Below are 72,089 nucleotides of genomic sequence, written 5' to 3' on the forward strand. Positions count from 1 at the left end.
TCGTTGATGTGCGTGAATTATATATATTTTTATAAATGAATTTTTCTTCACACAAATTTAGTTTTAAAATGATTTTCACCTAAGAACTAAACTACACACACAAAAGAGCAAGTGTACCCGTCGAGTGGTAATATAGTTTATCGGTAAGAACCGGATTTCAAACTATGGACGCGGTGTCTCGATACTAAACTTTTGTTACTTTAAAGCCTTTTCGACTAACAGGTTTGGTTTTTCTAACTTAACTTGCAAATAATAAACTACTAAAAATTCTAAAAAAAAATAACAATATCTAAGAAAGGTTGCCTAAACTAAGTATCTACTAACAAAAATGTGACAACAAATGGGAAGGGCTAGTGATGATGCAAACTCTAAAATTCAACTAAGTCCCCAATCAAGGCTTCCTAGTCTTGTAATTCTTAGGAAAACTTAAAATGAATTAACATTCTAATCACCTAAAAATTATTCTTTTAAGTTCACTTTCTAAGTCGATGTTAATCATTAATCATGAGTTATTTGTTTGTGAAAACTCCTAACTCTACAGATTAGGGAAAACTAATATGAACAACACACTAATCACCCTATCTTGGTTTCAAGTAAGCAACATCTTCATCTTGTTCTTGATATGAACCACAAGCATGGTCATGCTAGATAACAATCTTGGCTTAAATCATCATACTAACACAAACACAAACCATAGAATTCATATAAACATTCTTTTGATCTTTCCACATCTAAATCCAAGAATCCATACACATGTTCAAATCATCATTCAAGTCATGTTAGCAATTACCATTCCCAGTTTCATGCTATGAATCAACCTAACAAGTTAACAAGATTCAATAATCATAATCTTTACATGGGCTTTCCAACACATCATGTAAATACTTATGATCAAACATTCAAGAACAACAACTTTAAACATGTACATGAACTCCAAGAACAAGACTAAACATTACTATGAAGATTAACAAGAACAATCATCACATCTTCTTCCACATTATCACATGTTCATAAGCTTCAACAAAGTTTAAGCAACACAAATGTTTAGCCCATAAGCCTCATAACTACTAGATTAACTACACGAAAGCTTAAATTGTTCATAATGTAGAAAGTAAGCTAACCAAGTTTAAAGACAAGATTAAAGAGGTAAATCAGAGAAACAACCTTCCAAGTCTAGACTTTTGAGAGAAAACTTCACCAAGATGCTCCCATTCCTTTGCAAATGAGCTTGAAACTTGTATTTAAACTGTTGGGCGTTTGGCACAACCATGCCACCTTTTGGCACGATCGTGCGTGGCAAGTGTCAGAGTCACTTTTCGTCTGTCGATCTTGTTTGCTACAATTTCTGGAAAAATCCCACTCAAAGATATCCGATGTGGCATGACCGTGCCAGACCATGGCATGACCGTGCATATCGATGAATTGTCGACGTTGACTGTTGCGATCTCGGAAATGAGCTGATCAGAAGCTGATTTGGACCTGTCACGGTCGTGCTTGGGGCTGGCACTGTCGTGCGGGTCGTTGATTTTCGATGGTTGTGCTGGCTGACTGATAGTGCTGATGAGAGTGCTGATGTTGGTTGGCTTGGCACGGTCGTGCGTGTGGTTGGCACGGTCGTGCCATATCTGGCAGTTTGCTGGAATGTTCCATTTTTGCTCCATTTTGCTCCAAAAGCCTCCGTTTCAACATCGGGCCGAAGCCCGAACCTGTATTTTCACAAACAACTCATATGAGTACCAAAATCAATGAAAATACAAAGAGTTTTCGCATAAACAGGGTATATTTGATGTTTAAAAGATGTATAAATTCTTACACATCAATCGTCATCTCCGACATCCTTCATTCACCGCCGATCTCGGACAACCTTGATAACAGTCTTCGTCGATCTCCTTAACTTCCAGTCATCATCTTCTTCTCCGTTCAACTCCGAACACCATCCTCATAACTGTCGTACCCACCTCCATAACCACCACCAGTCGTCACCTTGATAATCACCATGCGTCACCTCCGACACCGTACACCTCCTCCACCATCACCGTCGATCATCACCTTCGTTCATCACCTTGGCGGCTGAGTTTTAAAAATAGGGTTTTGGTTCTTCTGATTTAACGAAGAAGAAGACAAGGACCTTTAGTTTTTTTAAATTAATACTAGTTTATAATAATAATAACATAATCATTAGGTAATCATTAATTCAATCATTACTATTTATTATAATAGTTTTTATTAAAAATAACTATAAAATATTAAATGTCAAAAACTAATTAAAATTTATTATTATTATTAACTTCTTTTAGTATAATGTTAAAAATTAAAAATATATTATATTTTAAAAATAATAATAAAAAAAGGGTTTGATTGTTTGGTAAAAAAGATTTTTGACAGGTTTTCGAGTGTGCGATTTGAGCAAGTGTGCGGACTACTATACGGTTTGATTGGGCAGTGTGCGGTCTGTTAATTGGATTGTGGACTGATTAAGTGTGGGGTCCAGCAAGGAAGTGTGTGGTTCTAATACTAGTGTGCAACCACGGTTTTAACAGTCTGGTTTGGTAAAACGCAAATTTCCGAGGATCACATTTTTGGGGGATCACATCTTAAAAATCTCTTCTCGGAGAGAGGTGCTTGAGCAGAAACTTGAAGGATTCAGATACTCAATAGAAGCACTTACAGGCCGGTTTGCTGAATTGCTCTCTGAAATGGAGATGGCAGAGATTGTGGTGTCTACTCACACGAGCAACAGAAAGCTTCTGGATGCTATAAAAAGGATTCCAGGTCAGGAAAACTGTAGTTGGTTTAGAAATGTTAGTTAGATAATTGTGACAACCAACTGCTACTCTTACAGAATGAAGCTGGATGAGGTGATCTCACTAATCAAATCTTATTATACGGCTGACAAGCAGAAGGCTCAATGCAACACATCTGCTACAGTCTGCTCATCCACTCATGCTCATGTTGTTTCTGCTGCTCCATTACATGCTATAGTCTGCTCATCCACTCCTGCTCCTACTGTTTCTGGTGCAGGTTTTCAGATTCATGACTTCACTCCTACTCCTACTGAGGTATGTGTAGATAACATTTGTTGTACTACTACGTGTAGGGATAACGTTAGTGGTTACAAAGCACAGGCTGACTCGCTCGTTATGCAACTTCAAATATCCAAATCTGATGAATATCAGATTAAAAATAAAATTAACGGATATAAGGATATGGTGGAGGCGCAAAAGCGTGATATCCGAAAGTTGCAAAATGATCTGAGTCAAGTGTGATGTAGGCATCTCCATTTTAAAGAACTGTCTGAAAAACTAACTGTTGAACTTGATAACTTAAAATCAACTTTTGAAAACACAGAGTTTAATTTTAAAAAGTTTGATGTCAAGTGAAAAGGTTGAAAAAATGATTAACCAACAGTTAAAATACAGTAAAAAGGAAGTGAGGAATAAGGGATTGGGATTCGTATGCATACCTCTACCATACAATCACAATTACACCTCAATTCCTATGATTGATGAGGAGATAGCCGATTTGCCTGACATGGAATACGGGAAACCAAAGGGTGTGAAGGTCGAACCTGCTAAACCAAAGAAAGTAAAGATCACAAGGCCCGATAAAACTGAAATTAGTTTAGAAAAACAGGCCTACAAGAAAACTTTTATCAAACCTGCTGATGTGTCAAAACACACCGAGAATCTAAATTTTGAGAATAGCGCTAATATTAACAAACATTTTCAAGTATTAGAAAATATAGAATCATGCTTTTCTCAGAATTCACCTGAAGTACAATACCAAGAGCAAGCGTCTGAAACAAAATCAAACAACTTTGAGTTTGCCATGATGAAAGGGTTGGCTAAATTCATCAAAGGGTATGGGTCTAGAAAACACACTGAGTCAACTGCTCCATCTGACTCGTCATGTTACTCCTCAGAGACAGCTAACTGTGAAAAGTCAGAGTTAGTTGATTCTGCCTAGTCTAGTAATGAATCACCTCAAGAAGTTAAATCAGAACAGATACAAGTAGAATCAGAATCCCCTTCAGAAGCTTCTGTTGAGTCTAGTGGTGAGTCCACAACAGAAGCCTCTGCTCAGCCATTAAATTCTCATGGTTCTGAAACTACTGAACAAACAGTGTCACTCGAGACTGAAAGCGCTACTACGGATTCAACAGACACTGTTTATGAGCAAGTGAATGTTAATAACGCTTCTACTTCATGTGCAGATGAGGTAAAAGTAGAGGATTGGGTTGAGGGGGATGATATTGTTTACCAAAAGGCTGACGATGTTTGTTCTAAAACATCAAATTTGTCTGTTGATGCTCCTCCATATGTGAGAAAGGCTGTTTCTGAACCAGCTTTGAGAGGCCCTTCAAATAAATATGTGCCTCCAAAGCTAACAGTTAGAAATGAAAATGCTAAATCCAGTGAATGTACTAACTGTTGTAAACAGAGACATATGAAGCAGGGCAGAAAGGTTGAACGAACTACAAACAAATCATCCAACAAAGCTTATAACTCAAATTCTTCATCGGTTGGATCGAATGGATCGGGATATGCTCCTTTCATAAAGAAGCCAACATGCAACAGGTGCGGCATACCCGGTCACATTGCAAGGAATTGCACACATCGTCCCTATGTGCCATACTATACATAGCATCAGAAGGTTACATCTAGGGATAGATCTCATTCTAAGCCAATGAAGGTTGAAAAACCTAAGGCAATGATGAATAAGCATCCCCAGGTTAAACCATCTTATGGGGATTGGAATGCTGCAAAAGCAAAAAGGAAACAAGCTTTGAAACCAAAACAAGTTTTGAAAAACAAAAAGGTTGAAAAGCAAATTGTTTTGCCCAAGGCACCTAAGAAATTAGAAAAGCCTAAACAAGTTTGGAAGTCAAAACATAATGCAGATGATAAGGATACTGTCCAGGATCCTCACCATGATGCTCTGGTAATAACATTATATGTAGCTAACCATTTTGTACGCAGGATATTGGTTGATAATGGCAGCTCCGTCAACATAATACAACTGGAGACTCTGAAGAGAATGAATGTGTCTCCGATGGATATCACTTCGAAGTCTACTGTGCTCGTTGGTTTCAGTGGAGAAGCTAGGAACACAGTGGGAGAGATAAGGCTACCCGTATATGTTGAAGGAGTCAACAAGATGCAACGTTTCTGTGTGATGGATTCTCTATCCTGCTATAACATCATCCTAGGAAGACCATGGATCCACGATATGAAGGCCGTTCCATCAACGTATCACCAATGCATCAAGATCCCTACCCCTTGGGGGTTGTCAAGATCGACAGTGACCAGCAGGAGGCAAAGGAATGCTACTCATCCTCAATGAAATCCTCAATCAAACCTAGTGCAGCATAGCAATTAAAGACGCGGGCCCAGGATATCGTGGAGGATCTGGAGAAGGATGTGAAGAAAATTATCCTAGATCAGGATAATCCCGATATTTCGGTGCTCGTGGGAACCAATATCCCTCAGGATATTGAAGAACAATTAATTAACTTTTTGAAATGCAGGATGTCAACGTTTGCATGGAAGCATGAGGATATGACAGGTATATCTAAAGACATTATTACTCACAAGCTTGGAATTGACAGGTCATTCAAGCCTATACAACAAAAGAGAAGGAAATTCGCCCCTGAGCGAAATACGATTATCCAAGAGGAAGTTGAAAGATTATTGAAGTCCAAGATGATTAGAGAAGTCAAATTCCCTAGATGGCTAGCAAACGTGGTTGTAGTACAAAAGAAGAATGGGAAATGGAGAGTCTGTGTAGACTACACAGACCTGAACAAAGCTTGTCCAAAAGACCCATTCCCTCTGCCTCATATAGACTCGATGGTGGATGCCACTGCCGGTCATGAAATGTTGACCTTCATGGATGCATCCTCAGGATTCCAGCAGATTCAGATGGAACCTTCAGACCAGGAGGATACCGCTTTCATGACACCAACAGGTATTTATTGTTATACTGCTATGCCTTTTGGTTTAAAAAATGCAGGTGCAACGTACCAGAGATTGGTGAATATGATGTTTAAAGACAAACTGGGGGACACCATGGAGGTGTACATTGACGATATTGTGGTTAAATCCAAGAAAGCTGAGGATCATCTTCAGGATATTAAAGGAGCATTCGATGTCCTGGACCAGTATAATATGAAACTTAATCCTGCAAAGTGCCATTTCGGAGTGGGGGCAGGAAAGTTTTTAGGATACATGGTGACAAAAAGAGGGATAGAGGCGAGCCCGGAGCAGATAAAAGCTATCTTGGATATAAAGTCTCCCTCAAATATGAAGGATGTTCAACGGTTAACAGGACGAGTGGCAGCCTTAAACAGATTTATATCAAGATCCTCAGAAAAGTGTAAAGAATTCTATGATATCCTGAAAAAGAATAAAAAGTTTGAATGGGGTGAGAAGCATGAAGCAGCCCTGCAGGATTTGAAGCAGTATCTCTCAACTGCACCTCTGTTGATGAAGCCTGAGGATGGTGAACCATTATCCTTGTATCTGGCAGTATCAGGGAATGCAGTAAGTGCAGTACTCGTAAAAGATCACGAAGGTCAGCAGTATCCTGTTTATTATGTTAGCAAAAGTTTTCTCACCTAGAAAAACTAATACTGGCTCAAGTAATGGCATCAACAAAGCTTAGACATTATTTTGAAACACATAGGATTCATGTTAAAACAAATTATCCTGTCAAAAATGTGCTTAGGAAACCAGAAATGTCAGGCATAATGGCTAAGTGGTCAGTAAAGTTGAGTGCTTATGATTTAGTATATGAACCTAGAAATGCCATAAAGTCGCAGGCTTTAGCTGACTTTGTGGCTGATTTTAGTAGTGACATTCAGGACGAGGTAGACCTAGAAGTTCAACAGTTAGGAGAATCCTCAGGATCCTGGACATTATATACTGATGGTGCATCTAATGTAAGAGGAGTAGGATTAGGAATACTACTAAAATCGCCACAGGGGGACATAATACCCCAGGCAGTTAGATGTGAATTTCCTGCTACTAACAATGAGGCAGAATATGAAGCTTTAATTGCAGGATTAGAATTGGCTAAGAGTATGAGTATCAAAAATTTGCAAGTATATGTTGACTCTTTGTTAATTACTAACCATTTTAATGGATCCTATGCAGTCAAGGGTGAGAAACTAATGGAATACCTCGGTATTCTTAAAAAATTAGCAGGATATTTCGATGTTTTTACACTTGAACAGGTACCAAGAGAGGATAACGCTGAAGCAGACGCATTGGAAAATCTGGGATCATCCATCAGGATACCGGAAGGAATCCCAATACCGATATTACATGTCCTGTATCCTGCAACGGATCCTCAGCATAAGGAGGTAGCAAGTATTCAGGATCCTGAAGTGGTGTATCCCGAACAGGATCCTAAATCCTGGACAACTCCAATTATGAGATATCTCAAGGAAGGACATATCCCCGAAGATGAAAATCCTAAGGCATTTAGGATGAAGGTATCACGATTCACTATTATAAATTTTTTATACAAGAAATCTCTTGCAGGACCATACGAAGTTGAATCAGAAGCAGGGAAAGGAGCATACAGACTCAAGAATATGGAAGGGGATATGCTACCAAGGTCTTGGAATGCAATACACCTAAAGCTCTATTTCAAGTAAGAATAGAATTTAAATTCTATCCTAGAGTGGTATGTATTCTATCTCTTTTAAATATATTTGTTTATTATCTTGAACCCAATACTGACTTAGGCATCGGAGGGGTGTTAGCCAAGCTAACACCCACCTTAGTTTACAATTGTTTTGCAGCATATGCTCCAGGATATAGCTCCAGGATGTGTACTCAGGGTAACTCGGAAGATTAGAGGATTGGCCCCCTCTCTCACGTTTAAGGGATACTGATCCCTTCACAGGTTTAAAGGTGTTCACCTTTCTCCCGAGTTGGGTTTAAACACCCCGCCTGGAGCGCAAGTTATTCAGGGATAGTTCAAGGTGGCGGGACCAGTCCATGTAAAAGTGGCTGACAATTTCGTTACTGTTGGCTATATCCTGAATTCTAAAGGTATATGAGGATTGATCACCCTCTCTCACGAAAGGGTATTTTCATACTCTCTAAGGTTTTAAGGTTTTCACCTTTCTAAGTCTTGGAGTTTATACACTCCCGCCTGTAGCGCATGAAACTCAGGGTTTATCCCCAGTATACTAAGGGTTCATTTCAAGATATCAAGGGTTTTGCCCTGGGGTATTTGGAATTCATTCGAGTCAAAAATATGAATACATTTGTGTTTCTATGTTAAGTACAGGGGACATACGTTATACTATTCTGAGGATGGATTCAAGTTTATAAGTATGCACTGGGGACAAGCTTATAATGAAGAATTGAAATTGATTCACTAAGAATCTCTGGTATGATCTTTCCTTTTTTATTTAGACAACTAATAGGTTGTATTTTAATCAGAATATCTTTCAGGATATTCACCGAGATACGTTTATAATGTGTTCTCAAAAATGTTCAAACAAAACAACTTTCACAAGTGAAATTTATATATCAACGACAACAATGATAAAGCCAAAAAAGGGTTATATTATTAACATAGCAAAAGATTATGCTCTTGGCTTCGTCTCAAACCGAGACCCATCCACCAAAAGCATAGTTAGTTTCCTAACATATTTACTTAACAAATGAAGGCTTCGTCTTGGAACCCAAGATACCTCCACCTTCACTTGTTAAAAGCGTTCAAAACAAACCATACTAACTGATGACCAAGGGCTTCGTCCTGAAACTCAGGATCCCTCCACCTTTGGCCATCATATTGTCTACGTGCAGGAAATTGAAATTGTTCAACAAACAAGAAAAGTAAATTGTTCAAGACATCAACCATTAAACCTAAAAAAGTGGGCTCCGGCCTAGGCATCAATATCCATCATCGCCCACTCAGCTGCCCTCACACAGCGGCATCCTCTCCTGCTTTCCCCGGCTTCTCAGCACCAGCATCCTCACCAGCATCCTGTCCAGCATCCTCACCAGCATCCGCTCCGGCATCCTTCTTGTATCCAGCCTGATCCGCCACCTCTGCTGACTTGGAAGATTCACCGGCTTCAGATGGGAGTGGCACAGCTTTGCCTCCGAGCTCCTTCAACTTGGCCACCCAGGATTCAATTGGCCAAGATGGACAAACAAGACCCGTCTCCTTGGCCTCGTATGCCATCTTGATGCGTGCTTGTAGCAGGGAGACGATAGCAGAAGTCTTGATTCCCTCCCGGAAATTGATCATGGCTTGATCATGATCCATTTGAACGGTGGCAAGTTTGACCTCAGCTTCTTGGGTAGCCTTCTTCAGCAGGCTTTCGTAGTGCCGGCTCTTCGCTTCGGCGATGGCACCTTGGTCAGCAACGGTGCTTTCAAGCTGTTTGATCCTGGCTTCATGGAGTGCAACAGTACCACATGCATCATTGTACAAGTGGAGCAAATGCTGGAGGCCCTGCACATCAATAACAGGTACAAGTTAGGATATATATATATATATATATATATATATATATATATATATATATATATATATATATATATATATATATAGTGACTAAGATATCCTATCAGGATATCCTGTTAGGATATCCAGGCAGGATATATGTGCAGGATATGCGTGCAGAATATGTGTCAGGATATTACCTTGTTAAGGAAGGATGTCATTGGCTCTAAGGAATCAGTGAAGCTGAGTTCGTCATAGGAGAACCCTTCTGAGCTTGGAGCAATGACTTCAAGGCATTTCCTCTTTTTCGCCGTGGAAGCACGAGTCCTTGGGTTGGCCTTGGGAGCTGGGAGTGGCTTGGAGCTAGTGGCAGCAGGAGCCTCCTTCTTGACTATGGTGGGAGTTGGATAGCTGTCAAGTTCGTCAAGGTCTAGATAGACTGGAACTTTGCTGGAAGCTGCACACAGGGAGTAAAATTCTAAACCTTTCCTAAAGATATCAAATAAAAACATGTATCTACAGGATATCTTGCAGGATCCTTACCAGACATGTTTGCGCTTGAAAGAGGGCTTGGAGTTGGTGGAGATGGGTTGAAACTTCTCTCTGCTTCTGGAAGGAGCCTGATGGCGTCTATTCTTTTTTGAGAATCTGCAAGGGGAGGTGCTAGCTTCCTAAAATCAGCTGTACAAGAAAACGACAAAGTCAGTTCAGGATATAAAGCAGGATAACAAGCAGGATCATCTTTAAACCCTAAATCCTACCCTTCTTCAACCAATTCACCGGATAATCCGCTCCACCAGGGATTGAATCTCTTTTTACAAAAAAGAATTTGGATTTCCATTCCTCTTCATTCCTGGTGGCTCGGAGGATCAATGGGTCACTGGAGGTAGAATAAAACAAGAACCGACAAGAGCCGTGGCACCTAAGTCGGTATGCTAGAGGGAGGTCATTAACAGAAAGATCAGGGATATAGTTGTTCTTGATTTGATCAAGAACAGACAAGACTCGCCAAAGCATTGGCATTGTCTGACTGAAGCAGATCTTTGTGACATTAAAGAACTCAGTGATGAAATCCGAGAAAGGAAATTGCAACCCTAAGGTGAAAGGAAAGGCATTAAAACACAACCACTCGTCAGAAACCATGTCTGATCGGATTTCCCGATCAAACGGCCAGAACACCGTCCCTTTTGGGAAGATGCCAGAGGTTTTAAGGGCTGACAAGTGTGCACCGTCGAAGGTACATATTTCTTTCTCCGGATCCTGGAGAATATTTTGGTGGATGAACGTGGGAGCAGAGTCGCCGGAACTAGATCTTGTCTGCCTTGCCATATTATCACCGGAATATTGGGGAGAATGAAAAATGGAGTTGAGAGAGAAATGTTTACCTTTTTTCTCCGGTAAAGGTTAAATGAAGATGAGGATGAGAAGATATAGGGTATGATGAGTAAATATAGGCCGGGTGGTTGAAAGCTGTCACATCAATGGTCTTATCTCTTAATTGCCTCGGCCATTGTGAAAAATGTAACCGTTAGGATATCAAACGGTAACATTTTTGGGGACAATTGTTATGGGTGAAATTCTGAGCCCATATCCTGGAAAATATCTTGATATATATCCTGTTTATATTGTATCTGTTTACATCCGGGATGCTGATTCAGGATATTGGTAACATCCTGAATGGTATCCTCAGGATCACTAACGGATTAAATGCAGGTACGTGGGTTAGAAGCTAGCAACGTTCATGAAGACCTTTTCTACTGAAGACTCGGTCCAAGTCGTTCACAAGAAGCCGTTGAAGCCGCATTACTCGGTCTACAACGTTCACATTGGAATATTCGGAGCATCCCATGTTTATAGGAATTTTAGTTTGCATTTCGTTACTATAAATAGATGGGTATATCAGATCGAATAGGACATCACAATCACACTCTCTATACTCTAACACTTGCTCTCTCGCAACTTTCACACAAATTCATTGTAACACTTAGCGATCTGATCTATATCCTGCACTGTATCCTGAAGTTGAAAGCAATAAGAAGAACAAGGCAGCTGCGATTGTCAGCTCCTGAGGTTTTATGCCGGAGATCTAGATTGATCAAGGGCTTTCCTCGTACATCTCGTGTCAACCCCTTTACTTTTTGCTCATTGTTTGATCGTAGATACAACTCAATATCCTGAGCCGTATCCTGAACACTGTTTTTCTAAACAACTTAGCCAACATATTTTCAACACATTTTTTAGCACACTACCTCACTTAACTAATTTGATCACTTAATTGCTTCGGTAATTTTTGACCAAAACACTTGTGTGATGACTATTATTATACGAAAATTCTATTAACGGTAAGTGATCGTCCCAATTACCTCTGAAATCAATTACACAAGCTCTAAGCATATCTTCCATTGTCTGAATTGTCCTTTCGCTTTGTCCGTCCATTTGAGGATGGTAAGTTGTGCTTAGATTCAGTTTAGTTCCCATTGCTTTTTGGAAACTTTCCCAAAAATGAGCGGTAAAACGGCTATCCCTATCAGACACAATTGATAAAGGTATTCCATGTAATGAAACTATTTCATTTACATACAATTTAGGTAGTTGTTCCATGCTGAAAGTTTCTTTCATTGGTAAGAAATGGGCTGACTTGGTTAGCCTATCTACAATCACCCAGATTGTATCATTACCTTTTCTTGTTTTGGGTAATTTGGTAACAAAATCCATTGTTATCAACTCCCATTTCCAAACTTGTATCTCTAGTTGTTACAACAATCCTGAGGGTTTCTGGTGTTCAGCTTTGACTTATGAACAAGTTAGAGATTTAGAAACATAGGCTGCTGTATCCTTTCTCATACCTATCCACCAAAAATTCTTTCTTAAATCCTGATACCTCTTATCACTTCCTGGATGCATCGTATACTTAGACTTATGGGCTTCTTCTAATATACGGTGGCGTAGGTTTCCTAATTTAGGTATCCACATTCTCTATTTATGGAATCTCCAAATTCCATCTGTTCCTTGTTCTAATTCCGTAATCATTCCTTTTAATTTTTCAGTATCATCCTTGATTACTGATTCTTGTGCTTTTCTAATCTGAGTATTTAAATCTACTTGTAGATTTAATTTAAGAGAACGTACCCTTTTTTGGCTTTTCGTGATACTTTCGGCTTAAGTATTGTTTTGGTCAAAAATCACACAAGGATAATGTAACCAAACTATATGTAAACGGGGTATGATGCTTGGTTAGCTATGAAAGTAAAGGATCACTTCTGTGATGAATATGCAAAGACACAACGATTTATACGAGGAAAAAGCCCTTGATCAATGTATGATCTCCGGCATAAAAAACCTCGGGTGATGGCAACTACCGATCACCAACTTCAATATAATAAAAATGTAGTTACAACTTCGGATGATAATGAGCTGAGTACAAGGATCACTGAGTGTCTAAGTGTTGAGAGTTGAGTCGTATGTTGTGTGTGTGTTCTTCCGAATGAGGAAGATGGGTATTTATACATGTGTAGGTAACTTATTTTAGGTAGATAGACCACTAATCAGCTCATTACCCCTTTAGAAATAAAGATAATCTAGCCTAAATTGCTGCCCTTAGATCAAGCCATGTTTCCATATCCGGCATAACGTTCATCTTCAATTCAGCTCTTGCCATATTTGTAAAAGCGCGTCCCTGGATCATGATATGTTGGGCATATCCTGCTAGATATTCCTGCAAAATAATATTGTAGTAATCGAAAATGACCGTTAGTATAAGGATCACCTCAATGTCCCGTGATCCTGATCCTGAGGTCCGGCTGAGGATCACTGCCTGCCAAAGAAATAAGGATCACTGGTTAGGATCACGTATAAGGATCATTCATAGTAAAAATCCAGCCCTAACAATTGCCCCCAAAATATAAGGAGTTAAATGTAAATGGATGAGTTATATTTTGTTTTGAGCTTATCTCTAACGGACGATTCCGATTTACTAGCCGTTGCACATGGACTAGCCGTTATGATATTTACGTCACTGATGTGACAATCCCTGCGAATCATCATTATAAATAGGAGATAGGGTTAGGATCACTTTGTATTTAAATTCGAAGTATCTCCCTTTATAATCGTCACCGAAGGCTTTGATCAGGTATCATTTTCTTCTTTCTCTTCTTTGCTCTGTTCTTTCTTGCTTTTCTTCTGTTTTTTGTCTCGAACATGCTTCTTCGGAATTCACCGCACAAAGGCTCTAAGAAGGATAGTCCCTTGAAAAGCCAGGGGATTATCAAGGATTCCCCTATGGAGAGGTGCTGTTTTACCGATATCCAGATAGACAAGATTCGCCATTGCTTCCCGGCGAATGTTGTTTTTAAGCCTTTTGACCCTACTGCTTTGAGTGATTTTGTTTCGGACACCTGGGTGGCCTTTCCTGCTACCCCTTTCCTCATCGGGTACTCATATCCTTTTCCGACATTTACCCAATCCTTCTTTTCTCTTGCCGGCATCTCATATATCCAGGCTATGCCGATGCTCTGGAGGGTTCTATATACCTTCGAGAGGATCATCGAGCAAGAAGGGATTGATTTGGGGATGTCAGAGTTAGCTGAACTTTATGATCTCACCACCTTTGGTTCTCACCGGTACTTGTTGAAACGGAAAGCTGGGGAGGATCATCCAATCTTCAAGGTTACCAAGAATGATACCAACTGGAAACGTCGATTTTTCTTTGTTAAGAGGGATTCCATCCCGGATGGAAAGGATCTGCCCATGGAATGGGCCACTCATGGTAGGGTAGAGGATCCTTGAAGGATCACTATCAGTCCTGTCTCTTATGATGAGGATCACTGATGTCTTTTCTTTTTTGCAGCTATCTCTGTTGCTCACTTAAAGTTGACCCCTGCCGCCAAAGAAAGAGTGTTAGCCTTCAAGAAGCTTAATCCTGAAGTCAGAAGCTTCCAAATCATTATCCAAGATTCTCAAGAGATATCCTCTGCATCTGCCATAATGTCAAGTAAGTATCCTCATAGAAAATAAGTTTTATGTGAAAGTATTTAATTTAACAAGGGAACTTATCTTGTTTTTGAATTGTGTAGGTGCCGGAAAGTCTGCCAGGTCCGTTAAGTCTGCCTCCAAGTTTGGGATCAGTGACCTTGCCAACGTCACTTCCTCAAAGAAGAAAGCTCCCGCTGCTAGCCCTTCAGTCTCAGCTCCTAAAGCGTCCATTCGGGGCAAAGGAAAAAAGAGGAAAGCTTCTGATGAACTCCAAGGATTCCCTCTCCTTCGCCAGCAGTTTCTTGATTACGTGAATGAGGTAAGGATCACTGCCCCTGTAGGTTATCCGCCTATCATATTTTATGTATCCTGCTTTTCTTGAGGATCAGCTGAGTCTGAGCTTGTCTTTATTCTCTTGTTTGCAGAAACTTGCTGAGATCGAAACTTATCTTGGCAATGTTGAGGACCAGGAGAGCCAGATTGCTGATCTTCAACAAATGGGCGTGCTTAAGGATCTCAAGATGGGAGATCTTGAGAAGGAGCTCCGGGTCATGAAGGCTGAGGCTGCTCAGAGGTTGATTGATATGGATAACGAGAAGCAGGAGATCACCCAAGATGCTAAGGTCTCCGCGGCAATTGCTATGTATAAGATTCAACTTCAGATGGCCGAGGAAGCTCAGGATCCTACCTTTGACAAAGGCTCGTGGGATGTTGAAGGTTGGAAGGCAAGGCTGGCAGACCTGGAGGACGAGGATGAGGCTGAGGAGATCCCCATGCTGGAAGGTGGTGATGCTGGCAAGGATCAGGGTGAAGCGAGTGGAGCTGGTGGTGATGGTGCAGCGAAGGTTTGAGCTGCAAGATTGGGCAATGATGGAAACTTCTAGACATAGCCGGAGCCCAATTTTTTAGGTTTTTTGGTAGTGGTTTGTGGTTTGTGAACAATTATGGTCTGTAATCTCTGAACAGTAGTTTCTTTAGGGTTAAGGATCCTGGATCCTTTGAACAATAGGTAGGATTACACATGGTGGAGGGATCCTCTGTTTGGGGGATGAAGCCGTTGTGATCCTGCCGCCTTTTAATTTCCCTGCAATACTTTTGAACCTATTATCATGGACACCCTTTACCTACCCCAGCGGATGGGCCACGTATTGCTGGTAGATGCTTTGGGTAGGTAATTTTGACAACTTTTTGAAAGGGTTAAAGATCCTTTTGTTTAATAAAATCCTAAACTTTTGTCGCTTATCTTGTGTTGTTATCCTTCAATAATCCTCTTATTTCTCAATAGCTACATTTGTTAAAATGACAAGAGTTGACAAAGTGTTAAATAATCTTAGGATATGATCCTGGATCAAATATCCTTATATTGAAAATTCTTAAAGCGTTTTAGTTCAAGGATCATAGGTTCAGTTGTCAAGGTCTAAAGGTTATTCAAATGAATAATGGAATTAAAAGTAGTTAAGGATCATACCTGAGGATCCAAGTTTGGATCCTAACCTTTAATTGGAACAACCGTAGGTAAAACTTTAACGGATAATAAGGATTAAGGATCCTTAATCGTTTAACTTCGAAAACCTGAAAAAATGGAATATAACTTGGGACTAAGCCAATATAAAAGATAAGTTAGTAACTGGGGACAAGCCCAAAGGATAACTGAGAATGATCCCGGAGGATCACTGGGGACAAGCCCACAGGATAACTGGGGATGATCCCGGAGGATCACTGGGGACAAGCCCAAAGGATAACTGGGGACAAGCCCAAAGGATCGTATGTAAACTGGAGTATGGCCCTTTCTGGCAACTATCCAAACTTAGTGACATGAAAATGTCAAAACCTTAGCTAACGTGAAAACGTTAGAAACCTTAGGAACGGATGTATGGTGCGTCCACCATTGTACGTAGGATCCCAAGTATAGCCAGTACGATGAGGTCGCCAGCCCCGAAAATGGGTACTGATCCCAAAGACATGAACTATATCAGGATCATCGTGCGCTGCTGGCGGAAACTGGGGATAATCCCAAAGATAACTGGGGTTGTACCCAAGGATCTGTGGTGCTTTTGGAGATCTTTGACGATTTGCTGAAGATACCTGAACTATCATAACTCAAATGGTTTGTGAGTAGAGGATGAAGGATACATGATCCTTATCCTTAGGCAAAAAGTAAGAAAATGCAATAGTTTTAGGATAAGCATATTACCAGAGTAAGGATCATCAATATCTCCAGGATCCTTCAAGGATATTTCAATGTAAGGATCACATGCAGGAAGGATCATGTTCACATGAAATATTTCTTTAAGTGAACAGCATTCCAGGCTCTAGGTAACAAGTTTCCTTCCATGGTTAGCAACCTGTATGCCCCCTTTCCTGCTTCAGCTTCAATCAAGTAGGGACCTTCCCATTTTGGTGCTAGCTTCCCGTCAGCAGGATTGATAGTATTTTGAAATGCTTTTCTCAACACCATATCTCCGACTTGGAACTTCCTTATCCTGACATTTTTGTTGTAGGCACCAGCCATTCTTTGTTGGTAGCTTGCCATCCTTATTCTGGCTAGGTCCCTGATTTCCTCAATAGTATCCAAATCCTGGGCTAGAGTTGCAGCATTTTCTTCAGGATCACGAGCACTTGTTCTAGCAGTTGGGATCACCATTTCTGTTGGGATCACTGCTTCTGCCCCAAACACTAAAGAGAAAGGTGTTTGACCAGTGGCGTTTTTGGGAGTTGTCCTATCAGCCCATAGCACATAAGGCAATTCTTCTGCCCATTTCCCTTTCTTGGATCCTAGCTTTTTCTTCAGATTGTTGATGATGATCTTATTGGATGATTCTGCTTGACCATTGGCTTGTGGATGAACTGGTGTTGATGTTATCATCTTGATTCCCCAACTGTCACAAAAGTTAGTGGTTCTCCTTCCAATGAATTGAGAACCATTATCACATATAATTTCAGAGGGGATGCCAAATCTGGTTATAATGTTTCTTTTAATGAAGGATATGACTTCCTTTTCTCTGACTTGAGCGAAGGCTTCAGCTTCTATCCACTTGGAAAAATAGTCAGTCATGGCAAGCATAAATACTTTTCCACCAGGCGCTTTAGGGAGCTTGCCAACTATATCCATTCCCCATCTCATGAATGGCCAAGAGGATGGTATGGGGTGTAGTAATTCAGCTGGTTGGTGAAGGATATTGCTATGTCTTTGGCAAGGATCACATTTCTTAGCATACTCTACAGCATCCCTTTTCATGGTTGGCCAGTAGTATCCTGTTCTAAGGATCCTTGAGAATAATGCCCTGCCCCCAGTGTGGTTTCCACAATCTCCTTCGTGGAAGTCTCTCAATACATCTTCGATTTCAGGATCTTCAATACATCTTAAATATGGTCCTGCAAGGGATCGTTTGTATAGCATATTATTTAGGATTGTAAATTGAGATACCTTAATCCTGAAAGCTCTAGGATTTTCTCCCATTGGGATCTCTCCGTTTTGCAAGTATTTCATGATTGGTGGGATCCATGATCCTGAATAAGATCGAGCTTCTTCACTAGGGATTACTGCAGTATCCTCTTCTATTTCCATGGCTACTTGGTTTTCAATAGCAGGAGCCAGGATGTGGATGATAGGGATACTTATATTTTCTGGAATTTTTAAGGATGATCCTAGGTTGGCCAATGCATCAGCTTCCGTGTTATCCTCCCTTGGTACCTGTGTTAAAAGAAACAAAAGAGAGTGCCAATTTTTTGACTATCTCTAAATATTTGGTTAGTTTTTCACCTTTAACAGCATAGGATCCATTAAAGTGATTGGTGATCAATAATGAATCTACATATACTTCGAGATACTTTACCCCCATATCCTTAGCAATTTGTAAGCCAGCAATTAAGGCTTCATACTCAGCCTCATTGTTAGTTGCCTGGAACTCACAAGCTATGGAGTGGGGTATTATGTCCCCCTGTGGCGATTTTAGTAGGATCCCTAGCCCTGTGCCTTTGATATTTGAGGATCCATCGGTGTGTAGTATCCAAGGATCCTTGGTCTCATCCAGCTGCTGGACCTCCAATTCTGCTTCCTTTTGTAGATCACTACTGAAATCAGCCACAAAGTCAGCTAGTGCTTGAGATTTAATGGCTGTTCTTGGTTCGTATCTTATATCATGGGCACTAAGCTTCACTGCCCACTTAGCCATTCTCCCTGACATATCCGGTTTCCTGAGGACATTCTTAATTGGAAAATTAGTTTTAACAATAATAGTATGAGTTTCAAAATAATGCCTTAACTTCGTGGATGCCATGATTAATGCAAGGATGAGTTTTTCGAGGTGTGAGTACCTGGATTCGGCATCAAGTAGACTTTTACTTACATAGTAGATAGGATATTGTGTACCTTCGTGATCCTTAACGAGGACAGCACTTACAGCGGTTGAGGATACCGCCAGATATAAGGATAACACATCTCCTTTTTCCGGTTTTGCTAATGCTGGTGCTGAGGACATATACTTTTTTAGGGCTTGTAAAGCATTTTCATGCTTCTCAGTCCATTCGAACTTCTTATTCTTCCTTAGGATATCGTAGAATTCTTTGCACTTTTCTGAGGATTTCGATATGAACCTGTTCAAAGCTGCTATCCTGCCTGTTAGTCTTTGAACATCCTTGGCATTGGCAGGAGACTTGATATTTATTAATGCTTTGATTTGTTCCGGGCTTGCTTCAATGCCCCTCTGGGTTACCATGTATCCTAAGAACTTTCCTGCCTTAACACCAAAATGGCATTTTGAAGGATTAAGTTTCATGTTGTAACTATCAAGGATATCGAATGCTTCTTCCAAGTCCCTTAGGTGATCCTCAGCTTTCTTTGACTTGACCACCATATCATCTATGTACACCTCCATAGTTTTTCCAATTTGATCTTTGAACATCATATTTACCAGCCTTTGATATGTTGCACCTGCATTTCTTAGTCCAAAAGGCATGGCAATATAACAATATAAACCGGTTGGGGTCATAAAGGCTGTATCCTCTTGGTCAGATGGTTCCATCTGGATTTGTTGGAATCCGGATGATGCATCCATAAAAGTTAACAGTTCATGCCCCGCTGTTGCATCCACCATGGAGTCAATGTGGGGTAATGGGAAAGGATCCTTGGGACATGCCTTATTCAAATCAGTGAAATCGACACATACCCTCCACTTTCCGTTTTTCTTTTGGACAACAACCACATTGGCTAACCATTTAGGATACTTTACCTCTCTGATCATACCTGCTCGAAGTAGTCTCTCTACTTCTTCTTGGATAATGGCATTCCTTTCTGGTGCAAACTTCCTCCTTTTTTGATGGATTGGCTTGATAGACCTGTCAATGCCAAGTTTGTGAGTAATAATATCCTTGGATATACCTGTCATATCTTCATGTTTCCAAGCAAAGGTAGATTTTCTTCTTTTGAGGAAGGATATCATGTCTTCTTTCATCTTGCCAAGGATCCCTGATCCGATATAGATTTTTGATTCAGGATCACTAGGGTCCAAGAGGATTTCATCTACATCTTGCTCCCTTGCCTCCAAGACATTCCTCGGAGGATACTGTAATTGCTATTGCTCCCTTGGCTTCGAGGTTGGCTTCATGGATGAGGTATAGCAATCCTTAGCCTCTTGCTGATCGCTGTCGATCTTGATTATCCCCCATGGGCTAGGGAGCTTTACACATTGATGGTAGGTAGATGGAACTGCTTTCATGTCATGTATCCAAGGCCTGCCAAGGATAACGTTGCAACAAGATAAACAGTCAATAACACAAAATTTTTGATAATTATGTAATCCTTCCACGTAGATTGGGAGTTTGATGTCCCCCAGAGTTTTCTTCGTTTCTCCACTGAATCCTACAAGCACGGAGGTTCTTGGTGTGATGTCTGATTCTGGGATTCCCATCTTCTTCAAGACATCAAGCTGGATTATGTTCACTGAGCTCCCTCCATCGATAAGGATCCTGCGGACAAAATGGTTAGAAATAAAGAGAGTAATAACTAAACTATCATGATGAGGATCCCGGATGTTGATGCGATCATCCTCATCAAAGGTTATCGTTTTCCCTTCTGAAACACTTGATGTTCTAATAGGCCTTTCTCCATTGTCCATTTTTGATTCTTTTGCATGTCTTTTGGCCGCTGAGAAGGATGTTCCACAAATGTCTGATCCTCCGGATATGAAGTTAATCACTTGTGCGTTTGCCGGAGGTGCTGGAGCCTTTTCAGGGATCCTTTCAGGATCCTGGGTCCTTTGCTTTTTTCTCCCCAGCAATTCTTTTAGATGCCCCTTGCTTAGCAGGTATCCAATTTCCTTTCTTAAGGCTATGCAATCTTCAGTCAGATGGCCGAAATCCTCATGGTATGCACACCATTTGGACTTGTCTTTAGTCCCGGATGGTTTGTCATTCTTCCTGGGCCACCTAGCCTTTTCACCTAGATTCTGCATTGCAAGGATTAGTTCATGATTATCAACGGAAAAACAATATTCTGAGATTGGAGGATATTCTTCATCATCCTCCTCTTGGTCGACAGCATGCACATTCTTGTTCTCGTTTCTATGGTAGGATTTGAACTTGTTGCTTTTGAAGGAGGATCCTTGCTTATCTTGTTTTGAGGATCCAACTTGTCTCTCCTGGATCCTCTTGTCATCCTCTAGCCGGATAAACCTGAGTGCTCGAGTTCTTACTTCATCTAAATTCCTGCAAGGTGTCATAACAAGATCATCATAGAATAATGAATCCTTAAGAAGTCCCATTTTGAAGGCTTCAACAGCCGTAGCCATATCCAAGTTGGGAATATCCAAGGATTCTTTACTAAATTTAGTTATATAATCCCTTAATGATTCATTATTATTTTGAGTTATCCTGTACAAATCACTGGTTAATTTTTCAAATTTCCTACTACAAGAGAATTGGTTGTTGAATAAATTAACTAAATTAGCAAATGAAGTAATAGAGTAAGGGGGAAGACTTAGCAGCCACTTAAGAGCTGATCCAGTTAGAGTGGATCCAAATCCTTTACATAGGCATGCTTCCTTCAACTTTTCTGGGATAGGATTGATTTCCATCCTTTCCCTGTATTGTGCTATATGCTCCTCTGGATCCGTTGTGCCATCATACAGCTTCATGGTAGGGATATGGAACCTTTTGGGTACCTCTGCATCACAGATTGGTGGTGCAAAGCGAGATACCTTGTGGCTCCCATCTGCAATTTCTGGGATAGGCTTGACTACCCCTGGAACACTTGAGATCATGTCCTTTAGTTTCTGCAATTCCCTGGCCATAACATGATTGGTACCTGTATCCTGCATGGATCCAAGGTTAGTAGCAGGATAATTATTTAAAGTGTTACCTCCCATTGGGTTCTGGTTAGGGAATCCATATTGCTGGGATTCTGGAACAACGGAGGGACCAGTGGAAGCAATGGTCTGCATTGGAATGAAGTCCCCTTGATGGATATCTAAACTTCCCGTTTGCAAACTTTTTAGGGATCCTGGCATCTGTAAGGATCCTGGTATCTGGGATGATCCTGGAACGAAGGAGGATCCATGAACGTGGGATGATCCTGGAACAAAGGAGGATCCTTGGCTCTGGAATGATCCTGGAATAAAGTAGGATCCTTGAAACTGCTGTGCCCCCGGATAGGCTCCCGGATTCATGAAGGATCCCGTGTACTGAGGATAGGATCCTGCTGGCTGAAAATACGGGCCCGATGTCTGAGTCATTGCTGCTGACTTGAGATGTAATCCTCTCGTCTCCCCTGTGATCTGTACGTCTGGGATCCCTGATGGCTGAGAGGTGACCATTGGAATCTCAAAACTCAAGGATTTTGGCATCAGTGGGGAATGATCCTCTGCCGCTTTCTTTTGTCTTTTGAGATCTCCAATCTCCCTGAGGATCCTGTCATTAGTTTCATCCTGCCGCTGCATACGATCCTTCATCTGCAAAATTAAAGCAAACACATCACTAGTACTGGGAATAGAAGAATTCATAGCAGAAGAAGATGGAGGTTTAGAGAAAGAAGGGGTTGGTCTCTTCTCAGCATTTCTCTGGGATCCTGCCGGGGGAGGAGGTAGAGTGGTTTGTGCTGAGGTGACTGCAGACATCGCCGTGGAAGTGTTCTTCAATGATGAAGCCATGTAACTCTTTGAAATGATTTTGAACAAAAGATTTTCTTTATGAATGAAGCACCAATTGCCCCACGGTGGGCGCCAAACTGTTTTGGTCAAAAATCACACAAGGATAATGTAACCAAACTATATGTAAACGGGGTATGATGCTTGGTTAGCTATGAAAGTAAAGGATCACTTCTGTGATGAATATGCAAAGACACAACGATTTATACGAGGAAAAAGCCCTTGATCAATGTATGATCTCCGGCATAAAAAACCTCGGGTGATGGCAACTACCGATCACCAACTTCAATATAATAAAAATGTAGTTACAACTTCGGATGATAATGAGCTGAGTACAAGGATCACTGAGTGTCTAAGTGTTGAGAGTTGAGTCGTATGTTGTGTGTGTGTTCTTCCGAATGAGGAAGATGGGTATTTATACATGTGTAGGTAACTTATTTTAGGTAGATAGACCACTAATCAGCTCATTACCCCTTTAGAAATAAAGATAATCTAGCCTAAATTGCTGCCCTTAGATCAAGCCATGTTTCCATATCCGGCATAACGTTCATCTTCAATTCAGCTCTTGCCATATTTGTAAAAGCGCGTCCCTGGATCATGATATGTTGGGCATATCCTGCTAGATATTCCTGCAAAATAATATTGTAGTAATCGAAAATGACCGTTAGTATAAGGATCACCTCAATGTCCCGTGATCCTGATCCTGAGGTCCGGCTGAGGATCACTGCCTGCCAAAGAAATAAGGATCACTGGTTAGGATCACGTATAAGGATCATTCATAGTAAAAATCCAGCCCTAACAAGTATCTCCATCCAGCGTCTTTATCTCATATTCAGCTCTTTTTGCCCAAAAACATATCTTAAACTCTTATGATCAGTGAATATGGTAAACTTACTACCATAAAGGTAATGTCTCCAAATCTTAAGGGCAAAAATTATGTCTCCTAATTCTAGATCATGGGTTGAATAATTCTCTTCATGATTCTTAAGCTGTCTAGATGCATAAGCTATAACCTTTTGACGTTGCATTAGCACACATCCATAACCTAATTTAGAAGCGTCACAATAGACTACAAAGTCTTCAGTTCCTTCTGGTAACGCTAGTATGGGTGCATGGGTTAATCTTTGCTTAAGAATTCTAAAGGCTTCTTCTTGTTTTGGTCCCCATTCAAACTTAATGCATTTACAGGTTAACTTGGTTAAGGGAATGGCTATTCTAGAGAAATCTCGAATAAATCTTCTATAATAACCAACCAATCCTAAGAAACTTCTAACCTCGGTTGGTGATTCAGGGGTTTTCCATTTGGTAATCGCCTCGATTTTTGTTGGATCCACATGAATTCCTTCATGATTGACTAAGTGTCCAAGAAATTGTACCTGCTCTAACCAAAACTCGCACTTTGAAAACTTAGCATAAAACTTTTTCTTTCTTAATAGACTTAGAAGTGTGTGCAAATGTTTTGCATGATCTTCTTTACTTTTAGAGTAAATGAGATTATCATCAATAAAAACAATTATGAATTTATCCAAATATGGCTTACATATTCGGTTCATCATGTTCATAAATGCGGCTGGGGCATTCTTTAAACCAAATGGCATGACAGTAAATTCATAATGGCCATACCTTGTTCTGAATGCGGTTTTAGGAATGTCCTCTTCCTGTACCTTTAATTGATGATATCCTGATCTTAAATCAATTTTAGAGAAAAATCGAGCTCCTTGTAGTTGATCGAACAGATCATCAATTCTTGGTAATGGGTACCGATTCTTAATCGTGACCTTGTTCAATTCATGGTAGTCAATGCACATACGCATTGATCCGTCCTTCTTTTTAACGGACAGTATCAGCGTTCCCCATGGCGATGAACTTGGCTGTATGAATCCTTTCTCTAATAATCCGTCTAACTGTTTCTTTAGTTCCTGCATTTCGGCTTGTGACAAACGGTAAGGTGCTTTGGCAATTGGTGACGTTCCTGGAAGCAGATGGATTCTAAATTCAACTTCTCTGTCTGGCGGTAGTCCTGGCAATTCTTCTGGAATGACATCTGAAAACTGAGACACTACTGGAATGTCTTTTAGTTCTTTGCCTTTAGTGTTAGTGATTATAGAAATCAAATATACTATAGGTCCTTTTCTTATACAACTTGCAGTTTTCATCAAAGAGATGAATTTTGTGGATCTAAATGGTTTATCTCCTTTAATTATGATCTTTTCACCCCTTGGTGAATTTACTTGGATTGACTTTTGATCACATAAAATACTGGCTTTATTGGCTATCAACCAATCTATTCCTAATACAATATCAAATCCTACCAGATTCATTGGGTAAAGGTTTGCAATAAATTTTTGGTTAAAAATTCCTATTCTTGCTCCCTGTAAGATTTCAGAAATCCTAACGGTTTCTCCATTCGCGGTTTCTACTAGAAATTCTTGTGAGAGTTTAGTTAATGGTTGATTTAGAAGTTTGCAAAACGAAGTATTAATAAAACTTTGGTTTGCACTAGAGTCAAATAATACTTTAGCAAAAACATCATTAACTAAAAACGTACCGGCTATTACGTCCAGAATCATCTTGGCTTCATTTGCAGTCAGAACAAATGCTCTAGCATTCTTAGTGTTCTTGTTGTTTACAGCTGGAGCCAATTTCGGACAATTTGGCTTGATATGAACTTTTTCTCCACAATTGAAGCACAGTCCATTACTAGATTTCCTCTTACAATCTTCTTCCTTGTGTCCTGGTGCCTTGCAGAAATTGCAGTGAGTGGAGCATCTTCCTGAATGCTTCTTTCTGCAGGATTTGCAGTATGGTGCAGAGGTAGAACCTACATTCCTATGGTTGGAATTCCCATAACGGAATTCTTGGGTAAGCCTTTGGGTTAGGTTTCTCCTCTGGTCTTCTTCTCTAGTACGGATTAATTCATCTGTCAAGGTATTTGCTAGTTCTATAGCTTCTTCTATGGTTTGGGGTCTAGCTGCCTTGACTACATGTCTAATCTCTCCAGTTAGTCCCCAGATGTATCGGGAGATCAATACCGGTTCAGGTGATGCAAGGGTTGGCACTATTCTAGCATATTCAAAGAATGTAGTAGTATAACCCTTACTATCTACCCCGATCATTCTAAGGTTCAGAAACTTATTTGCTATCTGTTCCTTTTCATTAGGAGGGCATAATTTCCTTTCTACCATATTTTTAAATTCCTCCCATTCCATATTGTATACCCTATCACTTCCTCTTGACTGGAGGATAATATTCCACCATTCTAAGGCTGAATTCTTAAACATATTAGAGGCAAACATTATCTTATCTTCTTCAGCACACTTGCTTATTTTTAGAACAACCTCAGTCTTCTCTATCCAGCGTAGAGCTGCAATGGGTCCTTCATTGCCCGAGAATTCTATTGGTTTACAGGGCCATAATTCTATATAAGAACAACCTTATGGCATGGTTCTTCTTCTTTTGGGAATGGGCACTTGAAGTACGGGTCCATTGTTGACGCTGTGTTCAGGTTCAGTTGGTCGCTTACTGCTATGTTTACTTTTATTATCTGCTTCCTTAACAGTTTGGATAATAAATGGCATCGCATCTATGATTCCTTGTGCCACTATGTGTTGGATGGCACTGTTATCCACTTGGTTTCCATTGTTATTATTATTATTCGGATTCCCATTATTCAGATTGTCGTTATTCGGGTGGTTATCATTCTGGATATTGTCATTCTGGTTTTCCTGATTTACTTCATTGTCCATCTGAATTTTAGACATTTACCACATATTAATATCATCAATAATATGGAATATAGCCAATCACATGACACGCATTTTGGTCAAAAGCGTCAATCATTGCGACTTTACTCTATTCATATAGTATGCATCTATTACACACTAGTACTGAAATTAAAATTACAATACTGACTGAAATTTAAAGTTACACTAATAGTAGTAGGCATCCGTAGTTTTGTTTTCTAACACATACACACATATTTTATTATATATTATATTATTTTTATTACTATTACTACCGTTTCCACCATCAAATTCATGGATATGGATTCATCCAGAAATCCATATTGCGCTCGTCGTACTTCCAGACGAGTCACTCTCCCACCTATCTCATCCTTTCACTATTTTCTAAAATTTCCTCACCAAACGTCCTAAGTTCTTGTATATTTTCTGCACGCATTGGGGGTGCAGGTTCTAGGACTGGGTTCAGAATCTGGGGTGCGGGTTCCTGGTATGGGGGTGTAGGGGCCTGGAATGGGTAAGGATTCTCTAAGATCTCCCTAATGTACACATCGTTATCGAAATAGGGATCTAGAGGGTCTAACCCTGGGTAGGCTCCTAGGTTCGGCAAGGGCATGTCTTCTTGCATGTGGTAACGTGGCACGTAGTCCCTATTGTCGTCCCACTAGTGGTCGTAATTTGGATCTAAGGGATTTGGTGCGGGTACCCTCGGTATTTCCTCCGGATTGAAATCATGCATTTCTACTTGGTTTTCAGGTTTTCTATCTCCATTGGTTGGTCAGGAATTGGTGGTTGTGGTTGGGGTGCTAACATTTGCTCCAGGTTAGGGTCAGCTGCAGTAGTTGCTAAGATGTGGATATTGGCTATACCCCTATTAAGCATATCCTGGGCATAAGCATCGGTTTCTCTTTTAGCTGCGGCTAGTACTCTCTGCTCTTGTAACTTTTTCATACGCTTTCTACGCTCATGTGCTCCCCTACTGAACCATCCCCTCTTTTTCTGAGGAAATGGCTCTTCAGATTGAGCCTTAAATACGAATATTCCTTCTTCCGTATCAGCAGAGTACCCCGATAGGGCAGGCTGAGAAGAGGCACCTTCGCTTCTAGGCGAACCAGACAATTGACGGTACGCGTCAGATGGTCCTTGGTCGCTCATATTGTAAACTAACAAATAGTCAAATAACACAAAACAAGAAAATACAATTATGCACGTATTTCTGTAATTTATTTCCTAACACTTTGAATTTTGGTGTCAGCAGAACACTTCTGTGGCTGAATTAGTGGCTTAGCTCTGATACCACCTTCTGTCGCAACCCCCGTTCCCCCTGTTACAAACCCGGGAACCGGCGGCCGCGGCCAGTTTTGGTGGTATCTGGTTTTCGTCTGATTTGGCAGCGGAATTTACATCAGGACCGTAGTTAGGAAATATTTCATCAGAGTAAAATACCACACTTTCATAATATTAACCACATGGGATAAAACCCAAGTTTTCAGTATACATATTTTCATAGGAATAAATCCTATTTTTATTTAGTAAAAACATCTATTTCTTTTAGGTAACTTTATTGCCACTTTTCCAAGCCTTCAGTGCTGTCCAGCTGGCTTCTATTTGGCTTTCACATTTGTTACCTGAAACGCGTTTTAAAAATATTTTGTCAGTGGGAAATACTGGTGAGTGAATCCCAGTTCAATCAAGTTTTAATAAAAACCATTGTACAATTTTGAGGGCGGTCTCGCAATTACATTTGTTTCCAAGTTATATCAATTATCATCCATGGTACTGTCAGACCCGACTTGTGGAAATGTTACTCCTTGACTAGGTGGTAACAAATTTTGTATACAAAACCCCAACATACTCATGATAATTATATTCTTACAAATACTCAATAACTGCTTAATATTAATTAAGTGAGGTTTTGTAAAAACAATTTACAAAAAGGAGATTACTCACACAAAGGTTTACACAAAAAGAGGATTACTCACATTGCTGTCTTAGATTATCCTTTCGGGTTTCCTGGTAACAATCTATAAATTACACAAATGCACGCGTGTTAGTATAATAACCCATTTTAACATTAGCAATACCCTCCCCGAGACGGCATTCCAACGACTACGTCGGGCAGAACCACGACAGCCGTTACGGAACCGTAGATCAATCGGGCAGAGTATCTAATACGTATCCAGGGGTTATGATACTTACAACGGAGCAGAATTTCGCTATTTAGGGGGGTATTATACCCGTGTATAATGCCTACACTTTAAATTTTGAGAGAGAAAGAAAGATTTGGGACGAAACAGACTGAAGGCCCGAGCTCCCATTATATAGGGGTTGAGTTCGGGTTCTACGCGGCCCGCGTAAGAGAAGACAAGGACCTACGTGGCTCGCGTCAAAGTTGGTCAACGGCCTAGCTTGTCTGGGTCAGCGTATAGGGTTGCCGTGTGTTGGGCCACGTGGCGGCCCAGGGTCTTGCCAGGTTTTTAAGTTGTTGCGGCCCGCATAAGGCGTAGCCATGGGCTACGCGGCCCGCGTCAAACCCAAAAACTTGATTTTTGATTATTTTTAATAATATTTAAGGTATTCGGGGCTTGTTTTCACGTATGGGGTGTTTTTAGGGACATATTGGGATATTTTAAATATTTTTAGGGTGTCGGAAAATATTACGAGGGTGTCGGTTTAGGGTTGTTATACATGTAATGAAACTATTTCATTTACATATAGCTTGGGTAACTGTTCCATACTGAAAGTTTCCTTCATTGGTAAGAAATGAGCAGATTTGGTCAATCTCTCAACAATCACCCAGATTGTATTATTTCCTTTTCTTGTCTTGGGTTATTTAGTAACATAGTCCATTGTTATCAATTCCCATTTCCATATTGGTATCTCTAATTGTTGCAATAATCCTGAGGGCTTCTGATGCTTAGCTTTAACTTGTGAACAAGTTAGACATTTAGCAACGTAGTTTGCTATATCCTTTTTCATTCCTATCCACCAAAAATTCTTTCTTAGATCTTGATCCATCATATCACTTCCGGGATGTATCGTATACTTAGACTTATGAGCTTCTTCTAGAATCTGCGGCGTAGGTTTCCTTGTTTAGGTATCCACATCCTTTTCTTATGGAACTTCCAAATTCCATTGGTTCCTTGTTCTAATTCTTTAATCATTCCTTTTAAACTTTCAGCATCGTCCTTGATTGATGTTTCCTGTATCTTTCTAATTTGATCATTTAAATCTACTTGTAGATTTAATCTGAGAGAATGTACTCGTCTCGGCTTTTCATGATACTTTCGACTTAAAGCATCAACTACTACATTAGCTTTCCCAGCATGGTACTAAATATCACAATCATAATCACTAAGAATTTCCATCCAGCGTCTCTGTCTTATATATAATTCTTTTTGCCCAAAAATATATGTTAAACTCTTATGATCTGGGAAGACAACGAATTTATTTCCATATTAATAGTGTCTCCAAATCTTAAGGGCAAAAACTATGGATCCAAATTCTAGATCATGGGTTGTATAATTCTCTTCATGTTTCTTAAGCTGTCTAGAGGCATAAGCTATAACCTTTTGACGTTGCATCAACACATATCCATATCCTAACTTAGACGCATCACAATAAACTATAAAGTCTTCAGTTCCTTCTGGTAATGCGAGCATGGGTGCGTTGGTTAACCTTTGCTTAAGAATCTTAAAATCTTCTTCTGTTTTGGTCCTCATTCAAATTTAACTGATTTGTAGGTCAATTTAGCTAATGGAATGGCTATTCAAGAGAAATCTTAGATAAACCGTTTATAATATCATGCCAGTCCAAGAAAACTTCTTACTTTCGTTGGCGACTCAGGGACTTTCCACTTAGTAATTGCCTCGATATTTGTGGGATCCACATGAATTCCTTCATGATTAACCATATGTCCAAGGAATTGCACTTCTTGTAACCAAAATTCACATTTTGAGAATTTAGCATAAACCTTCTCTTTTCTCAATAATGTCAGAAGTGTATGCAAATGCGCTGCCTGTTCCTCTTTACTCTTAGAGTAAATTAGAATATCATCTACAAAGACAATTATGAATTTATCCAGGTATGGTTTACATATCCTGTTCATCATGTCCATCAATGCGGCTGAGGCATTGGTTAAACCAAATGGCATGACGGTAAGTTCATAATGACCGTACCTTGTTCTGAAAGCAGTTTTAGGAATGTCCTCTTCCTGTACTTTCTGTTGATGATATCCTGAACGTAAATCGATCTTAGAAAAGAATCGAGCTCCTTGAAGTTGATCGAACAGATCATCGATTCTCGGTAGTGGGTACCGATTCTTAATCGTAACCTTGTTCAATTCTCGGTAATCAATGCACATACGCATCGATCTATCTTTCTTCTTAACAAACAACACCGATGCTCCCCACGGTGATGAACTTGGCTGTATAAAACCTTTATCAAGAAGTTCGTCCAATTGTTTCTTCAGTTCCTGCATCTCCGTTGGTGCTACTCGATATGGTGGTTTGGCAATCGGTGTCGTTCCTCGTATTAGGTGAATCCTAAATTCGACCTCTCTATCAGGCGGTAATCCAGGTAACTCTTCTGGAAAAACGTCTGAGAATTTAGATATTACAGGAATATTTTTTATTTCTTTTCCTTTAGTATTAATGATCACGGAAATCATATATACTACTCCTCCTTTCCTTTCATAACTTGCGACTTTCATCACAGAGATGAACTTTGTCGATCTGGTTGGCTTATCTCCTTTGATTGTGATCTTTTCACCTGTTGGTGTACTTATTTGCACTGACTTTTGATCACATGAAATACTGGCACGATTGGCTACCAACCAATCCATTCCTAATACAACATCGAATTCGGCTAGATTCATTGGGTAAAGGTTAGCTGAAAAGTTATGATTCAAAATTTCTATTCTTGCTCCCTGCAAGATTTCACTTATTTTAATGGATTCTCCGTTTGCTGTCTCTACCAGACAATCTTGTTGAAGTTTGGCTAAGGGTTGGTCAAGAAGTTTGTAGAAAGAAGTATTGATAAAACTTTGGTTTGCACAAGAGTCAAACAATACTTTGGCAAATATATTATTAACTAAGAATGTACCGGTAATCACATCCAGAATCATCTTGGCTTCCTCAGCTGTCAGAACAAATGCTCTGGCATTTTTCTTAGGTCCTTCAGTTGTCTTAGCTTTGTTGGTTGCTGCCAAAGCGAGTTTCGGACAGTTCGGTTTGATGTGACCAACCTCTCCACAATTGTAGCATATTCCGTCACTAGCCTTTCTCCTATAATCTTCTTCCTTATGTCCTGAGTACTTGCAAAAGTTGCAGGACACAACACACTTTCCTGAGTGCTTCTTTTTACAAAACTTGCAGTAGGGTGCAGAAGAACATGTTCCTTTTCCACGGTAGGAATTACCGTAGCGAAATTCCTGGGTAAGCTTTTGAGCTAGGTTCTTTCTCTGGTTTTCCTCTTGTGTACGTACCAATTTATCAGTCAAGGTATTGGCTAGTTCTACTGCTTCTTCTATGGTTTGTGGTCTAGCTGCCTTGACTACGTGTCTAACACTGGTTCAGGTGAGGCTAAGGTTGGCACTATCCTAGCATATTCAAAGAATATGGTAGTGTAACCTTTGCAGTCTATTCCAGTAATTTTAAGATTTAGGAACTTATTGGCGATTTGTTGATTCTCATTAGGAGGACAAAATTTTCTTTCAACCATTTCCTTAAAGTTGGTCCATTCAATATTATAAACTCTGTCACTTCCCCTAGACTGGAGAATAGTATTCCACCATTCTAAGGCTGTCATCTACACATTTACTTATTTTTATGATTGCTTTTGTCCTTTCTATCCAACGTAAGGCTGCAATGGCTCCTTCATTGCCTGAGAATTCTATTGGTTTGCAGGCCAAGAATTCTTTATAAGAACAACCGTAAAAAACGGTTCTTCTTCTTTTAGGAATTGGAGCTTGGATTATAGGTCCGTTATCATCGTTCACACTGTGACTTGGCTCAGTGTGTTGTCGTTTACTTCCATTTGTAGATTTATTATTTTCTGCTTCTTTAACCGTCTTGATAATATAGGGCATAGCATCTATAATTCCTTGTGCTACTATATATTGGATGACAATGTTATCTATTTGGTTTCCATTATTCTTATTATTCTGGTTTTCCTGATTTACTTCGTTGTTCATCTGAATTTATGAACCTTTATCAAGTATTAATTAATACAGAATAAATTTAGTACAAATATTTATACACAATCACACAGGCAATTTGATCAAAAATGTCGATCATTGCGACTTTTACTCTTTATATATATATATATATATATATATATATATATATATATATATATATATATATATATATATATATATATATGCATCAGTTATATACTACAACTGGAAATCAAATATACTAGTAGTTATGCATCCGTATCTAATTTTTGTCTATATATAGATTTTTTAATCAAAATACAAAATTACACATATATCTAAGCATTTTCTAAGTGCCGTTCATCCAGTACTGCATTTCATTCTCATCATACTTCCGAACTAATTTCTCCCCTAGCTGTCGGATTCTATTCCCTTCATTTACTAAACTTTCTCCATACTGACGGAGTTCTTGCACACATTCTCGACTCATTGATGGGTTTACTGGGTCAGGGTTATAGGGTATGGGTTCCTCATAAGGGTCTGCGCTATTCATTTCAAAAAATGTTCTATCTTCATCCCACCACGGATCATGTTCTAAAGGCATTGGGGTTGGGATTCTAGGTAACTTGTTGGGGTCAAATGCAGGTATCGGGAATTGGTTTTCTTGGTTGGGTTCTAGCATTTGTTGGTCTGGGAATAAAGGTAACAGTGGCGGTTCAGCTATTTGGTTTAGTTTAGCGTCTACTGCTGTAGTGGCTAACATATGGAAATCTGCCAACTGTCTATCTAGTTCCTCTTCCCAAGGTGGCCTATTGACTGTTTCCTGAGTTTGTGCATTTGCTTTCATATTAGTTTTGAATATCGCTCTCTGTTGTTGTAACTTCTTCATTCTCTTTCTTCTCTCATGTGCTCCTCTATTAAACAAAACTCTCTTTTTAGTAGTGAAGGGTTCCTCAGACTGGGCCTTAAAATAAATATCCCTTCCTCAATATCGGCTGAGTATCCTGAGGGATTGGTTGAGATGATGTTCCTTCATCTTTTGGTGAACTAGCTATATTATGATAAGCGTCCGAAGTTCCTTGCTCACTCATACTGTAAACTAACAAATAGTCAAATAACACAAAACGATATTTACACGTAATCACATAGGTTATTTCCTAACACAAAATTTAAGTGTCAGCAGAACACTTCTTTGGCTTAAACCAATGGTTGTAGCTCTAATACCACCTCCTGTCGCAACCCCTGACCCCTAACCCGGGAGCGGGTGCCGCGAGATCAGATAGATGGTATCGGTGTTTATTAATTTGGCAGCGGAAATGAGACACCAGGACCGTAGTTAGTAAATATTTTTATCAGAGTTTAAACACCAAACTTTTTTATAATAAATCATTGGGATAAAACCAAAGTTCATTTGACAATACATTTGTAGGGATGAACCCTAATTAAAATAAAAACTCCTTTTTATTTAGGTAACTTTTATAGCCACTTTTCCAAGCCTTTAGTGCTCTCCAGCTGGCTTCTATTGTCTTTCACATTGTGTTACCTGAAACGCGTTTTAAAAACATTTTATCAGCAAGAAATACTGGCAAGTACATTCCATTTTGTAAAGCATCAGTTGTTACACATTACAGTATTAAGGGCGATTAAAATGTTTATATCTACACAATTACTCGGTCAGTACGTGTCACTCGACGGATCTGTGACTATGGTCATGTCACACATTGGATACCCGTGCCCAATTGTAAAGGTTATCAAGTACTGCATACAAACCCCATAATACTGGCAGCAATTGTATAATTACAAAGACTTAATCACTGTAATTGTATTTGAAAACATTTGAGATTTTGGTAAAACATTTTGACTCACAAAAAAGAAAATGTACTCACTAACAGTGAGAAAAAGTGAATGTACTTACATTGTTGACTTAGGTGATACTACTATAGCCTCTTGGTGATTCTCCTGGTTATTATCTATTAAAATTTAAACAATGCACACGTGTTAGTAAAATATCCCAAGTCACATTAACCATACAACTCGAGACAAAACTCCAATGACTGAGTCAGGCAGAGCCTTGACATGCATTACGGAGTCCTAAATCAATCGGGTGTAACACGAGACAGAACTCCAACGACTGAGTCAGGCAGAGCCTTAACATGCGTTACGGAGCCCTAAATCGACCGTGTAGGGTAACAGCAGGGTTATAATACTTACAACGAGGCATAACTTCGCTTTATAGGGGTATAATACCCGAGTATAATAATTGCTAACAGAATTTTTGAGAGAGAATTTGATTTCTGAACGTTTGAACAAATGAGCCGATCGACCTCTATTTATAGGTGGATTCAATGGCGGCTCACGGCCCGCGATGACCAACACTAATTCTCTCGCCGCCCGCGAGAGAGCACGTGTCGAGTATAGCTTGGTCGAGTCAAGGGGCTAGCTTTGTTGAGTCACCGGACACGTGGCGCAATGCCTTGTCCGGTACACCAAGTCAGTCGCGGCCCGCGAAAAACGAAGCTAAAGGGGTCGCGCCCCACGAGCGACTCCTAAACTTCTTTTTTTTATTTTTATTTTTATAAGTATAAGGGTATTCTGGGTCCGTTTCTCGCGTACGGGGTATATTTTAGGATATCTAAGGTCACGTTAAGGGTTCTAGGAGGGTTGTTATAAAAATATTTTGGTTTGAGAAATAAAATATTTTTATATGGAAACCAGTCTATAACCGTTCTTTGAAAAAAAACCAAAGCATCACACTCCAGATTTGCAAGGTTCGTTAGATTCAGCTGCTTACTTGGTAATTGTACCATTCAACCTTTACTTGTATATGATATATGTATAAAGGTGTATACATATGTATATTTAGTATCTAACACCATAATGTATACGTACATAAAACTGCAAGCACGATATATCTTAGGAAAGCATGAATCCTCTTAACCCTGGTTCGACATCACAACCACACTAGGTACACGAAACCAGTTATTCTTAACCTTTCGTCCACACCTTTTCCCGATCTCAAGGACGACCGACACGATGAACGTTCAGGAGCCTGCTACGTATCATCAAAGGAAGTCTCGAGAGTGAAACAACGAGGGAAGGCCATTCCTATATCGCGTGATATTTGAAGAATCGACGACATCATTCGCATCCTTTTCGCTCACACATTTCTTTTCTCAACTTGAGCAGTGAGACTTGTTCTCTCATCCGACAGACTACCAGAATTCTCAAAACATTCTAGTAGATCTGCACTACTCCCAATGTTTTTAAAAGTGTAGTAACGACGGTGTGTTAAATTTTGTATGGACCCCATAAAAATATTTAGATGGAACCCATTAAAACAAGATTAAACTTGGTGTGGTGGTAAATTTGTTGACTTATATATGAAAGGTCATAGTTTCGAGTCACGCTCTCTCCATTTTATCGTTTTGTTTTTAATTCCAAATATAAACAGAACAACAGCTGCCTTCACCCTTGTTTCCTTCATCAGGTTCAAAACACAACACCCTCGTTGCCTTCCTCTCTTCATTATTTGTATCTGATTTATTAGAAGTTTTTGATACGCATACCATTAATGTTCTAAGGTTTCATCAACCGGGGGTGTGGTTAAAATGTCTTGGCGTAAATTTTACAACCTGGGGGTAAAACCAGGGCATAAAAAAAAAGTTTAAAACACTGGTTGTAAAAAAAAGTTTAAAATCGGGGCGTAAGAAAAGTTTAAAACCGGGGCGCAAAAAAATTTAAAATTGGGGCGCAAAAAATATTTAAATCGGGGTGTAAAACAAGTTTAAAACCGGGGCGCAAAAAAATTTTAAAACCGGGGCCTAAAAAAGTTAAAATCCGGGGCGTAAAAAAAGTTAAAAACACTACTACAAAAATTATTTCTTTGAGCGTTCAAAACATTGATTTTGAGCAGTTTTCAGTAGATTTAGGAACGCCCAAACAATAGTGGCTAGAAAAAACAAAGGACTCATTCTGAGCGTTTATTAAGTCGCCCAAGAAGCCTGCTCAAAACTGCCCAAAATAACATGGAAACGCCCAAAAAAACCTTCCATAAATCACTCAAAATAAATCCCAAAACGCCCAAAAAGACTTTCCTAAAAGTCTGAATTACTTGAACCATAAACGCTCAAAAAAACCCTTTAAAATGCCCAAAAAAAATCTTTTTACAATGCTCCCCTGTTGAATGCCAATAATTTCTCAATAAATGCAGCTACCCAAAAATATGTAAAAAACAAAGACAAATGCATATAAATGAAACCAAAATTACATTAAACATCCAAACGAACATCACAAACGTGTTTCATCAACAAACCTAAACAGATATATCCCAAACATGTTTGATAGCGGACATATCATACAAAAATTGTTCAAACACAATACTATTTCTTGGTGGTATCATTAAACACTTCTCTGAAAAACCGAGTCATGATGTTCTTAACCAACTCATCGATTTCCACTTCAGTGACATCTCTTGTGTCGTTCCAAATCTAAAAAAACAAGTAAACAAAATGAGATTGATTCAAAATATGTAAATTAAATACAACACTTACCTTTTGTCACACCCCCAAAATCCACCTGCGGAGTATCACCGCTTGGGAGCGTGACTGACCAGGATCAAGCCACCAATCATATTGAACATGTAATTAATATATAAAAGTAAATGCCATTCAACCACCAATATGAAAGGTGTTCCAAAACATAAGTATGTTATCACTGTTTAGCGGAAGCGTATAAATAAAATCCAACATAAATAAGTATGAAATGTCATAAGTGTTTAACAAGACAATCACGATCCAAGCCCACAACGACCAACTCCTCCATGTGCAAGCTCCATGTACCTAACGACCTGCAAGGCATGTAACAGAGGATCAACAACTAGTTGAGCGAGTTCACAGAAAGTAAGTGCGTAATAGTAAGTTCGTTTGTAACATGTGACTCTACTGGGCTGATAGTACGTTCTATTGGTGGGGGCTTCCCATGTGTATAACCACTAGACTATGCGTAACCATAAGTGTTCTACATATCCCGAGAACAGTAATACGTACAAGTTTACGTAGGTTTTACGTAAGTATCCTTCACAACCGAGGATAGGGGTACGCGGAGGTTTACGTAGGTTTTACGCAAGTACCTGACACAACCGAGGCAGTAGTGAGTATAAGTTCACGTAGGTTTTACGTGAGTGTCCTTCGCAACCTGAGGACAGTGAGTAGCATAAGTATACGTAGGTTTTACGTATGTGTCTTGCACAACCGAGGACGATGGTATGGTAGTCTAGTAACAGTGTAAGTACGATTATATTCAACCTTATTCCTTCAATCCCATTCCCAAGCCCTGTAAATTATCAAAACATTGTGAGATCAAGATCATTAATAAATCTGCAGGTTATTCAATGACAGGCACACATGATCAATCATAACATCGGGTTATAAAGATTCCCAACCAGCAAATCAATTTCAATCATAAACAACATCACATGGCAGTCGATCTACTCACAAGATGGAATCACTAAACAGATGACACGAGGCTAGTCAAGGTTTCGAGGAATCTGGATATTGCCGTCACACACAGAGAAAGAGACTAGGGTTTCCTGGTTTCTAAAGTTGTGAAACCTAAGCTGTTTCATGTAATGATATACGAGACAGCATACTGGGCCCGAACTGGGCTTCGGCGAGATACTGGGCCGGCGAAACGCCCGTTTCGTCGTGGTATGTTTGACGAAACAAGCTCTTGTTTCGTCGAGATAACTTATGGCGAATCACACATGTTTCGTCAGGTTGTTAAATTCTTACACAGTTTACAAGTATTCATGCAATCTACACCTAACCATGCAAACACAACACGTTTCATCATATAACACATAACATATCCGACAATCATAATACGTTCCATTAAAACACAACGCGTACAGTTACAAGTCGACCAAGTCAAACAACTATCAGTCAAAGTCAACGTGCAATAAATGCGAAAGTGAAAGTCGGAACTCGAGTTGTCACATTATCCCCAACTTGAAAGAAATTTCGCCCCAAAATTTGGCATGCGGTTACTGAGGAAGCTAGGTAAGTTGTATCGTTTACTTGTTTTCCTGGGGTGTCACATCATCCCCCCGTTGATTTGGAATTTCGTCCCGAAATTCGGTAGTAGCTTCAGCCTCAGTAGTGGTTGCACGGTTTTTGAATAACTGGGGATACTTGAGTTTCATTCGGTCTTCTCGTTCCCAGGTGTATTCTGGGCCACGACGGGAGTTCCAACGAACTCGAACAAGAGGTATTCTAGTGTTCTTGAGGACCTTAACATCCTGGTCCGTGATTTCAACAGGTTCCTCGATGAAATGCAACCGCTCGTCGATAGTGAGTTCCTTCAAAGGAACTATCAGGGTCTCATCTGACAGACACTTCTTTAGATTCGACACGTGGAAAACGTTGTGAACTGCACCGAGTTTAGCTGGTAGGTTTAGCTTATAGGCCACTTTGCCTATTTTCTCAATGATTTCGAACGGTCCGACATACCGCGGATTTAGTTTGCCCCGTTTGCCAAAACGAACCACACCCTTCCAGGGTGAGACTTTTAGTAAAACCCGGTCCCCGACCTGAAATTCCAACGGTTTCCTATGCTTATCCGCGTAGCTTTTCTGACGATCACGAGCTGCCGCCATGCGTTGCCGTATCTGTGCAATCTTTTCCGTGGCGTCCACTACAATTTCTGGACCTGTGATTTGACTATCCCCCACCTCTGCCCAACAGAGAGGTGACCGACACTTACGTCCGTATAATGCCTCGAATGGAGCGGCTTGAATGCTGGTGTGATAACTGTTATTATACGAAAACTCCACCAAAGGGAGATGTTTTTCCCAGCTGTTGCCGAAGTCGATAACACATGCCCGAAGCATGTCTTCAAGAGTTTGAATCGTGCGCTCAGACTGCCAATCCGTCTGAGGATGATATGCTGTGCTCATGTCTAACCGTGAGCCAAAAGATTTGTGCATCGCTTGCCATAGCTCTGAAGTGAATCGTGCATCCCGATCCGAAATGATAGAGATGGGCACCCCGTGCCTCGAAACAACTTCTTTAAGATAAACGTCTGCGAGGGTGGAGAACTTATCCATTTCCTTAATAGCCAGGAAGTGTGCAGACTTGGTGAGTCGATCCACGATCACCCATATAGTATCATTCCCACGCTGGGATCTGGGTAAGCCTGTAACAAAATCCATGGAAATTTCTTCCCATTTCCATTGCGGTATCTTGGGTTGCTGGAGTAGGCCTGCTGGTTTGCTGATACTCAACTTTGACTCTCGCACAGGTCAAACACTTGCCGACGTAAGTTGCTATGTGGGCCTTCATGCTAGGCCACCATTATGTGGTTCTAAGATCGTGGTACATTTTATCCTGTTGGGATTGAACCCTATCAGAGGAACAGATAATTAAAGCCAAAACTTGATCAGAGCAGTGGATCCAGAATAAGCAGATACTGATACACAAATCTCTCCCCTTGAAAGTGATTACAACTACTGATGACCTCCTATCTGCTGATCTTACCAAACTGTTGTCTCATAACTGCTGCTCAACTAAAGATCTGATGGAAGACTAAAGTCCTGCTGAATCAATCTACTGCCTTGAGTCAAGCACTGCTGATCCGGACATGTTCTGCTGGGTTCACAGTAGTAGAAGGTTGCAGCAGCTGTTTTAAAGTCTGTTTTATAATAGAATGTATTAGCAGTAGTTAACACAAGCAGTGTCTGTATAGATCAGAGGTTAGAGTTTGTTAGGAGGTTAGATGTCACTTTCATGATGACGTCAGCAAAGATGCTCAGTAGTTTGCAAGTGCCTATAAATAGTTCAGTACTTTGTACTGTTCTATTAGCTCTTTGCATCATTCGTCTTCTTTGCACGAACAAACTACTGAGCTCGGGCTGAGGGGGAGTTTGCATTCATACATCTATCTTTGTAATCGTTGTTGAAATTAAATTCAATCATTCGGTTCATAGTGTAAAAGATGTTTGATTAAAGTATTACTCCCATTTGATTGTATGCAAAGTTTGTTTTCATTTTAATTCCGCTGCACAACTCATCCATTTTCATCTTAACTTTAAACACAAAATACAATCAAAAAGAAACTCAGATCCAACAATTGGTATCAGAGCTTGGATAGTCAAATTTGATTTAATAATCATTTTGACGTAAATAGTTCAGCTCAAAACAGTTGATACTGATCGTTTGTTCATCGTTGAAAAACAGAGTAAGGATTAATCACCACTAAAGTTGATTTCTCAGTACCTGTAAAACAACAAGAATGACGTCACAATCTCAGGACGATAAAAACAACATTGGTTCTCTCTTTAAACCACCTATGCTAAAAAGAAATGAGTACAACATCTGGCAGAGGAGGATGGGTCACATCCTCGCTCAACAAAGCACAGGTTGTTGGAAGTCTGTTATCTTTGGTCCTCATGTTCCTACAGTGCCAAGCGCTGAAGATGCTAAAAAACAAGTTCCTAAACCTGTTGAAAATTATACTGAAACGGATTATCAAAAGTTTGAACTAGATGCTAAAGCATTTAGTATCATAGCATCAGCGCTGCCCAACGAAATATATGCTGGATTGTTACATTGTGACAATGCCAAAGAGTTGTGGGACGCACTTAAGGAATAGTTTGGAGGTACCGAAGAGGTCATAGAAAACAATAAGGAAATCCTGAACCAACAGTATGAAACATTTTGTCATGTTAAAGGTGAATCACTGACGCAACAATTTGAGCGGTTCAGTTGTCTCATCAGTGGACTGAGGCTTGTTAAAACCACTTTTACAAACTCAACTCAAGACAGCAGGTTCCTCAGGTCACTGCCAGATAAATAGGACACAATAGCGTTTGTCACCCGAAACTCACCTGAGTTCAAGGATCTGACCTTGACCCAACTCCATGGTCGACTCCTGACCTACGAAAGGGAGTTGAACCAGAAAAGGAAGTTACAAGAGTCAGGGAAAACCGTTGATGATTATTCATTCGGTAACACTGCTCTTCTGGGTCAAGAAGAATCTGGTGGTAGTGGTAAGGATCAGAGTTATGATCACTTCATTGACATAACTGCTGGTGCAAATTTTAACAACCCTGATCCTCACTCTACAGGTTATGCATTCACTGCAAATGAAAACCAGATGTCAGACAATTTAATCTTTGAACTAAATGATTTACAGCATTTTGACCCCACTGATCTAGAGGAAATGGACATCTTGCATCAACTGGCCTTGCTAAGTGTTAGAACTAGCAAGTTTTATAAAAGAACAGGGCGAAAATTCCCAGGGTTGCATGGGAATCTAAGGGTTGGGTTGGATAAATCGAAAATCAAGTGCTATAAGTGTAACAGGTTAGGACATTTTGCTAGAGAGTGTAGGAGTCAAACAACTGGTCCCATAATTACTCACCCTAGTTCAAATCCTAGACCTCAAAATCAAAACACTGTGCACTATGCCCAATATGCCCCAGCAGCACATGTGAACACTGCTCACTATGCTGTTGCTCCTGTGCCAGTGCATTATCTCTAAACAGCTGCTCCACATATTCAATATGTTCAAACCCCTGCTCCTCAGGCACAAGTGCAACCTGCACCACAAACCACTGCTCCAGTAGCAACACAACCAGATCAACAAAGTTTCTTTACTCAAGAGTTTGTTGACTGGAGCAGTATGCCTGAAGACCTCAGTGATGAAAACTTTGCACTCTATGCTTCTAATGTTTCTTCTCATGATGAATTTTGTTTGATGGCATTAGAGTCAATACAGGAGGGTGTTGAATCTGAAGAGAAACAGCTGGTCTCTGAAACAGTGGATGAGGTGATTGAAGCAGTGGTTACTGTTGTGGCTAATGAAGTACTGTTGGAAGAAAGTTCAGGTACCCTGATTGACCACTGACAGATCTATGGTCTGAAGAAGATAAGAAAGAAGAAAAGGCAGGTGAAGAAGAAGAAAGAGCTGGTGATGAAGAGAATATTCAGTGTGATTGTGCAATGATGGCTGCTGCCAAGGTATCACCTCAAGTTCTAGAAAAACTATGTTCTGACAATTGCATAATTGCTTTTGCTAACATCAAAGAGGTGAATGAAAACCTTAGGAACAAAATCTTAACTGATGAAGTCAAATTTGAAAGATCTTTAAAAGAACTTAAAAACAAATTGGCTCAAAAAGAGAAAGAGATTAGCAGCATGAAAGAAGAGCAAAGCATAACCAAAACCCAACTCCAAACTATGGTAGAAAAATACCAAGTTTGCAAAAAGGAGTTAGAGTCCACCCAGATCACATGTGAGAAATGGGTGGAATCATGCAAAGGGTATGAGGTTATGCTTGAGAAACAGATAAAAAGCAATGTGAAATTTGGGGTTGGTTATAGAAAACATGATGATGAAAACACTGCTTTTGGAAAATCTGTTTCAACCACTGATGTAACCACTGAGTACATCCCCACAAACAAGAATGGCCAAGAAGTGAAAATCACTGACAAACTTGGTAACAAAATCACACTTGATAGACCAACGGGCCCCTCTGCTTTTGAGGAGATTGAAAATCATCAATTTAAACCAAAATGGTCTGATGAGTGTGATATTCTTGAAAATTTCAAGCCAATGGACTTTACATCAACTGATGGTGTTAAAGCTCCAAAAGCTAAAGTAATTCCTCTTAAGGACATCCCATCATTGGTTAAAACCTCTGCTGCAAAGGAGTCTGAAAAGAGGAAGAAGAAAGAAAAAATTGATAACTTGTTTTGTGAATTTTGTGAGAAAAGGAACCATCTAACAAAAGATTGGTTCCACTTAAAAGCTTATGATATAAACAAAACAAGTGTCATAGTGTCAGCTGAAAGCTGCATTGTTTGTGGTAAAACAAACCACAAAACTCAAGCATGTGTGTATCTCAAAAACTTTGACATCAAAAAGAATGAGTACCTTGCTAAAACATCCTTGAGTCCATCAGCATCACCATCTGTCAAATTCACAAAGAAACAACCACTGTTTGTGCCAGTTTAAACAGCTGTCACAAAACAGCTGAACCAAACATCTGTTAAAAGAGATGTTCAGGTTACTGATGCAACCCCTGCCAATCAGTTCAGAAAAGGCAAGGAAAAACAGTCTTACCAAAGGATTCCACACGTTTATGAGGTCTACAAAAGGCCCTCTAAACCTAGAGTGAATAGGCATCCTTTCGGTTACCAGCAGGTGATTGGGCAAGACCCTCAACAATGGTTAGAAAGGAACAGTACTAAAACTGTCCAAACCCCTGACTTAACCACTGTTCATCACACTGTATCCATGTCAGACACTGTTGAGACTCCATCCAAAGCCCTGTTGGCTTTGGAGTCCTTAATGAACTAATCCTTTTACTTCATGTGCAGGGAGCTTCTGCATGCTTTGATAGTCTTTGGTATGTAGATAGTGGAGGCTCCAGGCACATGACAGGATGTAAAGCCCTCCTCAAAGACTTTAAAATCCATGGTGGGGGTGATATATCCTTTGGTAATAATAGTAAAGGAAAGGTTTTGGGGTCTGGAACAGTGCAATCTGGTAATGTAAAATTTGAAAATGTCAATCTAATAGACAATCTAAAGTTCAACCTTCTGAGTGTATCCAAAATGAGTGACAAACGGTTTGGGTCATTCTTCACAAAAGATTGTTGTAGGATTGTTGGACCAGAAATGGTCAAAAAGATTGAAGCAATAATAAAAAATGGTCAAACTAAACTTGTAGCTCAAAGAAGTGGCAATGTTTATGTTGTTGACATGTCAAAAGAATGTCCCAGAGCTGATGCCTGTCTGTTCTCAGCTGCCTCTAACAAAGAGACAGAACTTTGGCACAAAAGACTGGGGCACACAAATCTTAAGACAATAACAGAAATTTCAAAAAATGGTTTGGTGAGAGGCCTGCCACAAAAATTGTTTTCATGTCCTGAACATTGCATTTCCTGTTTAAAAGGAAAACAACATAAAAGTTCCCACAAGTCCATTGAAGAGTCCAAAACAACCCAGTGTTTGCAAATGCTACACATGGATTTGTTTGGCCCAGTTCAAGTCATGAGCCTTAAAAAGAAAAGATATTGTTTGGTAATAGTTGATGACTTTTCTAGGTTTACATGGACTTTCTTTTTGCACTCTAAAGATGAAACTGCAGGCATTTTGCAAGACTTTGTGACACAGGTTGAAAAGCAATTTGACCTTCCAGTGAAAAGCTTTAGGAGTGACAATGGCACAGAATTTAAAAATAGGGAGTTGGATGCTTTCTGTGTGAAGAAAGGGATTGTAAGGCAGTACAACATCCCTAGAACACCAAAGCAAAATGGGGTTGTTGAAAGAAAGAACAGAACTTTGATTGAGGCTGCCAGAACCATGCTTGCAGATTCAGGTTTGCCATTAACTTTCTGGGGCAGAGGCAGTAAACACTGCTTGCTATGTCCAGAACAGAGTTTTAATAAACCCCAGACACAAAAAGACTGCCTATGAAATTCTGTATAAAATCAAACCACTGATCTCATACTTCAAAGTGTTTGGCTGCCCATGCTTTATTTTGAACTTAAAAGATTCCATTTCAAAATTTGCAGCCAAAATAGATTGTGGTTATTTTCTGGGATACTCAACCACTGCCAAGGCCTACAAAGTGTTCAATGCACGGACCAAGGTAGTGGAGGAGACTTTGGATGTAAAGTTTAATGAACTTTCATCAATGAAAATCCCAGCAAATCCTGCTGAACTGTTTGATCTTGAAAAATTCACTTTTGAAAATACTGCTGTCAAGACTAACAGTGCAGGTCCATCAGAGGATACAACACCAGACTATGGGTATGAAGTCATCATCCCTCAAAGGTCTGCCACAAAAGGGAAAGCATCAGTTGTTTAAAACATCTGTGAAAGCTCAACCACTGCTACATCAACAGTTATTGATCAAAGTAGCCCATTTCCCACTGCTTCCACATCCTCAAACACTGCTGACAAAAGTCCTCAAACAGTAGATAAAAGTCAGCAGTGGTCCACTCCATTACCACCCATTCCACCACCTTTTGAAGCCACTGCTGGGTCATCAAAGTCACCAGCAGTGGTTAGCTCAGATGATACACATTTGCAGCCTTCACCAACAAATGCCATCATACCATACCAAGGAGATTTAATCTTCTTGAGATCTCATCCACCTGATCAAATCATTGGCAACATCAATGAAGGGGTGCTCACAAGAAGCCAAACCCAAAACATTTGTCTTTTTACTGGTTTTCTATCACTCCATCAGCCAGTCAAGTACCAAGAGGCACTAAAAGACAACAGCTGGGTAGAAGCCATGCAAGAGGAGCTCCAACAGTTTAAGAGACAACAAGTATGGGAGCTTGTACCACTGCCAAAAGAGGTTAGTCCCATTGGCACAAAGTGGGTCTTCAAGAACAAAACAGATGAAAGGGGCATTGTTGTCAAGAACAAAGCCAGGCTTGTGGTTCAAGGTTACAGACAGGAAGAGGGGATTGATTATGATGAAACATTCGCCCCTGTTGCAAGATTGGAAGCTATCAGACTGTTCCTGGCCTTTGCTGTCAACCACAACATGAAGGTGTTTCAGATGGATATCAAAAGTGCTTTCCTCTATGGTACATTGCAAGAAGAGGTATATGTATGTCAACCTCCAGGCTTTAAGGATCCATTTTATCCTGATCATGTCTACAGGCTAAACAAAGCCTTGTATGGCCTGAAACAAGCACCTAGAGCCTGGTATGAAACTCTTTCCAACTTTCTTCTCTCAAATGGTTTCAAAAGCGGTACCACTGATAAAACACTGTTTCTTAAATGGAGAGGGAAAGATTTAATGATTGTCCAAATTTATGTGGATGACATTATTTTTGGAAGCACATGTACCAAAATGTGTGAAGAGTTTAGAGAACTCATGACAGCTGAGTTTGAAATGAGTGCAATGGGTGAGCTGCAATGCTTTCTTGGTCTCCAAGTACAGCAATTGCAAAATGGAACTTTCATTCATCAAAGCAAATATGCTAAAGAACTTTTAACCAAATTTGATATGAATGTTTGTAAACCATGCAGCACACCCATGGCCACAAATAAGCTGGTCATGTCTGATGAAAAGGATGAGCTGATTGACCAAACACTTTATAGAAGCATGATTGGGTCTTTATTGTACCTAACTGCATCTAGACCAAACATCATGTTTGCAACATGTGTCTGTGCAAGAAGTCAATCAGCTCCCAGAAAATCAAATCTCATTGCTGTAAAAAGGATTCTCAGATACATAAAAGGTGCTCCCACACTTGGTATCTTGTATCCAGCTAATGGGAATATCAAGCTTTCAGGTTTTTCAGACAGTGACTTTGCTGGATGTCACACCACAAGGAAGTCCACTTCAGGAGGGTGCCAGTTTCTAGGTGATTGGTTAGTATCCTGGCAAAGCAAAAAGCAAGCAGCAGTTTCAACATCCACTGCTGAGGCTGAATACATTGCTGCTGCAAGCTGTACAGCCCAACTCCTGTGGCTTCAAAATCAGTTATTGGATTTTGGTATCACTGCCTTAAAGACACCACTCATGTTGGACAGTCAGGCAGCAGAAAATATCATCAAAAATCCAGTTTCCCATTCTACCACAAAGCACATCGACATCAGACATCACTTTGTGAGGGATTGCTATGAAAAAGTTTTGATTTCTCTGCATCATGTTCCAACTAAAGACCAGCTGGCAGATGTGCTCACAAAAGCACTTGATACAGCCACCTTTGAAAGCTTGGTCTCTAGGATTGGGATGCTAAACGTGGAATAACAAGCAACATCTTGTTTTTCTATGAATAAAAGCAACAAAATGTTTTCAGAAAATCAAAAATCCATCCTTAAAAATAGCATAAAAATGAAAATTTCATTAAAATCCTTAAAGTCTGCCATAACCACTGATTGTTCAAAAGTCTGCTCTACTTCAAAAAGACGGCCCACTGCTGAAAGGCAACCTTTGTTCTCTCATTCCTTGATAACCACTGTTGTTCACAAGCAGTGTCTTATCCACTGATATGCTATCCACTGATAGTGAAAATCATCCACTGCCTCCTCTCTACTGCTTTCATCAGTTGCTTTCACCAAAAGTACTGTCCTTCATTTTTACCAGTGGTTGTCACGTGGGCAGTACATAGCAGTCAGACCTTTTGTAACGGCTGCCACGTCAGCGTTCATTCTCTTTCCTAAAACATCCCCACTCACCATCAAACCAGGGTTTTACTGTCGAATTGAATTCTTAAAAATTCTCTTCTCAAAGCAGTTTTTCTTCTCATTTCTCACAAATTTCTTCGATCGTTTCGTTTCAAAAATGACAAAATCGAAGCTTTCTGCAAAACCCTCATCAAAATCATCGAAAACAGCCTCTCAAAAGGCAACTACCACTGAAATTCCATTTAAAAAATCTCACAATCTCCTGGGTCTTCTCACAAAACCAGGAACCACAGATGTTTTCGATTCCATTATCACCATCATGGCAAAATCAAAGTACAAAACTTTGCTCACCGCCGACGCACCCATCTACTTGGCGACCCAAAGGGAATTTTGGAAGAATGAAACCCTTGAAAAACAAGGAGACCTTGCAACTGAAACCACTCTTCCATAAAGGGTAAAGCTGTCCACCTTACACCACAATCCATCTCTGAAGTTTTTCAACTCGATGACCAGGCAGGTAAAACTTCCTTCACTAAAAACGAGTTGCATATTGACTTCATTGAACGAGGGTATGAAGCAACAATGATGAAGAAACTAACCTTAGAAAAAGGTTATTTTCCTCCTGCATCAAGATTTCTATTTCATACCCTCCTCCTATGTGTGTCAAACAAAACCACTTCTTTTAATGAGATCCCTATAAAGATTCAAAATCTGGGATATGCAATTCTTCAAGAAGAAAATTATAATTATTCTCGGGAAATCTTTAAAGATTTGGTAAATAATGTTGAAAGCAAATCATTCTTACTATTTCCAAGGTTTTTAAGTTATTATTTTCAAAAGAAATTCAATAAGGATGATTTAGCTTTAATAAACCAAGGTGAAATAACTGCAATAAACTGCCTAACATCTGAAACTTTTTCACGAATGTTAGCACCTTGCAAAACACAAGCAGGGGTACCTGAGCAGAATTTAGCAGCAACCACTGCTCCTCAGGTATCTGCTGCTGAGCCTACTGCTCTAGGTGATCAAAGCAGCAGCCCAACTGTAACAACTGTCACTAAAATCAAAAATTAGGACAATAATTAGTCAATAAGAAAACCCTAATTGAGACACCCAAGTAAAACTGCACTAACCCTAAAATTTTCAGAATGATCAGAATCAGGATCAGGGCCCCTAAAATTCAAGGGGGGCAAACCCTAGCTGATAATTATCTAAATTAAAACGTTGCACAATTCTGATTGGTTAAATTCTTGAGTCACCAAGGCTAGTCCGGAGTCTAGGCAGCTTATGAATTAGACTGCTTAGCTTACGGACCGTAAGGGGTCAGGCATACGGTCCGTAAGGGAGACCCAAAAATTACTATAAATAGCCGACATTGGCACTTAGCTTCTGTTGTTCAAACGTCGCACAGATTCCGTCTGTACGTCGAGTTATAGCTGTTACACTACAATTAAACACACACGATCACGAGGTGCTGCCGCAATCAGGGTAATAACTCGATCGCTATTACGATTCAACGTCCGATCGATTATAACTATCCAACGATTGCCCGAGTGCTGCTCAAATTGAGCTTGTACTTTGTTATTCATTGTGATTTCAACTTGAATGTTTGAGTGTTGTTCGAATTCGGACTATGCTCTGTCATTCGTTGTGAATCCATTGGATTATTAAGTATCGCACTTGATAATAGTTGTGAGGGTTTAATCTCGTGAATTGACGTAACTGCTGAATTAGTTACTAATCCCGTTTGTGTGTGCATTGTTATTTAAATTAGGTTAGCAGGCTAATCAGTAAAGCTTATACTCTGCTCGTAAATCTGCAATGTGAGTCATTCTCTTTTTATCAACTGTTTTACAAAACTCCAAATTATTTTCAAAGTTATAGTTACAGTGATTAAGTCTATGTAATCACCAAGTTACAGCCGGTATGTGGGGTTTTGTATACATTACTTGTTTCCCGTCACACTTGGACAAACGGGTGGCCAAGGGGTGATCTGACCACAGTCACAGACCCCATTGGACAAATGGGCTAGCCAATGGATGGTCGAGTGACAAATACTGTGGGTAGTTGGTTTGATGTCAGAAACATTGTAATTCCCCTTAATACTGTAGATTATAACAAATGTGTCGTTTTCAGCAAAATGAATGATTCACTCAGTATTTCCCCGCTGACAACCTTTTTCAAACATGTTTCAGGTGATCTGGTATGAGCAAAGAAAAGTGCCGTGGAGCACTCCTAGCTTAGAAAAGTGGCTCAATGTAAATAAATAAATGAACATGTTTTGAAAATAAAGATTTCCCTGAGAAATCACATTATTGTAAATTTCGGGAATTTATCCCTAAGTTATGAAACGAGCAGTTTAAATTACTGAAAGATCCTGTTTTTAAAAAGACTTCCGCTGTCGCTTAAATTAAATACCACGGGATTCCTGTCCCGCGGCTCCTGAAACGGGTCAAACCAGGTTGGGGGCCGTGACAGGAAAAGGTGGTATCAGAGCCACTGTTTTAAGCTTACTGATTAAGCTCACTGTTTTAATTTAAGTATTTAGGAAAATTTTATTTGTCATTCTGTGAATATATGCTTATTAACTGATTAATTGTTAAAATTACAGTATGGGTAAACAAAAGATTTCTGCTATCTACCGCAAATTAGATAGTACACCTAAAGAACAGGGAACCTCTTCCTCCAAATCTTCCGTCAAGTTAGAAGAAGGAATCTTTGTCCGTAAGGCAAATTATGAAAACCCACTTACACCGGAGAAAAGGAATTTGATTATTAGGAAAGGTTAAGACCAAAAGAAACCCCAAACCAAGAGAGTGAGGTTTAACCCGGAAATTCAGGAAATTAACAGTAATCCACCAGGGGAAAATAACTTAGAAGAAAAATGGGCAAATCTGTATCTGCTCGCTACTGTAGCAGAAAATGCAAATCTTTAAAATTCTAAATCTAGAAATAAGTACTTCCCAGTAAATAAATAAATAAACCTAAGTGTGTTCTGTTTGCTGTCATATTGTACAAATTGATGTGCAATAAAAATGTTTATTTGTTAAACTTTGTTCCAAAGTTTTAACTTGGCATTTTTGTGCATTTTGCATATATACTACACAGCATGAGTGAGCTATCCGAGGCGTTTCAGAACCTCAACCTCTATCCTGTGCCAATTGAAGTCTCCCACAACTTCACTGGTTACATTGCTGACATAGAGGAACCTCTGGAATTCCAAGCTCCACCGCTGGAAAAAGCAAAACCTAAAAAGAGGAGAAGATATGTAGGGTGGCGAAAAGTGCGCAGAAGGAAACCTAGGAGACTCCCTAAAATAGAAAATCCTGTGAGTGTAAGCAAAGGAAAAGAAATAGAAACCGGAGAAAGTTCCAAACCAGCACAAATAGGGATAGACCTAAAACAAAAGGGAATAGAAATCGGAGAAAGCTCTAAACAGCCTGAAGAAATCACATTCCAGGACGAAATAGACCGCCTACTGGATAATTGTGATGTACTAGAGCCTATCAACGATAATCTCTTCTCTTATCCTGCTACAACCCAATTCCCAATAAACCTAGGACCAGCTATTCCAGACCCACTAGTTCACACCCGACCATTAGGCCAAATGGAGGAATGGTGGACCAATGACTGGCAATTCCAAAATATAGTCAATAGTCCCTATAGTTTTCTCCCCCAGTTTGATCCAGAACCTATCCCTAATCCGCCAATGAGCTATGAAAATTTAGCTGAACTACGTCAGTTTGGTGAAGAACTGATAGGCACCGGGAATAGGATCCGGGAAATGGGGGAGCAGATCTCTTGGAAGTACGACGAGAGGGAGCGTCGTTACTGAAACTGCCAGTGAACCAAAAGATAGGAGGGGTTTGGAGAAGTTTGTTTGTATTATAACTAATATAGTAAAACTGACTCTGTAAAATGGGCAATAAAACACTGTAAGATAAAAAGTGTGTATTGAAGCAGGTATAATATATAAAACAAAACAGAAGTCGAGGTATCGACAATTTTGGCTATTCTTGCATGTTATACTGATCTATGTGTTTATCTGTGATTTTGGTATCAATAATTAGACACTAATAATTTTTATTAATACTAATTAGCAGATGGAAAACGCTAATAGTGAACCAGTTAATGAAGTAAATCAGTCTGAGCAAAATCAGGAAGATCAATATATAACTAGACAAGATATTGAGCACTTTATTGCTCAAGGGATAGCCAATGCTATTCCAGAAATTGTGGCTGCTGTTTAGAAACCTGCCGAACCACAATTAATTCCTAGTAAACGTACTCCGGAAGATAACGGCAGTAACAGCATAAATGGAGGCGGCAATCATGAAGATCATGATCCGCAACAGGCCCCACCCCCTAAGAAAATGAACGCTGCAACGCCTGGTTGCACTTACAAAGAATTTCTTGCCTGTAAACCCGCAGAATTTGCAGGTAATGAAGGGGCAACTGCAACACTGCGTTGGTTAGAGAAAACCGAAGCAGTAATTGCAATAAGTAAATGTGCTGAAGAAGATCAAGTGATGTATGCGTCAAACTTGTTCAAAGAAGGGGCGCTAGAATGGTGGAATACGGTGCTACAAGCAAAAGGAAGAAGGGTGGCCTATGCGATGAATTGGGAAGAATTTAAGAGTCTTGTCGAAAGAAAATTCTGTCCCGAATACGAAAAGGAACAAATGGCAAACAAGTTCCTGAGTCATCGTATGATAGGAGTAGACTGTCGAGGGTATACTTCGACATTCTTCGAATATGCGAGAGTGGTACCTTCCCTGGCTTCGCCAGAACCGGTACTTATTTCCCGTTATATTTGGGGATTAATTGGAGAAATCCGTAACATCGTTAAAGCTGCGAGACCACGCACGATTGACGATGCTGTGGAATTAGCTAATACCTTAACCGATGAACTAGTCCGCACCAGATAGGAAGATCGCAAGAAGGAATTGGCTCAGAAGATTACCCAAGGATTTCGCGTGGGTAATAGTAATAATAAGTTTAAAAAGAGGGGAACAGGGCAATCCTCATCACCTCCTTTCTGCAGAAATTGCAAGAAGAAACACTATTGACAATGCAATGTAATTTGCAACTTTTGCAAGGCAAGAGGACATCGGGAAGAAGACTTTAGAAGGAAAACAAGAATTTGTTATAACTGCAGAGAAACGGGACATTTCCAATCTGAATGTCCTAAGTTAGCTAAACCAGCAGACAGTAGAGCTAAAACGACCGAAGGAACTACTAAGAAAAATGCACGAGCATTCCAGCTGACCACTCAAGAAGCCGAACTCATTCCAGACGTGATAGCGGGTACGTTCTTAGTGCATAACGTCTATGCAAAAGTATTATTTGATTCTAGTGCAAACCAAAGTTTCATTAATACTGCATTCTGCCAAGCTCTTAACTTACCTCTAACTACCCTTAGGCAGATCTTTACTGTTGAAACGGCAGATGGAAATTCTATCAACATAGACAAGGTTTTGCAAGAAGGAAAGATAGAATTGTTAGGTCATAAGTTTTCTGCAAACCTGTTACCTATGAAATTAGCCGGATTAGATGTAGTGTTAGGAATGGATTGGTTAATAGCCAACCATGCTCGAATCCTGTGTGATAAGAATTCCGTAGAAATCCGTACCCCCATAGGAGAAGTAATTCTAATTTCAGGAAATAGACCTCGAAAGCCACTGAAATTCATTTCAGTAATGAAATTGGCTAGTTATTCAAAGAAAACAAGAAATGGTGTATATGATTTCTGTAATCATTAACACTAAAAGTAAGGAACTCCAGGACATCCCTATAGTTTCAGAATACCCAGATGTTTTTCCTGAAGAATTACCTGGTTTACCACCTGATAGGGAAGTAGAGTTTAGAATTCATTTAATTCCAGGTACTACACCAATAGCTAAGACACCTTATCGATTAGCACCTACCGAAATGCTAGAATTGAAAAAGCAGTTAGATGAATTACTAAGCAAAGGATTTATACAACCTAGTTCATCCCCGTGGGGTGCACCAGTGTTGTTTGTGAAAAAGAAAGATGGATCAATGAGAATGTGTATCGATTATAGGGAATTAAATAAAGTTACAATTAAAAATCGATACCCATTACCTAGGATTGATGATCTTTTTGATCAATTGCAAGGAGCTAGGTATTTCTCTAAGATAGACTTAAGATCTGGATACCACCAGCTGAAAGTGCAAGAAGAGGACATACCTAAAACTGCTTTCAGAACTAGGTATGGTCATTATGAGTTTACAGTCATGCCCTTTGGATTAACAAATGCTCCAGCCGCATTTATGGACATGATGAATCGGATCTGTAAACCATACTTGGATAAATTTGTAATCGTGTTCATTGACGATATACTCATTTATTCCAAAAGTCAGGAGGAACATTGTGAGCACTTACATGCACTCTTAACATTGTTAAGAAAGGAAAAGCTTTATGCCAAATTCTCGAAGTGTGAATTCTGGCTACAAGAAGTGCAATTTCTAGGTCATATGGTGAATAACGAAGGAATCCACGTAGATCCTGCTAAAATAGAAGCAATCACAAATTAGAAAGTTCCACGAACGGCTATGAAAGTTAGAAGTTTTCTAGGATTAGCTGGATATTATAGACGATTTATTAAAGATTTCTCTAAGATAGTTGTACCTTTAACTAAGCTAACCTGTAGAGCCGTTAAGTTTGAATGGGGATCTAGACAAGAGGAAGCTTTTAGGATTCTAAAGCACAAATTGACAAAAGCTCCAATCTTAGCTTTACCCGAAGGAACCGAAGATTTTGAAGTATACTGTGATGCTTCAAAATTAGGATATGGATGCGTGTTGATGCAACGCAAGAAGGTAATTGCGTATGCCTCTAGGCAATTGAAAAAGCACGAAGAAAATTATACAACTCATGACCTAGAGTTAGGAGCCATAATTTTTGCCCTTAAAATTTGGAGACATTATCTGTATGGAAGTAAGTTTACTATCTATACGGACCATAAGAGTTTAAGGTATATATTTGGGCAAAAAGAGCTAAACATGAGGCAAAGAAGGTGGATGGAAATCTTAAGTGATTACGACTGTGATATTCAATATCACGAAGGAAAGGCAAACATAGTCGCAGACGCCTTAAGTCGTAAGTATCATGAAAAGCAAAAGCGAGTCCGTGCTCTTAGGTTAAATCTACAATTAGATTTAATGGAACAAATAAAGGAAGTTCAAGGAACGGCAATCAAGGACGATGCCGAAGGAATGAAAGGTTACCTAAAGGAATTAGAACAAGGAAAAGATGGAATTTGGAGATTCCACAAGAAACGAATTTGGGTACCTAAGCAGGGAGAATTAAGAAATAAAATTCTAGAAGAAGCACATAAATCTAGGTATACTATACATCCAGGAAACAATAAGATGTACCAAGATTTAAGAAAGAATTTCTGGTGGATAGGAATGAAAATGGATATAGCCAAATACGTATCTAAGTGTTTAACCTGTTCGCAAGTTAAAGCCAAACATCAGAAACCTTCAGGACTACTACAACAGTTAGAAATGCCTGTATGGAAATGGGAACTCATAACAATGGACTTTGTTACTAAGTTACCCAAAACCAGAAAAGGTAATGATGCTATTTGGGTAATTGTGGATCGATTAACCAAATCAGCTCATTCTCTACCAATGAAGGAAACCTTTAGCATGGAAAGGTTAGCCAAGTTGTATGTAGATGAAGTAGTATCCTTACATGGAGTCCCACTCTCCATTGTATCGGATAGAGATAGTCGTTTCACTTCCCGTTTCTGGACAAGTTTCCAGGAGGCAATGGGAACCCGACTTAATTTGAGTACTGCATATCATCCTCAAACGGACGGACAAAGTGAAAGGACGATACAAACCCTGGAAGACATGCTCCGAGCATGTGTAATTGACTTTGGTGGTAATTGGGACAGCCATTTACCATTAATTGAATTCTCCTATAACAATAGTTATCATTCGAGCATCGAAGCTGCTCCATTCGAAGCACTGTATGGACGCAAGTGCAGAACTCCCGTTTGCTGGGCAGAGATAAGAGAAAGTCAGTTATCAGGTCCAGAGATTGTACAAGAGACCACAGACAAAATAACTCAAATCAAGGAAAGACTGAAGACTGCTAGAGATCGTCAGAAGAGTTATGCGGACAATCGCCGTAAGCCATTAGAATTCCAAGTCGGAGACAAGGTACTATTAAAAGCATCTCCTTGGAAAGGAGTAGTACGATTTGGTAAAAAAGGAAAACTGAGTCCCAGATATGTTGGACCATTCCTAGTGATCCAACGAATAGGACCAGTAGCTTATCGTTTACGACTACCAGAAGAGTTAGCTGGAGTACATGATGTGTTTCATGTATCCAATCTCAAGAAATGTCTATCAGACGAATCCCTGGTAGTACCTCTTCAAGATATAGAGGTAAATGAAAAGCTAAAATTCATAGAGAAACCCCTACAAATAGAAGACAGGAAAGTCAAGTTTCTCAAACACAAACGACTAGTGCTAGTGAAAGTCAAATGGGAATCCAGAAGAGGACCAGAGTACACTTGGGAACTGGAATCAGAGATGAAGCGAAAGTACCCTCATCTATTTCAGTAAATCTCGAGGACGAGATTTTTCTTAAGGTGGGGAGGATGTAACAACTGTCACTAAAATCAATAATTAGGACAATAATTAGTCAATAAGAAAACCCTAATTGAGACACCCAAGTAATTCTGCACTAACCCTAAAATTTTCAGAATGATCAGAATCAGGATCAGGGCCCCTAAAACTCAAGGGGGGCAAACCCTAGCTGATAATTATCTAAATTAAAACGTTGCACGGTTCTGATTGGTTAAATTCTTGAGTCACCAAGGCTAGTCCCGAGTCTAGGCAGCCTATGAATTAGACTGCTTAGCTTACGGACCGTAAGGGGTCAGGCATACGGTCCGTAAGGGAGACCCAAAAATTACTATAAATAGCCGACATTGGCACTTAGCTTCTGTTGTTCAAACGTCGCACAGATTCCGTCTGTACGTCGAGTTATAGCTGTTACACTACAATTAAACACACACGATCACGAGGTGCTGCCGCAATCAGGGTAATAACTCGATCGCTATTACGATTCAACGTCCGATCGATTATAACTATCCAACGATTGTCCGAGTGCTGCTCAAATTGAGCTTGTACTTTGTTATTCATTGTGATTTCAACTTGAATGTTTGAGTGTTGTTCGAATTCGGACTATGCTCTGTCATTCGTTGTGAATCCATTGGATTATTAAGTATCGCACTTGATAATAGTTGTGAGGGTTTAATCTCGTGAATTGACGTAACTGCTGAATTAGTTACTAATCTCGTTTGTGTGTGCATTGTTATTTAAATTAGGTTAGCAGGCTAATCAGTAAAGCTTATACTCTGCTCGTAAATCTGCAATGTGAGCCATTCTCTTTTTATCAACTGTTTTACAAAACTCCAAATTATTTTCAAAGTTATAGTTACAGTGATTAAGTCTATGTAATCACCAAGTTACAGCCGGTATGTGGGGTTTTGTATACATTACTTATTTCCCGTCACACTTGGACAAACGGGTGGCCAAGGGGTGATCTGACCACAGTCATAGACACCATTGGACAAATGGGCTAGCCAATGGATGGTCGAGTGACAAATATTGTGGGTAGTTGGTTTGATGTCAGAAACATTGTAATTCCCCTTAATACTGTAGATTATAACAAATGTGTCGTTTTCAGCAAAATGAATGATTCACTCAGTATTTCCCCGCTGACAAAACCTTTTTCAAACATGTTTCATGTGATCTGGTATGAGCAAAGAAAAGTGCCGTGGAGCAGCACTCCCAGCTTAGAAAAGTGGCTCAATGTAAATAAATAAATGAACATGTTTTGAAAATAAAGATTTCCCTGAGAAATCACATTATTGTAAATTTCGGGAATTTATCCCTAAGTTATGAAACGAGCAGTTTAAATTATTGAAAGATCCTGTTTTTAAAAAGACTTCCGTTGTCGCTTAAATTAAATACCACGGGATTCCTGTCCCGCGGCTCCTGAAACGGGTCAAACCGGGTTGGGGGCCGTGACACCAACTGTTTTGAAACCCACACCTACAAAACCCAAAAAGCCTTACAAAAAGAAAAATCAAAAACCCCCCAAACCAATCAAAATGGCAACTCTGGAGGATGAGATACCGGAGTTAATGCATGTGACAACACAAGAGTCACAAGACACCACTGCTGCTTCTTCCTCACAGCAGATGGTACAAATATCTCAACCCATAACCATAACTCTTCCTGCTTCTTCACAAAAAGAACAGGTTGTACACAAAGGGCCACCACATTATGATGCTCTAGATACACTCGTTTCCATCATCCACAGCTCAATGCCCGGAGCAAATCCGCTTTCTACACCCATCATCACATCCTCAATTCCACCAAAAACACAACTACTGTTGGATGCAATTGATTTGAACCAGGCATTACACAGTCCTTCTCAATCACCTATCAATGAGAATATGCCTCAACAAATGACTGAGCCTGCTGTATCATTCTTTGCTAACCCACCAACACAACCTGAGGAGGTTACACCCATTGAGTTACAAGTAACTCTTTGTGGTAATCCAAGTGAAGCAGCCACTACAACTGTTGAACCTACAAGTTTACAGTTGGACAGTGGTTACATCCATAAGACTTCCTTGGAGGCAATTCCTTTTATAGCACCTCTGCCAACCACCAGTGGATTTATCTATCCTACTGGCAACATCAAAAGGTTGTCAAGTGTTGAAGGAAGAAGACCCCAGTACCAAGAAAAAGGGGCATCAGTGGTTAAGGTTTGGAGTAAACTCCCTACTTCTACCACTGATAAAACCACTGTTAGTGGGAAATCAGATGATCCCATTAAATTGGGTGATGGTTTAAAATACCAGAAATTGACGGCTCGTGTTGAAAAACTTGATAACTCTGTTGCAGAACTCAAAGAAATGCTACAACAGTTGTTACAAGTACAAAAGGTACAATCCACTGCTGTTCCACCTCAAGCACCTGCTCTACAACAGGCACCTGCTACAAATGAGCTCTGGAATCTATTTCAACCTTTTCTCCATCATCAAGCACAAATAGCAGATCAGCAACATGCAAAACATGTTCAACAATTGAGAAATGCTATGGAGTCTAGGTACAAAGACACTCAGGCTGATCTAAAGGCTCTCAAAACTCAGATCTTGCACTCCACTGGCACTGCTCCTCCACCAGTATTCTTCATTGATCAACTCCCCGAAGATAATGCCAAAAAGGGGGAGAAAATTCAGGAATGGAGAAGAAAAGGAATAACAGATGGTCTTTACCTCGCACCAGAAAATTCAAATATGACCAAACAGATTCCTTTGCCAGATGGGAGTAAGAAAATTGATGTGACTACAAATGCACTTGCAGAAGCACTTGCATGTGTAAAAAGGGATAGAGAGGCCAAAAAGAAAGCCAAGGTGGATTATCCGGATCAGGGTACTTCAGGGTCAAGAGATGATGAAAATCTCTTTGATGAAAAGAAGAAGCCTACTAGAAAAGTAAGGCTACCCAAATCCATTCCGGTCAGACGTTCAAAGTCTGCTCAAAAACCACCACCTAAAACAGCTGTTGTAACTCCTGGTGTATCAGCTGCTGTTGGTACTTCAGTAGTTTCAACATCTGCTCCCACTTCAACACACACCACTTCAACACACACTACATCCAATGTTTTACCTCCATCACCACCAAAATTACAATCACCTCCTGTCAAAAGGCAGAAGACAGCAGTTGTTGTAACTTCTGCTGTAAAGACAACAGTGGTTGGAACACCAGTTGTTCCAACAGCTGTTAGTCTATCACAAACCACTGTCACTACAACCACCTTTCCATCCAAAACATCATCAGTCCCTCCTCAAATAAAGAGGAGAAGGCTAATTCCCAAAGATGATGTCACTTCACCATCTCCAACATCTTCAAAACCTTTAGCTCTTGTCAATATACCAAAACCAGTTCCATTTTCTTCAGTTCCAATGCACAAACCCTTACCTCCTGCAGGTGTTCAATTCCCTCTTGAACTAGAAGCTGTCAGAGAAGAGATAAAATCCTTCTATACTGAGGATGACCCTGCCAAAAGGAGTTTGCCTTCAATCAAAGGATATCCCTGGCCCAAAAACATTGAAGAATATTTGAAGATAAAGGCCAAGCAAGCAGAGGATATCTTGAAAAGAAACACACAAGGGAAATCTGACAAAGAAGTATCAAGATACTACCAATATCTGCTCACACAAGTCAGTTCCCTAGAACGTTTTGCTAAAAATGTCAGTCAACAAATTTCAGAAAGAGCAGCTGAAACTCTGAAGAAAGACTACATTGAAAGCATTATGTTCTACAAGAAATACAAAGGAGAGAGACACATGTTCAAAGAGTGGACTGTTCCAGAGCTTGAAGCTGAATCAGCCAGAATTCAAGTTATGATAAAAAGGAAAGTCACTCACACTCCTCCTGGTTGGGCAAAGTTCAAAAAGAATGTACCTGAAAAGCAGTTGGAACTAAAAAGAATGAAAGAAGAATTGGTTGTTGCTGAATTTGGTACCAAAAGACAAGTTGCTAGATGGAAAGAAGATTTGGTCAGGTCAACCTACAAAAGGTTGGAGGAATTAAGGAAGAAAGATCCAAACATTCCTCAAAAACCTGACTACCCTGAAGCAACGGTTTCAAAAGGACCATCAAAGCTGCAAACCAGGAGAGCCACTGCTCCAGCTGGTACTGCCATCTACAAAAGAAGGACACAAAGCCAGTTTGGAGCTGAAACTGTTCAAGAAATTCTTGCTGGAAATGTTGTCTTAAAAGAAGGCTTGTTAAGAACATTAAAAGAAGAACTTTAACAGGAAAACTCTGCTACCACTGCTCAGCCAGTGATGAACCGGCCAGCCTCACCAAATACTTCTGCAAATAAACATCTCCCAAGAAACCCACCAGGCTAAAAAATACAAAAGTGGGCAACTCGCAAACAGACCTGCGTATGGACTTTGCTCAGGCCTGGTGGAGTAGTGGATAAAATATCAAGGGAACAAGCTCTTGGCCTGAGTCTTGAAGATTTGCAGGATCTCCTTGATCTTCCACTTAGCAGGGATGATGAAGATACAGATGCCCTTGACTTTGAATTACAATTTAAAGGTCAGATAAGGGAGCTGTTAATGAGGCAATAAAGTACCCAAAAGTAATGAAGGGTTTTGGCATTATCTGTTCCAGGGGGAGATTGTTGGGATTGAACCCTATCAGAGGAACAGATAATTAAAGCCAAAACTGGATCAGAACAGTGGATTATGAATAAGCAGATGCTGATACACAAATCTCTCCCCTTGAAAGTGATTACAACTACTGATGACCTCCTATCTGCTGATCTTACCAAACTGCTGTCTCATAACTGCTGCTCAACTAAAGATCTGATGGAAGACTAAAGTCCTGCTGAATCAATCTACTGCCTTGAGTCAAGCACTGCTGATCTGGACAAGTGCTGCTGGGTTCACAGCAGTAGAAGGTTGCAGCAGCTGTTTTAAAGTCTGTTTTGTAATAGAATGTATTAGCAGTAGTTAACACAAGCAGTGTCTGTATAGATCAGAGGTTAGATTTTGTTAGGAGGTTAGATGTCACTTTCATGATGACGCCAGCAAAGATGCTCAGTAGTTTGCAAGTGCCTATAAATAGTTCAGTACTTTGTACTGTTCTATTAGCTCTTTGCAGCATTCGTCTTCTTTGCACGAACAAACTACTGAGCTCAGGCTGAGGGGGAGTTTGCATTCATACATCTATCTTTGTAATCGTTGTTGAAATTAAATTCAATCATTCGGTTCATAGTGTAAAAGATGTTTGATTAAAGTATTACTCTCATTTGATTGTATGCAAAGTTTGTTTTCATTTTAATTCCGCTGCACAACTCATCCATTTTCATCTTAACTTCAAACACAAAATACAATCAAAAAGAAACTCAGATCCAACATATCCGAACCTGGATGTACCGAGTAGCGAGACTTATGAGCTTCATCCATCACAAGCTCTCATAAACCGCCATATAGTGGGACCCAAATTCGCCCTGTTACATAGTAGGCGCCGTCTTCCTTTTGTTCCATTTGTTGCCTTGAGCCGCGTAAGGCTTCAGCCTAGACGTTTTCGGGTTTCAATGCTTCTATCTGAGCAGTTCGTATCTGTGCAGGAAGACTAGACTGAATGGTGAGCTGCAAAGCTCGTACACGCCTAGGTAGAGTGTCTTTTCGACTGAGAGCGTCAGCCACAACATTGGCTTTGCCTGGATGGTACTTGATGGCGCATTCGTAATCGTTAAGTAACTCGACCCATCGTCGTTGACGCATGTTCAATTCCTTCTGCTTGAAGATATGCTCGAGACTCCTGTGATCGGTGTAAATAGTGCACTTGGTACCGTACAGGTAGTGTCGCCATATCTTGAGTGCGAAAACAATAGCTCCCAGCTCTAAATCGTGCGTCGTGTAATTCCGTTCATGAACCTTGAGTTGACGAGAGGCGTAAGCTATAACTTTATCCCGCTGCATCAATACACAACCAAGACCCTGTATAGATGCGTCACAATAAACCACGAAGTCATCCGTGCCCTCCGGCAATGAAAGAATAGGTGCGCTGCATAGTCTATCCTTCAGGTACTGAAAAGCCGTTTCCTGTGTATTACCCCAACGATAGGTAACACCTTTCTGTGTCAGCATTGTAAGCGGCTGCGCGATCTTTGAGAAGTCCTTGATGAATCGTCTGTAATACCCCGCCAAACCCAAGAATTGGCGTATTTCCGTTGGCGTACGCGATGCAGGCCAGTTCCTGATCGAATCTACCTTGGATGGATCAACATGAATCCCATCCCTGTTCACCACATGGCCTAAGAAGTGGACTTCACGAAGCCAGAAGTCGCATTTTGAAAACTTGGCGTACAGTTGTTCCTTTCGAAGAAGTTCCAAGATAAGACGTAAGTGCTGCTCGTGTTCCTCCTGACTCTTGGAGTAGATCAGGATGTCGTCGATAAAAACAATGACGAACTTGTCTAGATAGGGTTTGCACACCCTGTTCATAAGATCCATAAATACGGCAGGCGCGTTCGTTAACCCGAATGGCATAACAAGAAACTCATAGTGACCGTAGCGAGTTCTGAATGCGGTTTTAGAGACGTCCTCATCCCGGACTCTCAGCTGATGGTAACCTGACCTTAGGTCGATCTTGGAGTAGTAGCTCGACCCTTGCAACTGGTCGAATAAGTCGTCGATACGAGGAAGAGGATAACGGTTCTTCACTGTGACCTTGTTCAATTCGCGGTAGTCTATACACATCCTGAAAGTGCCATCCTTCTTTTTCACGAATAGTACTGGAGCTCCCCAAGGAGAAGAGCTTGGACGAATGAAGCCCTTATCCAAGAGCTCTTGTAGTTGCTTAGACAGTTCTTCCAGTTCAGTTGGAGCCAAATGATACGGTGCTCGAGCTATAGGTGCTGCTCCAGGAGCTAGCTCGACTTGAAACTCGACCTGGCGATGAGGCGGTAGACCAGGTAAGTCTTCTGGAAACACTTGAGGAAATTCGCGTACAACTGGAATATCCTCTATTCTTTTCTCTTTCGTCGATGCATCAGCAACCAGTGCCAAAGTGGCAGTGTGACCCTTTCACAAACATTTCTGTGCCTTCAAGAAAGAGATGATGCCAACCACAGCACCACTCTTGTCGCCCTGAACTTCGAGAGGTTCTTTACCCGAACGAGGAATACGAATAATCTTCTCCTTACATAAGATCTATGCTTGCTGTTTAGATAACCAATCCATGCCGATGACGATGTCGAAACTACCCAGAACTATAGGAATTTGGTCGATGGAGAAAGTCTGACCAGCGAGGATAAGATTACAACCCTGAACTATATGTGTGGCCTCTAGACTTTTACCATTAGCTAACTCTACGACATGTTTGGTGTTTAGGGGAGTTGGTGCACGTTTTAACATTTGGCTAACTTTCAATGACACGTAACTTGTATCCGCACCCGAATCAAACAATACAGTAACATAAAAGTCGTCAAGAAGAAACTTACCCATGACTACGTTGGGATCATTTCTGGCATCACCCTGCCCCAACACAAATGCACGACCCCTTGCTTCATTGTCGTTGTTGTTCCCACTGTTGTTGTTGTTGTTGCCATTGCCCTGATTGTTGTTATTGTTGTTGTTGTTGTTGTTCTGGTTCCTGTTTAGCTGAGGACAGTGCCTTTTGAAGTGACCTTCAGCACCACAATGGAAACATCCCCTGTTGCCCTGTTGCTGATTCTGATGTGCTAGTGGCTGCTGCTGATTCTGGTTCGTAGGCCGAGGGCTTCTACAATCCTTGGCCTCATGACCCATCTTGAGGCATCTTTGACAGCGACCCTTGTTACACTGGCCACTGTGGTGTCTGTTGTAGTTGTTGCACTTTGGGAGGTTCCCTCGATATCCGCCCTGCCTGTGGCTACCTGAAGAGTGCTGACTGGGACTCTGATAACTGTCAGTCTTTCGCTACTGAACCTGAGACTGAACTGAAGTTGATCCCTTGCTGGAATCCCCATCCCATTTTCTCTTGTTGTCACTGGGAGTAGCAAGTGTAGCAGAAGTGGTAACGGTAGCAGTAGCGCTGATACGTTTAGGCAGCCTGTTCTGATCCACTACCTGATTTGTGAGACGATGCGCAAGGCGTTGAATAGCCTGGATGTTGTCAAGATTAGCCGATGTCACATGGCTCTGGATTTCTGGCGCCAAACCCTTGAGATACAACTCAATGCGCTTGATTGGAGGGTCCACCATAGTTGGACACAGCACGGCCAGCTCGTTCGACCTTTTGCTATAAGCTTCAATCTCTGACCCAGTCATTTTCAAATGGTAAAGCTCATCTTCCAACTTATGAATGTCTTCCCGAGTGCAGTGTTCCCTTTTGATCAGTTCCTTGAAATCATTCCAAGGGGTGGCGTTAGCAGCTGCCAACCCTAAAATCTGTACTTGCGCGTTCCACCAAGTTAGCGCAATCCCCTCAAGTGTGCCAATGGCGTATTTCACCCTGCGAGCCTCGGGGCATTCACACATTTCAAACACAGACTCTAGCTTTTCGAACCAATGGAGGAGTCCAACTGCTCCCTCCGTGCCACTGAATGTGCTTGGACAACAGTCCATGAAGTTATTGAAAGTACACACAGGTTGTGGGGCGTGTTGACCTGCTTGTGCAGCTGCAAGTGCCGCAGCTACTTGTTCATTGATAAGAGCCGTCAACTGGGCTTGAGTCATGTTCACACGTCCAGACATGATCTTCATAGTAAAAGTAGAATAAGTGAGAATGGTTCGCGAGTAGTGCGATGACAGAAGAGTGTAAGCACATAGGTGTTCTCAAGCAATAACAAATAGTGAACAATGTAATCTAAGCATACTACGAGCAAAGTTCTATGTAATTCTAGCATGTAGGCAATAAACATAAACCTTATTACCTAGGATGTTGAGTCTTGCACGTGGAGCGAAGCGTCGTTGTGGATCGTTGAGAGCACTGTTCTGGTTATAGTCTGGTTTTAATAAAAACGTTTTCCCCATATTAAAACCAAGTTCTCTATAACCAATGGCTCTGATACCAATCTGTCACACCCCCAAAATCCACCTGCGAAGTATCACCGCTTGGGAGCGTGACTGACCAGGATCAAGCCACCAATCATATTGAACATGTAATTAATATATAAAAGTAAATGCCATTCAACCACCAATATGAAAGGTGTTCCAAAACATGAGTATGTTATCACTGTTTAGTGGAAGCGTATAAATAAAATCCAACATAAATAAGTATGAAATGTCATAAGTGTTTAACAAGACAATCACGATCCAAGCCCACAACGACCAGCTCCTCCATGTGCAAGCTCCATGTACCTAACGACCTGCAAGGCATGTAACAGAGGAACAACAACTAGTTGAGCGAGTTCACAGAAAGTAAGTGCGTAATAGTAAGTTCGTTTGTAACATGTGGCTCTACTGGGCCGATAGTACGTTCTATTGGTGGGGGCTTCCCATGTGTATAACCACTAGACTATTCGTAACCATAAGTGTTCTACATATCCCGAGAACAGTAATACGTACAAGTTTACGTAGGTTTTACGTACGTATCCTTCACAACCGAGGATAGGGGTACGCGGGGGTTTACGTAGGTTTTACGCAAGTGCCTGACACAACCGAGGCAGTAGTGAGTATAAGTTCACGTAGGTTTTACGTGAGTGTCCTTCGCAACCTGAGGACAGTGAGTAGCATAAGTATACGTAGGTTTTACGTATGTGTCCTGCACAACCGAGGACGATGGTATGGTAGTCTAGTAACAGTGTAAGTACGATTCTATTCAACCTTATTCCTTCAATCCCATTCCCAAGCCCCGGGAATCCCATGCCTTAGTAAGAGTGTGAACTCACCTTGGTTTGCTCGGTATGCTAGGGTATGTGCTCACAGTTAATCAATCAAGTCCTAGAGTGCACGTATACATAATCATTTTATATTTTCGAAGTTCATGCATGCACATACCATCGTATAAAGTAACACATAAACAATTACCAAGTAGCACATAGCACGTATTCTGAGTCATATAAGTCATGCGTATCAGCTAACAATTGTTAATAATTCCAGTTAACTTCTAACGGAAATTAACCAAGTTACTGTGCAGATTAACCCATCGGCGAAACGCCGCCCCACCTGTTTCGCCGCGACCCCTCTCCGACGAAACACTTCTGTTTCGCCAAAGTTGTTTCGTCGCAAAGGGTCTTCGCGAAACACCTTTGTTTCGCCAATTCGGTTTCGTCAACCGGTGATTCGCCGGTATTTTATTTTTGTCCCAACATCACGGCAACAATATAAATTCTTAATTAATCCGGTTGGCACTCATTTGCTAGTGGGCCGTTACAACAGCCACTACACTTCTTTAGGCTGCCCAACACCGCCAATCAAAATAGTTGACCGCCCAAACCCCCACATGACCTCCTGCAACTATTGACATGGTAACCACACTCACATGCACTATTATCCATTCATTCAACATTAAGAATTCACCTTTTCCTAACACTTTGTCAGTAAATCACATGCATATCATTCAATAGTCAACATATACCTAAACCTAGAACCCTAATCTGTTACTCACGACATCATCATAACAAGATCATCAATATTAATTGAACATAGACAATAGACATCACATGGCCGACCTTGTATCACATTGTAAGGATTCCTAGCATGCAATTAAATTCAATCCTATGCTCATACATATCTCATGATAGCAATCAATACAAAATGCCACAAACAATCAATAATGATTTCGGTCAACCAATCATCTATCAATTATAAGATCAATCAACAATACAATCATTCCACCAGATCGATTCATGCAACCTTGTAAATTATCAAAACATTGTGAGATCAAGATCATTAATAAATCTGCAGGTTATTCAATGACAGGCACACATGATCAATCATAACATCGGGTTATAAAGATTCCCAACCAGCAAATCAATTTCAATCATAAACAACATCACATGGCAGTCGATCTACTCACAAGATGGAATTACTAACCACATGACACGAGGCTAGTCAAGGTTTCGAGGAATCTGGATATTTCCGTCACACACAGAGAAAGAGACTAGGGTTTCCTGGTTTCTAAAGTTGTGAAACCTAAGCTGTTTCACGTAATGATATACGAGACAGCATACTGGGCCCGAACTGGGCTTCGGCGAGATACTGGGCCGGCGAAACGCCCGTTTCGTCGTGGTATGTTTGACGAAACAAGCTCTTGTTTCGTCGAGATAACTTATGGCGAATCACACATGTTTCGTCAGGTTGTTAAATTCTTACACAGTTTACAAGTATTCATGCAATCAACACCTAACCATGCAAACACAACACGTTTCATCATATAACACATAACATATCCGACAATCATAATACGTTCCATTAAAACACAACGCGTACAGTTACAAGTCGACCAAGTCAAACAACTATCAGTCAAAGTCAACGTGCAATAAATGCGAAAGTGAAAGCCGGAACTCGAGTTGTCACACGTTTTTCGGAAAATCATATTACTTTTCGAGAACAAAGTTGAACATGTTTCTTATTACCAAATATGCACACTCCCAAGAGCCATGTTGTTGCATACACTACATTGAATCAAACGAAAATGCATTAATAAAATAATCTTTTAATTTTATAAAATACAAAATATATATGGATAACATACCTTTGCCATCTTCCATGTAAATTGACTTCCAAAGGTAGTTTCAATTGCTTTTGTTAGAGGATAATGATTTTTATTCTTTTCGGCTCTAATCGACACTAAATCCAAAATCCAACCTTTCCGGTCTGAAGGGGACACAATAAACAACACTCAATGACCACTTCAAAAAAGTAATTAAGATATAGTCATTATAAAAGATCAATAATAAAATTAAAAAAATAAATATAACACGTTAAAATACAATAATATACATTACCCGTAGAAAAATGGAGCGAGAAAATACTTTTTGTCCTTGTGAAGTTTGTAGACCTCGACTAAGTGTTCATTAACACTTGCCAGATTTTTCTCACATTCTTTCCCGGTGATGTATTGGGTATTGAAGTAGGCAACACGAGTTTTTCCTTTTGCGTTCTCTTTTTTTGACCGCATGTGATTATATGAAAACCTAATCTCGAGAAAATAAACAGAATGTTAAAATACTTAACCATATTTAAAAATAAAATATAGATGTCAGAGATGATGATAATTATAATATAACTTACATTTGACACCAATGTATGAAGCTGGCATCAAGCAATCCGTTTGCTAAAAACTGCAACACCCCCTCATATTCGACGTAGTCATATGAGTGACTGGAATCGGTAGTGGGATACATCCCAGTAGGACACTTAAGTTGAATGCTCATCTCACCGCCATAGTGTTTTCTTAATCGTTCGGCCAATGATTTTATACTTTTAGGGCGCAAATGTTCGATATTCCACAAGGCCTCTTGTATTCTTTTTTGTTCCTTTGACATCGTTGAAGCTTGAGTTTGTTCAACAGGTTCCGAAAACTACATTATTTAACAAACAAAATTTTCAAAAAAATGGTAGTAACATATACGCACACAAACATATATAGCATATTTGAGTTTTCGATTACCATCATGCGGACCAAATAGAAACTACATAATTATAAACATACTTTTAGTTGATTGATTTTATTACCTCATCAATCTAAATGTTAGTACATGATTACCTCATCGCTAACATTTTCGACCATTGTCATATCAATTTGATGATTTTCATGAATTTGATATTGTTCAGTGACATCCTCAAACTATAAAAGCAAATGAAATTGTTATCATATAAAACGAAAATAATCTACATAATATACTACCCGAACGCGAGTAACCCGACCCAAGACCCAAACAAGACTCCTAACCTCTGGTGAATAACATGTGTTTTCATGAGCTTGTTGTATCATGGTTGGAATATGATGAGTTGCCTCTATGTTTGAAAGCTACAGTTTAACAAACATATTAGAAGGTAAGAGTAAAAGAAAGTAATATATAATTCATACATTAAACAACCTTTATAGAAGAAAGTGGCCACTGAATGAAATGACCAATGGCATCACCAAAATTCTTGGGTGCTTTTCCAGTCTCGTTACTTCCATTAAAGTCCTTTGTGTTAAACCGATAATTGTGACCACGCGGAAGGAACCTTCGGTGTCCCATGTATACCGTTTTTCTGCAATTATTTAACCACACCGAACTTGTCTCGTCTTCACAAACAGGACAAGCTTTTTTACCTTTCGTACTATATCCTGATAAATTAGCGTACGCTGGGAAATCATTTATGGTGCTAAAAATCATGGCACTCAATTTAAAATATTCCTTCTTATAAGCATCATACACATCTGCTCCAGAACTCCATAAAGTTTTTAGGTCATCAATCAGAGGGGACAAATAAGTATCAATCTTATTACCAGGTTGTTTTGGACCCTGAATCAACGACATCATTTTGTATTTTCGTTTCATGCATAACCACGGTGGAAGATTGTAGATGCAAAGAAGAACCGGCCACGTACTATGACGACTACTAGCGTTTCCGAAAGGATTGATTCCATCGGAACTAAGCCCAAACCTTATGTTCCTAGCCTCGTTACCGAATTCTGGATATTTCCTATCAAAATTTCCCCATTGAATCGAATCTGCCACATGTCTTAATTTCCCATCTTTTATACGCTCATCAGAATGCCAACGTAACAGTTTTGCTTCTTTCTCGTTTGAAAATAATCGTTTTAGTCTTGGTATAATAGGAAAATACCACAATACTTTGGCCGGTGGTCCATTTTTCGTCACATCATTATGATATTCACCAGTTTTAGTTTTACTTTTTCTCTTGTACCTAGATTCGTCACATACAACACATTTATGACTGCTCTCATACTCATTTCTATACAAGATGCAATCATTCGGGCATGCATGTTGTAACACCCCAAAAACAGGTTTGGTAATCAAACCGCGTTAATAGTAATGACGGGTAAAATACCGTTAGTGGTAAAAATTAACCCGGTAAATATTAGGAATTTAAATAAATAAACTTAATATTAATTGGAAAGAGGATAAATACTTTGAGAAGACAAAGTTTATAAAAAGGGACCCGAGTTAACGGGACATAAAATAAACGAGATTACAACTCCCGGAACTAAGTTAACTAGGAATAATCAACCTAGTTAATTAAAAGTCTCGTAATGATATGTGAGTGAGTTAAAAAACACCTAAAGTAAGAACCTGATAATAATTGAGGGGCCAAAGGTGTTAAAAAGCAAACTAGTTTTTAATTAAAACAAAAAAAATAATACCACACACTTGTGTGTGTGGATCGAACAGAACCAGGGGTTTCTCCACAAACCCTAATTCTCACAAAAACTCACAAATTGGAAGCCGAAATCAAGTCAAAATCGAAATCTGAACATAGATTTGTGACCTCGTTGAAGGGATCATAAGGTATGCCAAATTAGGTTGTTTTGATTCAACTCAAATTCCTAGTATATGATAAAAATTGAATATTTAACTTGATTATGTGTTGTATTGATGAATTGGAAGAGATATGATGTCTAGGGATAAACCCTAGATGATTTCTTGTTAAAATTCTTGCATGATACTTGTGGAGTTCATAATCACCATTGTAGGTGTTTAATGAGTTGTAAAAACCCGATAAACACTAGGATCACCATTTTTTGTTCTACTGTAATCTGAAATTATGAGGTAATTTTCGAAATGTTGATGTTAAAACATGTGTAAATGTGCCTAATTGAAGTTGATTTAGATGATAATCGCGAGTCATGAACTAGTTTGTAAAGGTGTTGATAAAATGCCTAAATGAAAGCTAAATGTTAAAAATTCAGGTGAAACGCATATTTGAATAATATGACAAATTATGCGAAGTATGAACCGATAAGGGTTCAAAGCATAAAGTTAATCTAGACTTAATTGTGTAAATCACGCGATCAAAAGTAGTTAACTTTTGATAAATTGAATTAACAAATGATGAAGTCGAATAGTAGTTTTGACATAGAAATGCGTAAGGTGGAATATTCGTGATTGTTAAAGACTAAACTAACCACCTTGTAAATGATGACGATAGTTTGACGCTAAACGAGCTAGGTGGCGGCTTGGGAGAAGAAGCGGGTCAAACGACTTGAAAACGCGGAGAAAGAGCGAAATCGGATGAGAGGTAAGTAAAGCTTACGCCCCTTTACATTAGTTACAAAATACTTAATTGCAAGTATTGAATGAGAATGCTACTAAGTGGTTGTTATATGATGTTCCGCCAAGATTCAATGAGAGTCGGAACAAGGGGTATGGTAAGAAATCATGAATTTTAGTAAAAGGGGTAAAATGCTAAATCAGTCATGAAATGACGAACAAATAAAAACGGTTTTTAGTAAAACGAGTTCAAGGAAAACCGGGATAGGTTTAAAGGGATGAAATGGTAATTAAATACCATCTCATATGGACAAATGGACAATTGGACTAAATGGGTCAAATGGTGTTGTTAACACCATTTGACAATAATATTTGACGATCGCTTGTTGAGTTTTGTAGTCACAGGAAATAACATAAGTTGGCGTTGCTTTAACTAGAAAGATTTAAAGCAAAAGTTATTGTAAACGGGTCAATACTTTGACCCGAGCCAGGTACGCATAAACAATTTATAGATAAACGTGCGATTTTGGTCAAAATTTGGTGTAAGTCCTTTGTCGTATATTGAAGGACTAAAGTTGACCAAAACGCCCATGGTGGGTAAATCGGGTAAACAACCTTTGGGGATTGTTTAAGTACATGTAATATGATCATGCTAGATATAGACGGACATAAAAGTTATCGGTATAAGCCCTTTTGTGGATCAAATACCTAAGTT

Source organism: Helianthus annuus, chromosome 13 (assembly GCF_002127325.2).
Source record: "Helianthus annuus cultivar XRQ/B chromosome 13, HanXRQr2.0-SUNRISE, whole genome shotgun sequence".
NCBI classification, from domain to species: Eukaryota; Viridiplantae; Streptophyta; class Magnoliopsida; order Asterales; family Asteraceae; genus Helianthus; species Helianthus annuus.